Below are 63,762 nucleotides of genomic sequence, written 5' to 3'. Positions count from 1 at the left end.
CCACCCCCTACCAGCCCCCACCCCAAAAAAAAATTAAGTTTGTTTTTAAAAAATATTTTCAATTTCAATAATTATTTTCTACTCTAATAAAAATAAAAGAAATTTTTCAAAAACATTTTTCATTCATAAATCAAACACTAAAAATCTTTTTTGGAAAATATTTTCTACTCACCAACCAAACATGAGAAAATAAGTCAAAAATCAACTTGTTTTCCAAGAAAACATTTTCTAGGAAAACATTTTCCATGGAAAACATTTTCCTTCATACCAAACACACCCTAAGTCAAAAATCAACTTGTTTTCCAGGAAAACATTTTCCTTCATACCAAACACACCCTTTGTTTCATTTTTTTTTCTCATTACTAAAAGTGCTCCTTAGAGATCTAAATGTTCATATATATTTTGCTCAAATAATACAACACAACCCAGGCCTCAATGAGTAATTGAAGAAAAAAAGAAAGAACTTTTTTAACTATTTATATACTTAATTACATACACTAAACTTTTTGAGTTTCATCAAATGTTGTGGTTTGCAATAACTTTTCTCAAGTATGAAAATATATTGTAACTACATAACAAATAAGAAGAACAATTTTATTCATCAAGAATATTATTGATAGAGAAATATGAGTGTAAATTTGTTTGTTCCCTCTCTTGATTCTTCTCTTTTAAGATTTCTTCGTGATTCGAGGGTCGTTAGTGACATATTTCTCGAGCTAGTATGATTTGAACTTGATCACCATAATTCGTATGATTTGGACTTGATCATCATAATTCAACTAAGATTATATGCACATTTTTTATCTCTTTGTGAATATCCTCAACATAATATATAATACCCTTTTATAATATAAGCATAAACTAAGGGTTAGAATAGAGTAGCCTCCAAGAATTGTAATTGATTACATTTTGTAAAGTCCCAACTAGATTTGAACGCGTCTTGTAGAGTCTCACAAAATTTTAATGTCTTACACTTACATTCCCTACTATGGTGTTCATGTTTATTGATCAAGTTGACATGCATATTTGGTTGTTCTTTTATGCGATATTTGATACTTTTTTCGGATTCGACTTATTCATATTCATGTAAAAAAAACACTTCATAGGTAAAACATTCCCTACACCAAAGACAAATTCATATTTAGGGTTTAAGTCAGAAACTTTTAGACTAATTAAAATTGTATGAAACTTGAAATATGTTATTGAGTTGGGCCTATTTTTAAAACGTGCTAGTTGAGTTGGTCCATTAATTTATTGAAAAATGTTTTTGAGTTGGTCCATTAATTTATTCTCCTTTTGTACCTTATTTAATAGGAAAAATTACTGAAATACACGTCTTATATTTCTCTTATTTATAATATTCCCTTTCTATTTCTAAAAACCTCTAAAATTCTTTATTTCTCTCCTAATTCTAAATTATTTATTATGTATCCGAGCTAGTTTTTAATGTATTCGAGCTACATATTATGATTCAAGTTTATTTTATAATGTATCCGAGTTAGTTTTTAATGTATCCGAGCTACATATTATGTATCCGATTTGTTTTACTTTTTCAAGGATTAATGTAATTACAAACTAAATAGGAATAGATTATAATTTCATATTAAAACTATATGATTCCTAAAATTTATACTTTAATATACACAAATACATTATATTTATACAAAGTTATCAATATTTTAGTATAAGATATCTAAATCATGAAAACAAAATACATGGTCCTTTATGTGATAGTTCTTATGCATCGATCGTGTTATAATGTGCAAATTACTTCCATATCATTTGAGTTAAATGTGAGGATTTTTTATAAGGGTAATAAATGGAATAATTTGATCATATAGGTTGAATCCCAACAAACATTTTTAATTTATCTATTTGATGTTTTTGATTGATTAGATATGAATTTGCACATTATAAAAATCAATTCTAAAGGTGATATCCTTTTTATATTTTTTTATTCTCAAAAATTTCAAATCGAAATAATCAAGGATAAAATAGTCCTGAACCATTCCCATATAGTTTTCTCATAAAATTTCAAATTATATAAGTTTTTTTTAGACCGTAATCTAAATAGTTCATAAATAACCACTGAAATAAAAAGCTAATTATTTACTAAATAATTGTCCCGAAAATGGTCCCACAAATTTTCTAAATATCACTCTCTCTGTTCCTAATTACTTGTCCACTTTTGAGTCGGCACACCTATTAAGAAAGCAATTATTGACATTGTAAGTTTACCATTTTACCCCTATAAATTATGGAGTAGATGAATTAAAAATTTAAGATTCTCAAGAAGTTTTATCTTTTTCAAAATTAATTAATTGAAGGTATAATAGGTAAAACAAGTGTCCTTTATTAATTTGTCTGAACAAGTAAAAAAGGAAAATTAAACAAGTAATTGGGGACAAGTACTATTACATGGAGTATTTTTTTTTAAAGAATTTAGCATTAATTACCAATAGCTTTACTAATTTTAAGTTTTGTCTATAACAAAAATTAAATAGGCCACCTCAAATAGATGATGTGGCAGGATGTAATTGGTCTGATGAAGTCAGTATACCAATTGAATGAGGCTTTTATTCTACTGGTCAAAGTTAACAAACTTTAATGTTCCAAAAAAATTGCATTACATGTAACAACTTTGGAGATACTAACATCTTTGGTCCTTTAATTATTTAATTTTAATTCCTGTAATATATGACTCTATATATTTAATTTTAAATTAATTAAAATATGTGTTTCTTACTTTTGATGCAAAAAAGAAGAAGAAGAATTCACAATTGGACCTTTTATAGGGCCAATTAATTTAGTAATTTATTTTCAATCTTATGCCTGTTTTGTATATTTTTTTCTATATAAGAAAACTAAAAAATATATACTTAATGTGAAAATATCTATTTTTTCTACTCGAATTATAAGTGGTCATAAGAAGTCGATGTTATTACTTAAAAAAAGTAATAGCATATAAGTTTAACATAACACGTGAATCGTGACTAATTAAGTGAGTAATAGTTAATTCAAAGTTATAGCTTTGGAGTCAAAACATATATATAAGGAATAATTTGAGATAAATTGGATAATAAAGGTAACTCTGAGGTTATAATAGCAAATAACACAAATTTGATATACGGAGTACTTCAGTTGAAAGCAAACTGGAGCCGATCTAAATTTGCTCAATTTTAAGCCGCCTAAATCGGCCCGGTAGCTGCTTCACGATTTTACGCTACTCCGGCGACCGTGGGATTATCTCCGGCGAACTTCAGTCGACTTACAACGTCGGCGATCTGCATTCACGGTGAGTCAATTCCTTCGTTTCCGTTTATATATGATGCAGTTTTGGTAGGGCAAACAAATAGGAGTTGCCTTTCATTTCTATCTTGATGCAGTTTGCTAGGTCAAACAAATAGCTGATATTTTTTTCGTAATGTATATTACAATATCGAATATCTGTGTGAACTGATATCGAGCTGTTTTTCGTTCTTAACATGGTGTAGTAGGATTGATAAAGTTCGAAACGTAAGTAGGCGTGAATTTAGAAATTTCTGTTCAAGTTAGGACTTTAGGTTAAATTTGAATAATAGTTTTTGCCGTTGAATTGGAGGATATGTGAGCATTTTTCCATGAATCGGGATCATCATAATCAGGAGTTGTTGGAGTACTTTTTTCTTAGCTCATTCTGTGAATGGTAATAAGTGTCCATAAAGTTCGAATAGACAGTTTATTTAATTCTTTGGTAACGGTGGTGTCTGGCCAGCTTGTGGGCACCTAGGTTAATTCCATGGTGTATCTACCATCTCTTACCAACAATAAGTATCAGTTAACTTTGTCTAACCAAAGCTAAGACAGGCGAAAAGAAGTCATGTGGTGTTTTTTGTCTGTTGTGATTTGAACTTGAGACCTCATAGTTCTCAACCCAGCTCATTGACCACTTGGTCACATCCTTGGTAGCTTAGAACAAACGATTTAATGGAAGTAGATAGGGAACTTCTGCAATTTGTTATCATCTTGCTAGCTTGTTTATGATGGATCAGAATTGCACTCAGCGTAGTTCTGCTTAGCTGAATTTCTCATGATGAAAATACTTGAAGTTGAACCAATATGTACATTTTTGTAGTTAATGTTTGGTTCTGCAGTTTTGAACCACTGTGTTGTCCTTGAATTGGAGGCTGTCCTGAACTTATATTTGATGAGTTATGCTCAATGGAAACAAGCATTTCAGTAGTATATCAAGCTTAGTTCAGCTTAGCTGAACTTGTCATGATATAAGGCAGAGTTTGAGAAAGTTTGGTTCGAAGTATATAATTTTTTGAAATTATGTATTAAGGCTGGTTTGAGCCCTTTTTGGATGTATTGTACTCTAATAAGAATCATCATTTCAGGAGTGTCTCTGCTAGATTCTAAGAAAAATTCAATATGGGGGCTTCTGAAGAGAACAGCGCACTTTTTCCCATCTTTGTCTTGACTTTAATGGCTTTGCCATTAGTTCCTTACACTATAGTCAATTTATTTGGTGCTTTCAAGAAAAAGGCTGCCAAAATCAACTGCCAGTGTTCGGTCTGCGTTCGGTCCGGGAAGTATCACAAATCCATATTCAGGCGGGCAAGTTTCTGTATAACCTAGTTTCTGGGTTTTAATATTAAAGTTAAAACTCTGTAATCGGATTTATTTAATTTTACTTCTGATTTTCAGATTTCAAACTTCTCAACATACAGTAATCTGACCCTCGTACTTCTGTGGGTCGTCATGGCTGTTCTAGTTTATTACATCAAGCAGATCAGCACTGAGGTAATTGCTGTTTGTCTGGTTCTTCTTCTTAAACTTGATTGCCATATTTTTGTTCGTAATGCAAGCGTGTGGCAACCTCTTTCCAAGAACTCCTTAAATTGAAAAATGATACTATTGGTAAATAGTTGCAGAAAATGCGATAATTTTTTTCGTTTATATGTGCAAATTTATCAGAGTTTAGGTGTTCTTGTGCTTTTAATCTACCTTTGGATAACCCTTCGGGGTGGCCCAGTGGTTTGAGCTTGGGACTTCCATGTTGGAGGTCTCAAGTTCGAAACCCCTTGCCAGCAAAAGCAAGGGGTTTGCCTTCTGGGTCGAGCTCGTTGCACCGGGCTTGCCTAGTGCGGGTTACCTCTCCTATGTGGTTTGCGAGCTATTGCATAGGAGCGGGGGTTTTACCCTGTGCGCACCCAAAAGGGTAGCGGCTGCGGGTTTCCTTTGTCATCAAAAAAAAAAAATCTACCTTTGGATAGGATTCAATTTGGTTTTATTTTATAAATGATTGTTTGCATGTTCTTAAATCTAGTGCTGTCTTCAACAGTACAACACTTGTGTTCTTAAATTTCTTAGTGCTCGTCTCCGTAGGTCATATTTGTTAAGTCTTCGAATTCACACATCATAAATGTTTTACTTACACAAGCATTGAGGTATTCTTTTACTGATGTCAAATTCTCATGGTCATATATATAAAAGTTCAAGTTCCATTGGTCTTAAGAAAGCATTATTATAAACACCATCTTTATCAACCTACACACTGGCCTCTTGGATTTCCATTTCTACATAGTTTAAACATTTTATTCTGTAGGTCCAAATATTCGAGCCATTCAGTATCCTTGGACTGGAATATGGAGCTTCTGACTCTGAAATAAAGAAGGCGTATCGGAGACTTTCCATTCAGTATCATCCCGATAAAAATCCAGATCCAGGTTGAACACAGAGCTATCATGTGTTCACATCTAGGTATTACTGTGATGAGCTATATTTGCAGCCACTTGGCCATGACTATTTATCTCTTCTATTGCAGAGGCACACTCATACTTTGTTGAATTCATCTCAAAGGCTTATCAGGCTCTAACGGATCCAATATCTAGGGAAAATTTTGAAAAATATGGCCATCCCGATGGACGGCAGGTAATTCCACATCTATCATCGTCAGTGGTGGATCCAAGATCTGAAGGTCGTGGGTGCTTCACTTTTTTAAACATAAAATCATTACCATTTACTTAGTATAAGTGCAAGAACTATTTGAACGCAATCGTGAAAAAAAGAGAAAGTTATGTTTAATATTACCATCACAAAAGAATACATCAAGTCACAAATTGTACTCTATAACTTTTCGTAGTGTGAAATTAAAATGAGTAATAATAACATCGCTTACTCTGGCGAATATCTTACGCCTTACATAGTGAATTAAACAACTTTAGAAATGTATAATAGTCATTTATTATGCCGTTTGGATGAGAAAATTTGCAATTCCTTGGAGAGAGGGTGGAACATGTAGTTCAAAAAGTTAAGAGTATGTGGCTACAAACCACGGTGGTGGAATTTTTGGCACAAATTACGATTGTACTCAAAGATTTTTCCATATTTTGAAATTAAAATAAATAAGACTATTCTTGCTAATTATGAACTTCTAAGTTGCAAATATTGTTTTAGAAACTGTTCAAGTCTTAAGAAGGTATTTTGAAGTCTTTTGAATGCCGATTTTTCTCTTTCTTTGATAAGTCAGCACAAAGGAACTAGAAATCTAGAATTAGGGGAAGAAAATTGCAATAGAAAAAAGATCACTTCTGGAGAATCGATCACACGACCTGTGGTGCTTCTTCAGCACCTGGCTGCTAACCAAAGAGGCACATCCAACAGTTATTTCTGAGTGCTTACTAATTAATTATCTAGGTTTCATAGTATTTTTTATATACGTATATATATTTCATGTCGGGTTCAATGGGTGCTCGAGCACCCACAAGGCTCTATGTGGGTCCTCACGTGATCATCGTCATGTGGATGTGGGGGATAGGAGGACATGGAAATGCCACAGTGCTTTTTGTCCAAGATATGATCTTTTCATTTGGGAGGAATGTACTCATTTTTAATTAAAAAAAATTCTCTTTTTGTGTTCCCTGCAGGGGCTTCAAATGGGCATTGCCCTCCCGCAGTTCCTTCTAAACATCGATGGAGCATCTGAAGGAATACTGTTGCTTGGAATTGTTGGAGTCTGTATAATTCTGCCCTTGACAGTTTCTGTTATATACTTGTCTAGGTCGTCAAAGTATACTGGAAACTATGTCATGCACTCAACATTAGCCGCATATTACCACTTAATGAAACCTTCTTTAGCTCCAAGGTATGTGAGAGAAATAGTCTATTTTGCTTTCTACTCAGGATATACACATTTAAGTTTGTAGATTGCTTCATAAGATTGAAAATCACATTTGCTGGCTGAAATGTTGTTGAAATGTAATAGCTGCATAGCGATGTTTTGGTTTCTAGTTTATCGTCTTGAATCAAATAATTCTCTCCCCCCGTCCACTATGCGGTAGTCGTCGCTTTCTTGGATGATGTTGCCTTTATTTACTCCATTCTGTCTCTTGTAATGTTGCTTCAATGATGCAGCAAGGTCATGGATGTTTTCATTAAGGCTTCTGAATTCATGGATATTCCTGTTCGTCGGTCTGACGAAGAACCTCTGCAGAGATTGTTTGTCTTGGTTAGAAGTGAGCTAAATCTGGATCTTAAGAATATTCGGCAAGAACAGGCTAAGTTTTGGAAGCAGCATCCTGCTTTAGTAAAGGTATGAGTGGTCTCTCTTCTTTTTCCAAGGTCAAAAAGCCTCGTCAAAACTGTCCTCTTTTTTTTTATTTTTTTTTCTTTTTTTGTGAAAAAGAGAATATAGCTAGAAGTACTTTTCTGCTTGCAGACTGAATTGTTGCTTCAAACCCAATTGACACGTGAGACGGCAGCCTTGTCTCCAACTTTACAGCGTGATTTCAGACGTGTGCTTGAACTTGCACCTCGGCTTCTGGAAGAATTGATGAAGGTATCGCCATTCTTTCTGTTTGTAGTCCTATTACTACTGTTAGTGCTTGTTTTCTTTTTGATAAGGTTACTGGTAGAGCTGCTTTTCATTTACTGCTTGCATGGTATAGGTGGTAACTGACTCATTAGAAAAGGAAAATTTTCACTAACAAGGTGGGAAATATATATAGGATGACGAGCTGTTTTAGAAAAAGGGTTAAAGGGGAATACCATTACGTTATTATCTTTAAAATGGCTAAAGATCTAAATGTTCATGGTATAGCCAACTGATCTTACCCAAAGAAGAGGTTTGTGGTATTAACTAGTTAGCAAAGACACATATATATTTATATATATAATGCGTCTCTATCACAGGGAAAAGGTTTCTATTCCAGTTCGAACTAAACCCAGTGAGTTTTTTTTTTTCTTGGGGCATCTGGCATTACTTTCTTGACTTGTAGGAGCAGCAGGAACAAGTTGGTAACCAGATTGCTGTCATTTCTTCTGCGGATTGGGTTTTAATGCATTTTTGTTTCAGCTGTAGGATTGCGAAAAATGAGAAGTTAATTTGAAAACATATATAATTGTACGGAAATAACTAGAATATATCGCTATACAACATCAATGGTGTTCTATAGAAATATATTGTGAGATAGTTTAAACAGAAGAACTTGGTCTGACTAGAAAGGAAAAAACTTAAAAAGATAGCTACGAGATTGTGTACCAAGGTATTTATATTCTTAAATAAGCTTCCTATGTGTTAGAGTTAACTATATATCACATAGAAGTATATATTATTGAAGATCAAATATATGAATTAATCCAAGAGTTTTTCCCCGCATCAAATTAAGAAGTTTGTAACTAACCTTCCTCTTTATAAATCCACTGATTCAATGGTGTTATCAAAGTATCTCTATTAACAAGAGTAATGCTTAGTTTCATGTTTGATAATATATAAAATGTTATAGAAGTTTCCATAACCCCTATATATAAAATGGATCAAACTCATCTGTTTGAACCAAAATAAGACCCCATTTTTTACCCGCCTAAGTATGGGCATGTTGGATTATGACCTGTTTTTTCTCAACCAATTTTCAACTCGCTCATTTGCCACCACTAGTATAATACGAAACCCGATGCTACTTCTAATATCTAAGTCTAGTCCTGAATTAAATTGGATTTAACGTCAATCATGTGAATTAATTGACTTCTTCAGCATCACTTGTAAAAGAAATTCACTTCCTCAACATCATAATAGTGGACTTGTAGTTCGGGGATTATTGGACATATTCTTGAAGCCCTTTCAAATTTGGTAACATCTGCACTGGGTTTTAGGGTCAACTTGATTCATTTCAGTATTACTCTAGTTACTGTATGAACTATGAAGTAACCATAATAAATCAACAAATGTCTGGAGCATAATTAACTACAAATAAAATAACAGATATAGTAAGCAATAGGAGAAAGAAGACGGAGGAAGGGGAATGAGAATAATGCACTACTATGTCAAAAAAAGAAGGCACATTCTAAAATTGTGAAGATATGTCAATACATAATGTCTAGGTCATTAAGTACACGCAAGCAATGACCCTTAAATGGTTTAAACAGTGGCTTGGTGTTGGATTGTTCAGAGACTTTCAATTTATTATGTTTTTCTTTGAGCTGTGCATGGGAGAGGGGAGCGGCAATGGCGTTATATAACCTAGGGATAAGACTGTTCAGCTTTTCATTCTTCTTGTGCTCTGTTCTCTTGATCTGTATCAAGTCCATATGTCATGCTTTTTTTTTTGTTGCTTAACATAATATGAGTTGCTATGGTAATTGAGGGAGTTCGTGTTGTTGCATGCAGATGGCTATTATTCCACGTCCTCCAGTGGGGCATGGATGGCTAAGACCTGCAATAGGAGTGGTGGAACTGTCTCAGAGTATTGTTCAGGTTAGTTTTTCTAGAGAGCCAGTACTCTTCTGAAAGATTATCACTAGTTTCTACATCTATTATGTGCAACTGTGCTTATCCGTCTTATCAGCATATTTGTTATCATTTTCTTCTCTTTTTCCCTATTCCAGAAGAATGCAAGAAAAGTAACTTAATTTCGTGATAACTTGTGGGATATCATCTTGTGTACCTTAACCGTGATTTTGACTGCGATCATCCTCTTCTGGCTGTATGTTTGTATCTGCTTAAAGTATTCAATCATATTATCTGAAGACATAATTATGGATACATATTCATATGGGCATCATTGCTTATTCTTGTTTAGCGTTAAATATTGTTGAGGTTCATGCATTAAGATAATAAGATAAATTTCTTGTCAGCATTCATTTTATTTCTCAGTTGTTTCGATGAGGATTTTATGCACAAAATTTGGACTTCTAACAGCTATTAGTTTGGGAGTCGGAGGCTGTTTCCATCCCTTTTTAAAAAGTTGAGGACCTAGGAAGTCCAATGAACTACTCAAATTCATTTACTTACATTGCTGGCATTGGTTTTCTTTCCTACTCTCATTTCTAACGCACTTTACTGTTATTGATTCAGGCAGTACCTCTCAGCGCAAGGAAGGCAGCAGGTGCATCCAGTGAAGGGTATGCACCATTTTTGCAGCTGCCACACTTTAGCGAGGCTGTTGTTAAAAAGATAGCGAGAAAGGTTGCAATTATTGCTTTTCATCTCTTCCTCAAACTTTCTAATCACATCTGCCACTTGCTGAATGTTGGAATGGAGATTGTTGTTAATTATCTGTATTGGTGCTTCCAATGCGTCATCAGTCAGAAGCTTGCTTTTGTATCTCTGATTGGTTCCTTGGTGGTGTTCGGGAAGTTTTTGCCATCTTATGGTTTTGAATTTTGGTTTAATTCAATAGTTAGAGGAAGGAAATTGTCTGTAGAAATTGAACTCGAACCCCCCCCCAACCACCACCACCACACACACAGAGACTCACAAAAAAAGAATAAAGGAAATTTTCCCGTTGATGTCACCAGGGTTGTACTATCCTTGTAATCCCGGCTCAAAAAGAGGTCTTGAGTAGAGACGATTCAAAATGAGATTAAAAAAAGAATAAAACAGCAGACTTTGAGTGTTCGGGATGTTATTAACTTGATTTTCCATTACAGAGGATTGTTAGTTGTAGCTGCTTATCTGAACTTTTCTCTATACACAGTGTTCTTAAGATAGTACTTGGGTTTATCCAAATATTTTGTCTGCGATAATTTTTACACTCCAATAATATTTATCAGGAAAATTTAATTTCTACTTAATAATGGTTGAATGTTTTGATATATACACTTAGTTATACGGTGGTTACTTTCATGACTCCTCGATATCACGAAAGATGCTCTGCTTCTTTTTTGTGATCAAGTGGTGTTTCGTTAATTTTGAGTTTACGGTTACACTTTTAGCATGTTACAAATTTATTATCCTTTCAATAGTTAAAGTTTGACATGTGCTTTGAGTGTGTCAGTGGCTAGTCTATGCAATGGATGCTTTCACTGTGAAGTCTTAATGGCATCTCTAATCAGTTTCTTCTTTCTTTATTTCCTTGTGAAATGTCTGTGAAACTGGTGTGAACTTGATTCACATTTATGGAAGATGAAAATCATAATTTTATAAGGTCTTTTGGGATTACCTTGGAATATTTTCCGTTAGTGGTGTTTCTCTTGTAGTCATAAGAATATCGTGGACTGCCCTAATTAAAGAAATCAATATGTACATTGGTCATGTGGTTTTCAGGTTAATTTATCCTGGAGTGTTAATTTTTCATGTTTCTATTCATACTGGAGCAACTTCTTTCTTTACCTGTGATGTAAATGGTGTGCAGCCTGCTTTTTCCCCCCTTTCATGTGGCAGCATGCTTGTATTGATTAGAAAGTATTAACGCAGGCTTGCCAAGTGAAACCTTTTGTTTTGAATATCCCTAATACTTTCTTCTATGGACAGAAAGTTCGTACATTTCAAGACTTCCGTGACATGACACCGGATGAACGTGCTGATCTGCTGACTCAAGTTGCTGGGTTCTCCAATGGTGAATCCCACGATGTGGAGATGGTTCTTGAAATGATGCCTTCAGTGACAATTGATATCACATGTGAGACTGAAGGTGAGGAGGGAATTCAAGAAGGTGACATCGTTACCATGCATGCTTGGGTCACTCTTAACCGTGGTAGTGGCTTGATACGCGCCCTTCCACATTGTCCGTATTTTCCTTTTGACAAAGAGGAGAATTTCTGGCTGATGCTTGCGGACTCCTTTTCAAATGATGTGTGGCTCTCCCAGAAGGTTAGTTTCATGGATGAAGCTACATCGATAATTGCTGTATCGAAAACGATTCAGGAGTCAAAGGAAGGGTCTGGTGCAAGTGCGAGGGAAATAAATGTTGCCGTTAAAGAAGCAATTGAGAAAGTGAAAAATGGTTCAAGACTGGTAATGGGAAAGTTCCAAGCTCCAGCTGAAGGGAACTACAACTTGAGCTCTTTCTGCTTATGTGACTCTTGGATTGGTTGTGATGCAAAGTCGAATATAAAGTTAAAGGTTATGAAACGTAGCAGAGCTGGAACGAGAGGTGGTTTCGCAGCAGATGAGACTCCTGCCATGGAGGATGGAATTGAGGAGGACGAGGAAGAAGAAGAAGAAGATTTCGATGATTATGAAAGTGAATACAGCGAAGATGAAGAAGATACAAAGGAAACAAAGAGTAAAGGAGGTGTTGCCAACGGCTCTGCCCATAACAAGGGCAACAGTTCAGGCTCTGATGAATCTGGTTCCGAAGCCGACTAACTTCCTTTCTTGGCTAGTTGTTTGTTCTCCCAATTTCCCCGTTCACATGATGTTCCAATTCCCAGGGGAGAAGAGAAGACGAAACCAGTGAGAAAACATCCTCTCACTCCAAATGTTTGGGGAGCTGGGGTCGTGGAGAGAGGCAGGTAAGAAAAGAGTATTTAATAGTTTTTTTTTTCTTTCCTTTTACATACTTTGGACCGTCTTTCTACCGTTGATATACTTAGAACAGTTAATACTGTAATTTGACATGAATAATAGCATTGTACTCTTCATAGAGCTTAAATTAGTCCTTTTTGGTCCGACTATAGATGGTTCTTGTCGTTATGACATTCATTTTTGCCTTGTTTGTACCTCAAATTCTTTATCCCCTCCCAAAAAGAATTGTCAATTGAAGGCAATCTTCTACCTCACTTTCTGTGGTTAAAACTTCAATCCACAAATGACATCTATGGCTTCTAGTTGCAGTTCAGTTTAAATGCATCAATAGTCAATTTACAGGTTTGCGCTTACTAGTCAATCAATTCGTTTTTTTTTTTTGCTTATTATCGCATGCTTAAGCTATCTATATGTTTATATAGTATGTGTCAAGAACAAAGGCTGTCAAGGATTTACTTTGATTTGAATGTAAACTAAAATAAGTGGGTTTTTCACACACATTTTTCGTACTTTGGTCTCGTTATCTCACTAGCGATATTGCGTTGGTGTTCAATGTACTGCTTTAATAAACTGGCTGGGTATATCTGCTAAAAAAAAGAAAATATCAGAAGGTTCCTTTTATCGGCTTAAAAGTTGGTTAAATTTCCTTCTAAGTCATTTTTAGCTTTTGAGAGTGTTTGGAAATGTTAAAAATAACTTTGAAATGATTTAAAAAAAGTTAAGAAATCAAAAGTAGGATTCTCTCTACTTTTTAATTTTTTGACTTAAAAAGTCATTTAAGTTGGATTATTTATTTATTTATTTGATTTAGAAGTTATTTTTTTAAGCCAATTTAAACCGACTCTAAGAATGTTAGTATAATAGTTCAGCACACTGAAATGCAAAAATAAAATAAAAGCAACGCCAAGTCATAGTGACAACTAGGTCGTTTGGATTTCATGATAAATGGAGTTCGCTAATAATTTCTCAAAATATTCATGAGTTAATACACATCGAAAGCTTTAATATACTGAAATTCTCATTTTAGGACCCCAAAATCCAAAAAAAATAAATTATTGTCTTAAAATATCCATGAGCTAATACACATCGCAAACTCTGATATACTGGAATTCTCATTTTAGGACCCAAAATGGCGAAAAAAGTTACGCTAGTCAAAGAGAAGCCTCGGTAGTTTGTGATGGACCCTTTGAATTTAAAATAAAAAAAGGTTCAGCAACAATTCCTCAAAATATTCATCTAATACACACGCAAAAAAAAAAAACTTTTATAATTATGAATTCGTGTTTCAAAGGCGCCAAAACCCGCAAAAAAAATTAAAAGCAAATTTAATCATGGCGATATCTAGACCCTCCTAATTTGAGAAAACTCATGTGTTAATACGTATCGAAGATTTTAATAATCATGGATTCATGTTTCTAAGACCCTGGAACGTGAAAAAATAAATAAAAGATACACCAATCATGGAAAAGAATAATCACTTTTCTTTTTGACACAATCAAGCTAAAATAGAGCATACTATCTAGACTTTGCAAAAGTTAACTGAGTCTATTTTAAGGGTAGCCTGATTTACAAAACATCCCGCGTTAGCATCCCGAGGAGTATGATGTGACAACCTATCTTAATGCAAGTATTAATGGTTGCTTCTAAAACCCCCTAACTTTTAGGTCATACTAAGACAACTTTACTGTTGCTCAACGACTCCCCTTCAATTGAGTCTTAGTTTAAATTGAACTTAAAACATTACCAATTTCAAAAAAAAAAAAAAACTTCATATATTTAAGCGTAGAAATGAAGATCTTCCGTATACGTATACGAGTAGTATACCAAAAAGTAGAGAATCTACAATATAATATGATTCTCTATTGAATCTCTGACCTGCATTCAACAAAAGTCTAGCCAAATGATCATCAATTAAAGATTAAACACACACACACAGCAAATATAACTGATTATGGTGCTAGAGACTTTGGTAGCTGGTCCAAAAGTCACCTTTATTTTTGCAATTTAATTTGATTATTGGGTCAATAACATACAAAAAACATAATCTACTTCACCAAATGGTCAGTATCCCTTACAATTTCCAGTGAAGGAAGCACTATTGCAGCCACTGGCTGATCTTCAAATCCACCACCTTGATCTATTACCAGTCTGAGGCCTTCAATATGTAATTTTGCATGGTGGCCACTAACGATAATCGTTGGAGTTTTAGTCAGTTCCTATTAACAAAATAATGCAACAACAATCAAATTTAGTTGAAGAATCGGTTTAGCATGATCTTCTTAGAAAGCATAGGACATGATATAATGAATAGCGTCAAACTATGTTGCTCAGACTCTTCAAAAATGTTGTTGCACCTGTATCGGATACTTTTGGAGGATATGACATGCACCAATGGAACTTTTGAAGTGTCCATGCAACATAGACTAGTAGTCACAATGAAAATTTTGTAAATGAAGCACTAAAGAGAAGTGACCTGAGGGATTTCCCATACGTCCTTCCTTCCACTAAGGGGGGCAACTTTAGGAATCCTCGTGTCCTTTGCTTTCAAGGTTTTAATCTGCTGTTCAACAGGTTTGTTTTTCTCCAAGCCAGCATGAACAGCAATTAGTTTGCACCTTTTAATTCCTTCCTCAGTTTTTATGGTAACATCGTCCTAGAAAGCAAAAGAACGAGACAAACTTTTTAAATCTTGAATCCTGCTAGTGTTGCATGTTGGCTATGCAATGACATGATCAATATAAGAGCACTCTTGAGTTCATTTATAAAGCATAAATCAAACTTAAAGCATCTTTTCTAGATAAGCAATTCACTTAAAGTGCCCGTGGAAAAGTGAAGGAGCGGATCAAATGAAGAAAAAAGTTGAAAACGGAAGAGTGATAAAGGCAAAAGAGCATTACCTCTTCGTGGATCCAAACCAAATTGGCAAGGAATTTCTTGTGCTCATTAGGAACTGCCTTCATAAGATCTGTAAAGAGCAAAACCTTACTGTTAACAGAAAGATTATAAATTGATTATGTCATATTGCAATAGGCAGAATTAAGAATTCTCATAGTTTTTTTGGTAAAAGGTAATATAACATGGCACAACTTTAGCTTACCATTGACATGACCTTGGATAGGAGATTATGGAAGATACGGATTAGGGTATAAGGTTAGTAGGTAGTCTCACACTCTCCCTTATCCTTTCATACTAGTAGTCGTAGTATTACTCTTGTAGGTTCTTGTTCCTTTGATTTCTATGTTCCTTATTTAGTATGCTTTGTCATGCCTTGTGTAGTATTTTGTTTTGGTTTCTTCACTCCTATTATTTTCTTGAGCCGAGGGTCTATCAGAAACAACCTCGCCACCTCCCAAGGTAGGGGTAAGGTCTGCATATGCACTACCCTCACGGGAGGTCCACATGTGGGACTAAACTGGGTACATTGTTGTAATAGAACTAAAGAATGGACTATCAGCAAAAGTTCTTTGGAGGTTCACCCAACGCCATATGAAAAAAGGGACAATCATGAGCATGACAGGAAGGAACAACGCCTATATTAGATGAGCATTCCTACTCAACAAGAGCTGCATTTGACACTACACCCCTATTTTTGAATTGGAGGAAAACAAAAAATTACTACACATTTCTTTATGATATGAACAACTATAGAACACATTACAACGATAAACGAGAGAAACCAGACAAAACTTGATCAAACTAAGAAGCCTCCCGGAAAATATCAAACCTAATGTAAGCGCAATAACAACTAAGTCTTAATCTAGCTAATTGATAATGCTCCATGTATCTATTCTTAGCTAAATCCATATCAATTTATAGACATGTCTTTGAGACAACTTCCTTTATGTGATTTTAGGTCTACCTCATTCCCTCTTATCACCTTCAGTTATTATAGAATCGTACCTTACAGACTGGTTCATATGGAAATCTATGTAGAATATGGTCAAACAATCTTAGGTTATCTTTTTTCTCATTTATAATCTATTTGTGTTACTTGCACCCTTGTTAGAGGTCTTGCCCAATCTCATATCCTTCTTAACAGTTGCATTTTGCAACATCCGTTTTGTAGATATGGTGGGCTACAGAGTCCCAACATTCCATATAAAATATTGTCTTCACAAGCATTCTATAGACATTGCCTTCCACCTTGTTAGTTATCTTCTGATCACATAACACTTCCATAAACTATTCCATTTCAACCATCCAATTGTAGCTCAATGCGTTACATCTTTGTCTATCATGTCATTCTCCTGGAAGATTGAGCTTAGATTTTTGAATTGTCTTTGTTTATGCACCACAATCCTGCTAGGATAAATAGTATCACTCCGAAATCCTGCTAGGATAAATAGTATCACTCCGAAGCACTAATACAAATGATCAACTTACCATCAGCTAAAATAGTGATCCAAAATCACCTTCATTATAAACCATACTCAAAATTAGAACAAGAGTCCAAAGTTAACAATATGCTAGGAAGGAAAAAGCAGAAATGATACCTAATTTTCAAACTCTTTTTGTCCATGACAGAACTAGCAACCCATTCAACAGACAAAAACCAACAACAACAACAACAACATACCAAGTGTAATCCCACAAGTGGGGTCTGGAGAGGATAGATTGTATGCAGACCTAACCCCTACCTCGTAGAGATAGAGTGGCTATTTCTGATAGACCCTCGGCTTAGAAAGCATAGCAAAACAGTTCGAAAAAAGGAATACAGAGACAAAAGCAGTAACAACAACTAAATAATGCGAAAAGGAGAGTAGTACACAACATACAGCAGAAAGAACAATAGCGACAATCAAATGATGCGATAACCGAAGCACAAAATAGCACAGGTGATAATCGAATCAAAGGACTAGGAATTATGAGAATAGTGCTAATACTATTGGTAAGCAAGTAAGTACATGCACGACCACCAATCCTATCCCGTAAAAAAGTGAGAGAACTCTCAACTACCGACTAACCTTCTATCCTAATCAGCGCGACCACCAAACCCTCCTATCTAAGGTAATGTCCTCTGTTAGCACCAGATGCGAGAAAACGCTCAACTACCAACTAAGCTTCTATCCTAATCAGCAACCAACAAAAGATAATAATTAAGGAATCATACCAGCAGAACCATGGGGAACACCATAAGACTCAAAAGTAGGAGCAGCATCATAAATAGATCCTTTATAATCAATACCCTTTACAGCATTAAACTTAACAGTATGATTCCCAGCCCATCTCCTCCCTTGCAAATGCATATTCTCAAAGCTTTCACCTTTATACCACCCTTCTCTTTCCTCATTCATTTCATACTCTTTCCATGTCTCACAAAATTCAGACCCATCAGGTGGACTTGGAAGTACACCCAAGAATGCCCCAAATGCAAAATCATGATTCCCACAAAGAAAAACATGGGATTGTTTTGGGTATTTTGATGGCAAAGAAATGAGAAAGTCTAGAACTTTACTAGTTTCTGGACCTCTATCACAGTAATCACCCAAGAAAATGACAAGGGCAGTCTCAAAATCAGATGGGTTAATGCAAGATTCAAGATTTGACCATAGATTTTGGAGTTTTGTTATGTAGCCATGGATATCACCTATACAACAGACCACCCTGGGTTTTGTGGGGGTTGGGTTATTGTCCTCCATTGTTTTGATGTTTTTGTGTTTATAAAAATGGGTGGATGGAGATGCTTGATTAATTGTTTCACTGATTTTTTTTGGTTGAATTTGCTATATTTTACAAATTTAGAGGACTAAAATTGCTTAGGCAATACTTAAGGGACTATTGTGAACGTACAACCAAAAATTAAGTACCATTTTTGCCATTTTCTCAAAAAATATAGCATATGCTGAATGCAAATTCATCGGTGAAAAAAATTCAAATCAAATTATCCGGAGTGCCATTTGACTTAATTTTTAAATCAAAAGAGAGAATGTACACCCTACACCGTAAAATTTTTTTTGATAACAATTTATGATTATTCAGATAAAAAACACAAATACAAAATATGCGAGTCAGTCCGTATCACTAGTTGAAAGTTGAAACTGTCTCAAACAAAAGCATGTAATAACTAGATTGTTGAGAAGCATGAATGTATTAGTCTATAATTGATGATAATGCATGAAAGTTCCTAGTCAACTCAATAAGTTGGTAAAAATTGAAGGGACACTCACACCATCCACCTCCTAGTAACAAATTAATTTTTAAAAAGGGGGTTAAATTTAACAAAATGTTTTCATATTGTTACAATGTATAAAGTAAAAATAATTTGATATAACCAATACAAATAATTCAACCATAATCATGAATTCTTTCAAGTAATGCATAGGAAATGTTAGAGAAAATGGAGATGATGCAAAAACAAAAAGGCAAAGTGCATGAAGAATAATTAAATTTGGAAAGAAAAAAGAGAGAGAAAAAGAACTCTTACCATTGTCATTTACCAAAGTTGCAAACAATACAACGACGACAAATCCAGTATAATCCCACAGGTATGATCTTGGGAGACTGGAGAGTNAGAAAATGGAGATGATGCAAAAACAAACAGGCAAAGTGCATGAAGAATAATTAAATTTGGAAAGAAAAAAGAGAGAAAAAGAACTCTTACCATTGTCATTTACCAAAGTTGCAAACAATACAACAACGACAAATCCAATATAATCCCACAGGTATGATCTTGGGAGACAGGAGAGTAGTATGTAAACAAACTTTACCCCTACCTTGTGGAGGTAAAGATATTGTTTCTCATAGACCGTCGATCAAGGAAAACAGTTAAAAACAATTATAGAAAAAAGAAATTATTAAAGTTCATGACAAATATTAGGGAAAACATTAGATAGCATTCTGAAAGAAAGGAACACTAACAACAAAGTTACTAACAATATGTTCAGAAAATCCACAAGTTCACAAGAAACCATAACTTGTACACTTCTGCTTCCACAGATACATGTTTGGACTAACTTGGCATGTAATATTACATGCTCTTAAAGAACGGTTTATGCAAGCAATCACTCAGATTATCTTACTCTTGAAGTATTTCAAGCTTTCTTTTACTCGAGCAGCATCCGAATCAGCTAGCTCGTTCAACTCCTTCAGGGATTGATACTCAGCTTCCACTTTATCAAGAACACTAGACTTCTTAAAGCACCTCTTCGCCAAACTCAGTTTTTGCTCCTCGATTGCTTTGATCTTTGTCTGTGCATCCTTCATTTTTGCCACCAGCTTGCTGATTTGGATGTCAAGCGTGCCCCTGCAGTCTTTTAGGTCAGTATAGAGTTCCTGATCTTTTATGAGCGCGTCAACGAGGCGCGTTTTCTTGGCAGCCTTACTAAAATACTCCTCTTTGTCCTTCATAGCTCTACGCAACGTCAAGGAAAAGTGCGGAAGGTTCTCTTTGAGTTTCTCCAAGGCAAGCGCTCTCTCAGCTGATACATCTGGTGCTGCAGCATATATTGATAGTGCTGCACTTAATGCTAAACAGTTTTCTGGTAGAAGCATGTTTTCAGAAGGCATATTTAGTACTCTCTCGATATCACCTTTCGCTGTGGCAAGCATCTCCGCAGATGGTGTAGGCTTCTGCGTGGCGGATATCTTGTCATTAGAAGATTGATCAGCAGAAAAATCGAGAGATTGAGCTCGTTTAATTTGTCCACTAACTCGAGCAAAGAAGTCTTCAAGATTTTCAACTTTTATAGGGCAGTCGGGTGTTTCAACAGCATCAGATACCTTGCTTCTGGTATTAGCTAATGATGGGGAAACCATGCCTTCCACACCCTCCTGAAAGAAAAAGCTCTCAAAATGATGGGGTGATCAAACATAATGACACAAGTAATAAGGGATAACATACTTTGTCAAAAGTGGAGATTGGTGCATCATCAGAAGCAACCTGATTCTCTGCTCTAGTCTTGTCTTCATTAGCAGGAGTAGAAGTTGTGCCTTTTGGCAGCATTTTCATTGAGCAAGTCTTCCCATTCTGAAAAGTCAAGCAATGGTGAAGTGAAGGAATCAGGCTAATTGATCCTGTTATAATCTCAGAGGGTCGTTTGAGGGATGGGAATTTTTACCAAGCATAATGTTCTCATACATATCTTTTCACTTACCTCATGCGAGTTCATTTGTTGTACGCGCTTATCTTGCCGTGCCAAAGATTGCGACGGAATACTTTCCCCTGAAAGAAATTAAGGCATGAATAAGGAGCAATACAAGGCATCAAAATCAGAAACAGAAACCAGACGGAAAGGACAAGTATCAGAGAGAACATTGAAAGCCATCACAAAATCCAATGAAAAGGTATATGAAAGAATCAGAGAGAACATTGAAAGCTATCACTAAATCCAATGCAATGGTATATGCAATAATCACCAATGAGCCAAACTCATTTTGACAGCTCTATCTAGGGATATACCAGCAAAATAGAAATCTTATAATTTGTTCCATCAAGAAGGATATCATACCTTCATATCCCCTCTTCATATTCTGGCCCAATGTTCTTCTAGCAGATAGTAAGCACCTCAGGGAAAAACCTGCAGATTTGAACACGTAATTTGACTTCTTTAAACTATTAAAATCACTATATTCTAGGTAAAAGCAAGGAAACATATGCTGAAAGCTGTTTAACCAAGACTGAATTCAATCATCTACTCACAAATTTGAATACCTCATAATCTGTTCTCACATTAATCAATCTACTATATTGTATGCTTTCAAACAAGTTCCTTGTTATTGGTTGTTGCTCTAAACCAGTGTTTTAAAAGGCAGGGGGGTGAGGCGGGACGTTTTATACCGTACGGGGCGAGGCGTAAGCCCCGAGACACGGGGAGTAAATCCCATGGATCTACGGGGCGTAGTCTCATGTATATTCAATTTTATAGTTTTATTACTAATAAAATAAGCAAAAGTAAACCTTTCAATGATTTTACAAATAAATTTTTATAAATAACCTATAATATATAGAAACTATATTTATTTGAGATAAGTATTAATAATCAATAATGAATAAAAAAAGTATTATAATTACTATTTGAGAAATATCATTACACCAATAATAAAAAATATGATTTAAAGCAAAAAAGGTTAAAAAAATAATTAAAAATGCCTGGACCTATGTTTTTTACGCCCAAGACTTACGTTTTTATGCTCGAGGCTTACGCCTCAAATTTTAGATGGATCTACGTCTTTAATTTACGCCCAGGAGCGTTTTTGGTACGCCCCGCCCCGAGACTCGCCCCATAAACGTTTTTGAAAACACTGCTCTAAACCATTTGTATAATCCTGAAACTTAGTAGGAGATAAATGAATTCAGCCCGGTTACTTCATTTCTCTAGGAATCTCCATCCATTTAATTCTTATTAAAAGGCTACTCCACTGTCCCAAATGCATCTAGAAATGTGGACACTCAAGGTTGGAACATCATTTTCAGAAGACAAGTCAATGACTCGGAAGTACAAAAAATGGTTGATTTCTTTAGCACACTTAAGCAGTTTAGTGGGCTAGAAATAGGGGAAGATGTTTTTGGTGGTTAGGCAACAACAGAGGATTATTCAAGGTTAATACAACTTACAAAATGATTAATCAACGAATAGCTAATTGTCCATGGAAACAAATCTAAAAAACAAAAATACCACACTAATGGAGAGTACTATTAGAAGAAGAATAAAAGAGAAAAAACAACTTACCCCGATGAGTGAGTAGAAGCTTCTTTAGGGTTTACCTCACAAATAAAATTGCTTGTGAGCACTTTTTCATGGTATATATATTCAAAAGTGACGAAAATGGGCCGGGCCCAGCAAGCACGATCCGGATATAGTCATCCTCCAATGCGGGTATCCAACATCAAGTTTCTCTTCATTAAATTGTGCTAAAAAATAAATTGTACATATTTGTAATATTTTCACTTCTACATCCCAACTTGTTGAAGCTACCAAAATCTATTGATATTTTCCTAAACCGAAACCATTATTGAATGCAAGACACATATCTTGTATTACTTAATTAGGTGTAAACATCAAGTGCAGTTTTTACCTTCTTTGTAGTATGCCTAACATGCTTTTTCGTTTTTACTTTCCTTATACCAAAGCAAATACTAAAGAAAGTAACCACCTTCTTACTTATATACTTACACGTGTTCCAACGTCACATCAATAAACTTATCTTTAAGTACCACATAGAACAATGAATTATTATTTTTAAATGAGTTTTCTATCAGAGATTTATAATTTAAATGTACTATATATATGGGGCAATTTTCCAACAAATTTGACCAAAAAGATTTGTGAACAAATAAGAATCTAAGAAAAACAATTAAAGGGATACTAAATTAAATGTTGATACGCTCTTTCCTTTTATTTTTTTTTAAAACCAATAATTTGAATAGTTGTTCCTGTTAGAAAGTGGAATAATAGTATCAGGAGTAGTTATCCCGGGATAAAATACTTTTTTTGACAAAGGTAACAATTTTGTATATAAATCTTCAACACTAAGGCTAGGATCCCAAGAATTTACATCACAGAGCTATATACAAAGGAGTAGGCTCAACAATCCAAAAAAGAAAACCTATCTCTAGGTCTTGTTTCATCTTACAAGGATCTTAAGATGTCTACAGCTGCTATAGGATCATCAATATACTCCAAACAATACCAATAGCAAAAAGTGATAAAACAATTCATTTCACTTTCAAAACATCTTGAATTTCTCTCCTTCCAAATGGTCCACCATATCACTATTAGGACAATTCTCCATATGTTTTTGACTATGCCACCACTCCATCTCATTGTTCTAGCTTACTAGAGCCTGCTCTGCCCTTTCAGGCATAGTCCACCTTATGCCTCTGAAACTAGTAAACAGGTTCCATAGTTGGCTAACCACTTCACAGTGTAGATACAGATGGTTGATTGTCTCTGCCTTTTGCTCACAAAAATAGCATCTTGGACACATTGTATGACCCTCTTTATGAGGTTTTCTTGAGTTAGAGCAGCCTCTTTCACTACCATCCAAGTGAAGGCTACCACTTTGTAAGGAATTTTCACTTTCCATATAAGCTTCCTCGGTAAGAAACTGATTCGAGACCGCATTTTATTCAAATTCTTATAAGCAGAGCTAACTATGAAAAAGCCTTTGTTATGGCATTTCCATCCAGGAGTATCTTCTCCTTCCTTTGGTCCTGTATACTGATCTAAGGTGCCATAAAATTCCGCCAGTCTTTCCACCTCCCGGCCTTGCATCAGTCTTCTATATGTCAGATTTCACCCTTAAGGAGTCCATATTTTTTGCAGAGTAGACTTTTGTTGCTGATTTAGTAGAAAAATATCCGGAAAAAGTTTCTTGAGACTGCCATCTCCTATCAAATCATTTTTCCAGAACATGATCTTCCTTTCACTGTTTACATTAAAGCTTGTTCTTTCAAAGAAAATATGCCGTAAGTTTTTGATTAACCTCCACAGACTGATACCGTAAGCAAAAATTACTACTTTAGTCTACCAAAAATCTTCCTTCTCGCCCCCAAGGCCTAGCTTGAGTGGCAAAAGGTGAAGGATTTGTGGCTTAGGTCGCACGTTCAAGCCCCACACCATGCAAAGCGAAACCCGGTATTTAAGTGGAGAAGGGCAGAGGGGCAGGCCCATTATCCACCGTTAGAAGGCTGTGATTGGTCCAAAGGGCGGGTCACAGACGGATTTCTCGGTTATAATAATAAAAAAAATCTTCCTTCTCATATTTTGCTTGAATCACCCTAACCCACAGTGTCTGCTCTTCTTTAGGGAATCTCAACAGCCATTTCATAAGCAAGCTTTTGTTCTGTTTTCTCAATTTTTTTATTCCTAACCCCCCATGCTTTTTAGATAGGATTACAGTCTTCCATTCAACTAAATGAAATCTTACATACTCCTTATCTCCATTCCACAAAAAAATTGTCCTTATGGCATCAATTCATTCTTCTACTTTGGCTGGAATGGGGAAAATTGACATCAGATGAGTTGGCAAGGCATCTAAGACTAAGTTGATCAAGACTAATCTCCCCTCTCTCGAAAAATATTTTGTTTTCCATCTGGACAGTCTCTTCTCACATCTCTCCACCACTCTATTCCAAATCTCTTTGAATTTGTAAAATATTGAAATGGCATAAAGACTCCGGAGGTCCCTCAAATCCTTTTTTAACGGGTATTTTTGTATACAAACAACTTCTTAAAAATTATGCAATGCATGTTTTTTCTTAATATAACAAACCAATAAGTCAACAAGAAATAATATCAAGATATCCCAATAAAAGTAATCTCAAAAGAACTAATCCTAACATAACTTGTCTTCAGACCAAACAACCCCTTAAAGTTGTACACTGAATTTTATTTAAATACTTGTATGTTCTCGTTGAGTACCTTAAGATATGTTTTTATTAGAGATTTTTTGACATAAATTTTGTATATGTTTTTATGTGTGTTTTCACGTGCTTGTTAACCATTTAAAATATGTTATAGTTCTTGATCGAGCCTAATGTATATCATTAAAGGATGTGATATATTTTATGTGGCTAAACTTATCTATTTAATAGGCATTTGCGAACACACGTTACAAATGTGCAATATGAACATTTTATCCGTTGTTCAGGTACTCAATTAGAACAAATAATAGTTTCAGTGTCTAAACAAAATTTATTGACAAGCAAGGAGTTGTTGATGAACAACAACAAACAACCTAGTGTAATCCCATTGGTAGGGTATGAGGAGGGCTATCTTTGAGAAGGTAGAGAGGTTATTTCTGATAGTTCCTTGGCTGCACGAAAAGTGAAAGAAAAATGCAGAAGCAACAAGCAGAAACAACAAGAAGATAATAATATACCGAGGCACACGAAACAACCGGTAGTGATAGAAGTCTAAAAATAAGGAAAACATTAAGAATAATAATAATACTCTGAGAAAGGGAACGTACACCTACTAACTTTCTACCTTAATTCTAGACCTCCAGACCATCTTATCAAGGGTTAAGTCCTCGGTGAGCTGAAGACGAGATTTAATCTTCCTTTTACCGGGATTTTTAATTTATCAAATGTCAAAATAGCTTCAGAAGAATGCACTTTATTTTTAAAATTAATTAAATCAGATGACAATAGTTATTATAAACATATATAAATATACTACAAATCATTTAAAGAATCCTACTTAGGTTAGAAAAAAACATATATTTAGAAACNTAGACCTCCAGACCATCTTATCAAGGGTTAAGTCCTCAGTGAGCTGAAGACGAGATTTAATCTTCCTTTTACCGGGATTTTTAATTTATCAAATGTCAAAATAGCTTCAGAAGAATGCACTTTATTTTTAGAATTAATTAAATCAGATGACAATATAGTTATTATAAACATATATAAATATACTACAAATCATTTAAAGAATCCTGCTTAGGTTAGAAAAAAACATATATTTAGAAACCTCTTTACAGTAGTTTGTTTTAAGGTAAAAAGACCTTCCTTAATTAATTCGGATAATTTTTTCCTTGCACTAGCCAAATACAAAACCAACAACATAAATAGACCCTCGGCTCAAAAGAATTGTTCATTAATCGAACATTCCTATATAACTTATGTACAATAAATGTGCATACACATCCTCTTCGGGCTATGAGAAGTAATTTTTTTTCCCATGCCAGTGGTTCATCAATAGTGCTATTTTGAGGCATACATGATCTATCAAGCTGTGCAACCAGAAACTATAAGTAGAAGTACACTTCTGGTTTCACTTTCCATGTTTGGACTAACTTGGCTGTACTATGGTATGCCATTCAAAAGATAGAAAGTTAGTGCATAGCAAAAAATATTTACATGCTCTTACTAGCCAACAAATTTACATGAAGAGGTTTATGCAAGCGATCACTCAATGAAGGAGGCAATACAAGATATCAAAATCAGAAACAGAAACCAAACTGAGAAAAGGACAAGAATCAGAGAACATTGAAAGCTATCACAAAATCTAACCAATAAGCAAAAATCACCAACAAGCCAAACCCATTTTGACGGTTCTATACACCAGCAAAATAGAAATCTTACAAATTGTTCCATCAAGAAGGATATCATACCTTCATATTCTGGCCAAATTGCCTTTAGTATCATTGGATCTGGGAGCAGGAACTTCTTGCCTGTCAGATGAACAGAGGACATGCAATGAGATCTTCCTGAGGACATGGTTAGCAGTCTTGTCCCGAGTGTTGATATAAGTGAACCACCAGGAACCAAAGAACTCTATAGAGCTAGGATTAGTATCAAATGGAACAAATGAAAACTTCCTTTACAATTGGCAAAACCTTGATTCAGTTTCTTCGGTGTAATCTGCAGACTAGAAATCTTTTCTTCTAATTGGAAGTTTATAGGCTAATTGATGGAAGGGGACAGCCTGAGTCATACCAAACTGTTGAGCAAACGGATTTGGAGAATAATGGTCTACCCCATATTTGCACTTCAAAGATTCATCCAGAAGGATACTGTAAGAGAGGTCTCGAGCAATGAGATAACTGGCCCAAATGTCTTGTAGCTCTGGCTTATTAAGTTTTTGGAAGTTAGGATCAAGTGACTTCTTAAACCACACAGGCCCAAACTTCCTAGAAGAAAATGGGGTGAATTGGCTGGCAGTTCTAGATGAGCATTTATGAAAGAAGAGAAAGTATTCCTTGAACAATTTAGGTCTCAACACGCCTTCAGCTGGGGGGTACCCATAGGTGGGTAAATTACGTTTATCCAAAGTCGCAGGTCGGAATTCTGGAAAGTAAACTGTAGCCAGAACTGCAAGATCCAGAATGGACCTCTTTCCTGAAGAAACCTGTCCATAATGATTTCAGTGCATCCATGATATAAATTAGACAAGAGAAAGGGTGCCAAAGCAAGCTTTCAACCCGCAGCAAGAGCAAACGCCAGTTGTTTGCATTAGTTGATCATGTTTAGAGATGAGTCACAAAACAGATGCTCGCTGAGCCACGTAAACAGAAAAGATATATGTTCTTTCTCTGTCACAACCGTTTCTACCTCTACACATTGAGAAATATATGGTCGATCCAGCCATACCAAGAATGGCACTGACTTCCTTTCCATGTGGCCTACATCCTGTCAAGGCAACAATATCTAGTACTGTTGGCCCCATCATACAAAATCTGAAGTGGAATGAGTATGTGGAGATTGACCAATAGAACAAGGCAGCATACAGAAGAATTTTGTCCACGAGAACATAATTTTTTGACAACTGAATGGAATCATATATATCAGCTGATTCCCAGACTTCCTCTTTGGCCTTCTCAACCTATCAATCCATCTTTTAGTTACAGAAGGCCATGAATACCGATACTTGCCTCCAAACCAATCAGGTCGCACAGAGTGTGGAAGTAGCTTCTCTCCTTCAGCTAATGGGTAAAGAGGAAAGAGCTCCGGAGGAAATGTAGTCTTAAAACATGAACCTAATATAGTGATCCAGAAATAGGAACAAATGTTTTGTCAACAATCAGCTCTTTGTTCACCTTTTGCATTTTCTTGGTCAAATTTTTCCTTGACTGGGAAACTTCAGTACGTAAGCTTGCAACTTTATCTTTTGCCATTTCTAGTTTTCTTCCGCTGGAGAAAGTTTAAGAAGAAAAAGATTGTAAACACCTCACAGAAAAACCTGCAGACAAAAATGCATAATTTGACTTCTTTCAACTATTAGAATTGTTAGCTTCTAGGCGAAAAACAACGAAACATGGGAAACATATTGTATGCTTCCAAAGAAGTTCACTTTTGTTGTCTGTTGCTCTACAACATTTGTATAATTCTGAAATTTTGTAGCAGATAAATAAATTCAGCCCTGTTACCTCATTTCTTTAGGAATGTTCACCCATTTAGTTTTTGTTAAATGGTTATTCCACTGTCCCCAGATACATTAATGGAACAAATGAAGTCTTGTGTTGATTATCCACTAACAACAACATACCCATGGTAATCCCACAAGTGGGTCTGGGGAGGTTGAGATTTACACAGACCTTACCCTTACCTTTGTGGGGTATAGACATTGTTTCCGCTAGACCCTTGGCTCAAAATAAGTGAAATCAAAGCAAGATTGAAAGGAAAATAACGAGACTACTAGTGAAAATTGAAGAATAAGAATACTAATAACTAACTAAACTGAACCCTTACCTTTCCCACATAAAAGTATGACAACTCTCGGCTACTTACTACCCTTCTACCCGTTGTTTAAGCCTCGGGTAACAAATATCCAGTACATAGCGGTGCATAGTAACTCGGCATACTATTCACCTAATTTTGTTAATCACTAGGTCACACCCTTAGATCAAGTTCCCTCCTTCACAACAGGAAAAGGAGAAACAGCAAGAATACAACAATAAAACTTATGCATTTGGCTATCTATACTACATTAATGAGAGAACCATTGAAGTATACTAAACGGTGATACATAAATCATGCAAAGCTCAATGTGAATTTCACCAAAAAATAAATAAATAATAACATCTTGAATCAACAACGTACATTACAGGGCTGAGTTACCATTGATGAGGTAGAAGAAGCTTTTTTAGGGTTACCCCATAGCTGAAATTGCTTGTTCTTCACAACGACAGTGCTCTTTTTTGTTTTTTTTTTCACAAGAGGAGTCTAAAATATTTTTAATGGTCAAAAAACACAATCATATATATTTTTAATTAATAATTAACAACTATTTATCAAAATATGATAGTTTGTGTGTATATTGTGTTTAGGTTTCCAAGAAGATAATTACATTGGAAAAAAGATTTTTTTTTTTTTAAATAAAGAGATAATGATTAAAAAACAGTTACATCTGAATATAACAATTTTTACGAGTTTTCCACTTGAATTATATTATATTTTTGCTTTTTACTTGAACTAGCACCAATTATTTATCAAAACATATTACGAAGCTAATGAATCAATTCACATATAGACGAATTTTTATTAGAGGACATCAGTAGTAGCAGTAGTAATTTTACCCCAATTATTCATGAATTTCTATATTACGAAATTATAGAGGAATTTTACGGCAAGTTTTTGTGTTTCTATTTTTGCCTTAGTTATACATCATGTATGCATGAGATGTATTATTGTTATTTATATTTTCATGATTACGTTATCATGTATATTGGATTATTCTTTTGAAACGAAGGGAGTAAAAGAAATAAAGTGAATGAGTACAATTTTCTATTTTATTGTTGTTTGTTTTTATATACGCCTAGCAATTTTATTGATTTTGGTATTTTGTATTAATTATGCTCGTCTAACGAATGAATACACTTGATATTATATCCGTTAGTAGAAACTATAAATATTGAATTGACCTACACAAAACAATATTTACCAACTCATCATCAATGTGTATTTTGATACAAAGAAAATGATAGTTTGAATAGGTAAAAAGAATAATACATAGTTGGATATGAAACTCGTTAAAAGTTATTCCCTTTGTGCACTTTTATTTGTTATAATTAGACTTGATAACATGACTATTTTACCATACTATCCATATTTATTGATATTTAGTACTAGGTCTAAAAAATAATTCGTGAAATAAATAATTGATGATAAAAATAAATATATATATATATATATATAAAGATAATTCTTATTAGTATGTCAAATATACATCTCTTCCTGTTAAATTAAACACAGTTAATAAAGTGTGCATTTTCAATTTATTGATTATTTTGTTCTAATTTAAGCGGTACAATTAAAAAATTGAGATTCAAATTTATAAATTTTGATCGTAAATTAAAATATAAAGCCTTAATTTTTTTACATTGAAATTTATATATTCAAAAACTACAAAAACATATATTATAAAATATATTTCAGTGTCTTGTTTTGTGTGATACACTTTTCTTTTTAATTCATTTCACTTTTACTATTTTTAAAAACAATTTAACTTTAAATTTTCTTTTTATCTCTAATGAAATAATTCTCATTTCCCAGTCACACAAAAAATTAAAGAATGATTTTGGACCACAATTTTTTTTAAAAAGAAATATCATGTCAAATAAAAAAAAACTCCACCTAAAATGGAACTAAAGAAGTAACATATATTTGAAAAACATATAAAAAATTTATACCCTTTCTTTTAACAACTTTAACAATGAATGACCTAGTTTCTTTTTCTTTTAATCTGTTTCCAAAAGAATAACCTATTTCTTTTTTTGGCAATATTTTAATTTCAATTTTTCACGTGATATGTTTAAGGTCACAAATTAAAATGTATTTTGAAACATTTGACATAACTCTAATTTAGAATCACAAGATTAATTTTTTTTTTTTTCTTAAACTCTGTTTCAAATCAAACTTCACCATTTTTTTTAAATCGGATGAAGTATTAGTTTGGTGACAAATAAAATTAAAACACAGGGGGCAATGATTTGACAGTGGGTACAGGCCTCCTTTTCTCTGTATTTTATTTGAAATAAGTTAAAAGTCTTTTGATAACTTTTGAATAAATACAGTCATGCAGTGTGGAAAAACAAAGAGTTAACTATGAGGTAACTATTTTTTTTTCTTATAATAGTAATCCATTAGTTTTAGAGTTTAAATGGGTAAAAACACTCCTAAATTATTAGTTGTGTGAATTTCGTAGACAAAAGAAGTTGTTCGGGTGGTAAGCAGTAGCACTATCGATCTGTATCCTCATGGATGTGGGTTCGAGCAACTAAAGGGGTAAAAAAGGTGGACGCTTTATATAGTTCAATGGCTCTCTCATTGTAGAAAATTCCAAATGCTTTAGTGGAGTACTTTTATAGGTATATTTTTGTTATTTCTTCTTGGAAAGGAGGGAACTTGGTGTGGCCTAGGTGGTAAAAAAAAACTAGGTGCCTTAATGGGCAGAGCTACATGTATCTGTGTTGGTAGGAAGGAACTTGGTGTGGCCTAGCTGGTAAAAACAACTAGGTACCTTAATGAGCAGAGTGACATGTATCTGTCTTGGTGAGAGGGAGCATGTAGAATTATCGAGGTATGACCAAACTGACCAAAGACACCGCTTTTATCGCGGGGAAAGGACAAGGGGAGGAAAGGGAAAACTGAATGGTAAATTTAGTTCATCTTTGTTTGGTTTGAATAAACAAATAAAAAGATGGTATTCGAATATCTGCTGCTGAGTTTAAGATGCTCCAAGTGAGGTGGTGCGAGAGGTTGGATATAGTGGGTGCGAGGAGAGGTAGAGGTAGGCCGAAAAAGTATTGGGGAGAGGTTATTAGACAAGAAATGCCACGACTTCAGCTTACTGGGACATGACCTTAGATAGGAGGGTGTGAAGGTTGCAGATTATGGTAGAAGGTTAATAGGTGGTGGAGTATTCTATTGCTTCCTGAAGGGTTTATGCTTAGTGGTGTATGTCGTAGTAGTAGCTTTATTCTTGTACTGTCTAGCTTTTGCTTTCTACCACCTTCTATTTTTATGATGCTTCCGTTATTGCATTATTTTGTTGTTGTTGTTACTGTTTCAGTAGAAGTTGCTATATTTTCTACTGTCCTTTTTCCTTTTCATACTTAATCTGATTGTTGTATTCGAGTCAAGGGTCTTCCGGAAACAACCTTTCCACCTCCACGAAGTAGTGGTAAGTTTTGCGTACACTCTACCCTCCCCAAACCCGACTTGTGGGATTTCATTGGGTATGTTGTTGTTGTTTAAACCGAGAGCACTTAATAAGGAATCTTTTTGAAAAGCATGTAATGTAGCAGATTGTTTAATGTGAGAACATATATTGAGTAGATGATTGAATTCTATCTTGGTGAAACAGCTTTCAGCATATGTGTTCCTTGTTTCCTTGTTTACGCCTAGAAGCTAATAATTCTAATAGTTTAAAGAACTCAAATTACGTGTTCACGTCTGCAGGCTTTTCTCTGAGACGTTTACAATCTTTTTCTTCTTAACTTGCTCCATCTGAGAAAAGTACTAGAGATGGCAAAAGATAAAGTTGCAAGCTTAGGTACTGAAGTTTCTCAGTCAAAGGAAAAAATGGCCAAGAAAATGCAAGAGTTGAACAAAGAGCTGATTCCTGACAAGATATTTGTTCCTATTCCTGGATCATCCTCTAATTTTATATTAGGTCCATGTTTTAAGACAATGTTTCCTCCAGAGCTCTCATCTCTTTACCCCTTAGCTGTAGGAGAGAAGCTACTTCTACACTCCGTGCAACTTGATTGGTTCGGAGGTAAGTATCTGGATTCATGGCCTTCTAATAGTAGATCATGGAATGATTGGGTAGATAGAGTTGAGAAGGTCAAAGGGGAAGTTTGGAAATCAGCTGATATCTATGATGCCATTCAGTTGTCAAAAAATGATATCTCGATGGACAAAAATCTTCTGTATGCTGCTTTATGCTATTGGTCAATCTCCACAAACTCGTTCCACTTCAGATTTGGTATGATGGGGCCAACAGTACTAGATATTGTTGCTTTGACAGGACTTAGGCCACATGGGGAGGAAGTCAGTGCCATTCTTGGGATGGCTGGATCGACTTGTCATTTTCCCAAGTATGGAACAATTTATGATAATTCCTTGCGTTACAGCAAGTATCTTGATGTGTCAAAGTCAGAGACAGCTGTGACAAAGGAAGAACATTTATCTTTTCTGTTTACGTGGCTCAGTAAACATCTGTTCTGTGACTCTTCTGTAAACATGATTAAGCAATGCACAAAACTGGCATTCGCTCTTGCTGCGGGTAGAAAGCTTGCTTTGGCACCTTTTCTCTTGTCTAATTTATATCATGGATGCACTGAAATCATTATGGGCAAGTTTCTATATGGAAGAGGTCCATTCTGGATCTTGCAATTCTGGCTACAGTCTTACTTCCCAGAATTCCAACCTGCTACTTTGGATACCTGTAATATCCCCACCTATGCTAGTTTCGAGGAATACTTTCGCTTTTTTCATAAATGTGCATCTAGAACTATCAGCCAATTCACCCTGTTTTCTTCTAGGAAGTTTGGACCTGTCTGGTTTAAGAAATCACTTGATCCTGACTTCCAAAAACTTAATAAGCCAGAGCTACAAGATATTTGGGCCAGTTATCTCATTGCTCGAGACCTCCCTTACAGTATCCTTCTGGATGAATCTTTGAAGTGCAAATATGAGGTAGAACATTACTCTCCAAATCAGTTTGCCCGACAGTTTGGTATGACTCAGGCTGTCCCCTTCCACCAATCGGCCAATAAACTTCCGATTAGAAGAAAAGATTTCCAATCTGCAGATTACACTGAAGAAACTGAATCAAGGTTTTGCCAATTGAAAAGGAAGTTTTCATTTGTTCCATTCGATACTAATCCTAGCTCTACTGCGTTCTTTGATTCCTGGTGGTCCACTTACATCCATACTCGGGACAAGACTGCTGTTGATATCCTCCGAAAGATCTCACCTCATGTCATGCCCCTCTGTTCATCTGACAGACAAAAAATTGCTGATCCTCAGTACAATGGTATTAAAGGCAATTCCGAATCTGCAGGAAAAATTGGCCAGAATATGAAGAGGAAATATGAAGGTATGATAACCTTCTTGATGAAACAAATTATAAGATTTCTATTTTTCTGAACAAATGATAGAGCCGTCAAAATGCATTTGAATTATTGGTGATTGTTGCATATGTCATTACATTAGATTTTGTGATAGCTTTCAATGTTATATCTCATTCTTGTCCTTTTCTCAGTTTGATTTCTGATTCTGATTTTGGTGTCTTGTACTGCCTCCTTAATTGCTTTCAGGGGATAATATTCCATCGCAATCTTTGGCTCAGCAAGACGTGCCCATACAACAAAAGAACTTGAATGAGGCAGCTGAAAATATAGCTACAACAACATTATGCAAGGTAAAAATTCCCATCCCCAAACAAGCCTCTGGGATTATAATGAGATATATTGGCCTGATTCCTTCACTTTACTTTTCAGAAGACGAAGACTTACTCGAGGAAATTTTCACCAGGCACAACTTCTGCCATACCTTCTACATCAGCCTTCCCTACAAGTTGTACTCCTGCTAATGAAGACAGGACTGAGGCAGACATCCAAGTTTCCGCTGTTACACCAATCTCCCCTTCTGACAAAGTAAGTTCTCCTTATTACTTGTGTTGTTACGTCCGGTTAGTTGGTTACTTCATCTAATTTTGAGAGCCTTTTCTATTCAGGATGTCGAGGAAGGCACAGTTTCCCCATCCTTAGCTAATACCAGAAGCAAGACATCTGATATTAGTCAACCACCCGACTGTCCATTGAAATTTGATAATCTAGAAGACTTCTTTGCTCGAGTTAGTGGAAAAATTAAATGTGCTGAATCTCTCGGTTTTTCTGCTGATCAATCTTCTCCCATAGATAACGAGAAATCCACCACACAGAAGTCTATTCCGTCAGCAGAAATGCTTGCCACAGCTAAAGGTGATATTAAGAGATTACTACTCATACCTTCTCAAGTCATGCTTCTACCCGGAAACTGTTCAGCATTAAGCGCAGCACTATCAGTACATGCTGGAGCACCGGATTTATCAGCTGAGAGAGCGCTTGCCTTGGAGAAACTCAAAGAGAACCTTCCACACTTTTCCTTGACCTTGCATAGAGCTAAGAAGGATCAAGAGGAGTATTATAAGAAGGTTGCCCAGAGAGTGCTCCTCATCGACGAGCTCACAAAAGATCAAGAACTCTATACTAACCTCAAAGATGGAAACAACAAACTTGATAACAAAATCAGCAAGCTGGAGGCAAGCTTGAAAGCTGCAAAGACAAAAAGAGAAGCAATCAAGACGCAACAATTGAGTTTGGCCAATAAGTGTTCTGGAAAGTGTAATGCTCTTGATGAAATGGAAGCTGAGTTTCCTGTCCTGAAGGAGATGAAGGAGCTAGCTGATTGGGATATCGCTCGATTGGAAGAAAGCTTGAGAGACTTCAAGAGTAAGATAATCGAGTGATCGCTTGTCTAAACCATTCTTCATGTGAATTTTGCTGGCCAGTAAGATCATGTAAATATATTTTGCTATGTACTAACTTTCTCTCTTTTGATGGCATACCTAAGTAAAGCCAAGCTAATCCAAACATGTAAAGTGAAACCAGTAGTGTACATCTAGTTATGTTTTTTGGTGGCACAGGTTGATGGAACAATGAACATGAATTCTTCAAAATAGCACTAATTTAGATGTGATGACATGGTACAAACTACAAAATGTACATAGCTACCCCTTTGATCTCTAGTCTAAGTGTAGTTTCATTACATTTGTTTTTGTGTGAAGTATTTCTTCTACTGTCTTGGCACTGTTATCAACTACTCTATCTGGTTTCTATTACCTCCTATAAATAACTGTTCATAATAAGAGAAATTAATAAGAGATCTGGTCTGTTACAACAACTTAAATTACACTCTATCTGATTTGGCATGTTTTTTAAGAAATAAATAAAAGTTTTTGAAACTAGTGGTACTAATATTAGTGCGTAAATCAGTTGTATACAAGATAAACACCAGGAAAGAGATATTCGTTGGGCCAAGAGCACCCTCCTTGAGTTAAAGCTTTCATGCCTAGTAGACCAAAACGAGAACTTTTAATAATGGAAATATGACATTTTTTTTTTCGAGGGCTAAAAGACAAAATTGTTCACATAAATTTAGTCTGGTGGCAAGTACTCAGCTTGTCCAAATTTTGACTTTTTACTTGTTATTTTTGACAAATCAAGAAAAAATAATATTTATTTATTAATGATATCCTCAATTTATTTAGAGAGTTAATATTTTTGAAAAAAAGTAAAAACTCTTTAATGAATAAATTAATTTTGGAAGTCTATCAATTAATAGAAATAAAATAATAAACTCACTATATCAATTATTATTTTATTATTTTCTTAATAAGTGTGTTAAGTAAAAAATAGCAAATAACTAGGAATAGAGAGAGTATAAGTTAAAACAGAGGGGGCTATGATTTGACAGTGGTTACAGGTTTCTAAGAGCCTCACTTTCTCTCTATTTATAAATAAGTTAAAAATAGTCTTTTGACAACTTTCAAATACAAGTTAAACAGTCAGAAAAAAGGAAGCTCTCTCCATGTCAAGAACAAGCAATTTCAGCCATGAGGTAACTTTTTTTTTTTCTTCTAATAGTAATCCATTAGTTTTAGAGTTAAAATGGGTAAAAACACTCCTAAATTATCAGTTGTGTGAATTTCCTATGAAATTATTATGGAATGGTTATAGAATCACACTTCAACTGTCAATGGTTCACTTTTCGTATTTGAATAATGATAGATATTTTAGGTAGGAAAGGTGAACAAATGATAAAGATAGTTGAGGTGTGTTTTGATAAATATTTGGTGATAGTTTTAGGCAAGAAACTCACAGAATTGATAGTTTAATATAAAATTCAAAAAAATTGTAATACGTGCCTTTTAGTTTTATATATACTAAAAGTTTTGTATTTAAGTTGAAGTAATGTTATATTGTTTATTCAAGATGTTTTTTTTTTTTTGTGAACTTGGCATTATAACTATGGTTTTCTTGAACTTCCATGAAAATTGTATTGTTCTACAATTTGTAGTGATATATATCAATTATCACCCTTTATGGGGCAAGAGGGGTTGCTCAGGTGGTAAGCACCCTCCATCTTCATCCTCATGGTTGTGGGTTCGAGCAACTAAAGGGGCAAAAAAGTGGAAGCTCCTACGACAAAGTAAAAAAAAAGTAGGTGCCTTAATAGTCCGAGTCACATGTATCTGTGTTGGTTGGAGGGAGTGTATAGAATTATCGAGGTATGCCCCAACTGACCAAAGACACCACTTTTATCGCGGGAAAAGGAAAAGGAGGAGGGAAGGGAAGGGAAGGGAGAACTAAATGGTAGATTTAGTTCATATTTGTTTGGTTTGACAAAACAAATAAAATGATGATATCCATTTATTTGCTGCTGAGATTAAGATGTTCCAGTGAGGAGGTGTGAGAAGTTGGATATAAAGGGTGCGAGGAGAGGTAGAGGTAGGCCGAAAAAGTATTGAGGAGATGTTATTATTAGAAAGAACATGGCACAACTCCACTTTACTGAGGACAAGGTCGACCTTAGATAGGAGGGTGTGGAGGTTGCAGATTAGGGTATAGAAGGTTAATAGGTGGTGGACTGTTCTATTGCTTCCTGAAGGGTATAGGCTTAGTGGTGTCTGTCATAGTAGTAGCTTTATTATTTGTACTGTCTAGCTTTTGCTTTCTACCACCTTCTATTTTTATGAGGCTTCCGTTATTGCATTATTTTGTTGTTGTTACTGTTTCAGTAGAAGTTGCTATATTTTCTACTGTCCTTTTCCTTTTCATATTTAATCTGATTGTTGTATTCGAGTCAAGGGTCTTCCGGAAACAACCTTTCCACCTCCACGAAGTAGTGGTAAGTTTTGCGTACACTCTACCCTCCCCAGACCCGACTTGTGGGATTTCATTGGGTATGTTGTTGTTGTTTAAACCGAGAGCACTTGATAAGGAATCTTTTTGAAAAGCATGTAATGTAGCAGATTGTTTAATGTGAGAACATATATTGAGTAGATGATTGAATTCTATCTTGGTGAAACAGCTTTCAGCATGTGCCTTGTTTCCTTGTTGACGCCTAGAAGTTAATAATTCTAATAGTTTAAAGAACTCAAATTACGTGTTCACGTCTGCAGGTTTTTCTCTGAGAGGTTTACAATCTTTTTCTTCTTAACCTGCTCCATCTGAGAAAAGTACTAGAAATGGCAAAAGATAAAGTTGCAAGTTTAGGCTCTGAAGTTCTCCGGTCAAAGGAAAAATTGGCCAAGAAAATGCAAGAGTTGAACAAAGAGCTGATAGTTGACGAGACAATTGTTCCTATTCCTGGATCACCCTCTAATTTTATATTAGGTCCATGTTTTAAGACTATGCTTCCTACGGAGCTCTCATCTATTTACCCTTTGGCTGAAGGAGAGAAGCTACTTCTACATTCCGTGAAACTTGATTGGTTCAAAGGTAAGTATCAGTATTCATGGCCTTCTTATTGTAGCTTATGGATTGATTGGGTAGATAGAGTTGAGAAAGCCAAAGGGGAAGTCTGGAAATCAGCTGATATATATGATGCCATTCAGTTGTCAAAAAATGATATCCTGATGGACAAAAATCTTCTGTATGCTGCTTTATGCTATTGGTCAATCTCCACAAACTCGTTCCACTTCAGATTTGGCATGATGGGGCCAACAGTACTAGATATTGTTGCTTTGACAGGACTTAGGCCACATGGGGAGGAAGTCAGTGCCATTCTTGGGATGGCTGGATCGACTTGTCATTTTCCTCATCATGGAACAATTTATTATAATTCCTTAACTTACAACAAGTATCTTGATGTGTCAAAGTCAGAAACAGCTGTGACAAAGGAAGAACATATATCTTTTCTGTTTACGTGGCTCAGTAAACATCTGTTTTGTGTCTCTTCTGTAAACATGATTAAGCAATGCACAAAACTGGCATTCGCTCTTGCCGCGGGTAGAAAGCTTGCTTTGGCACCTTTTCTCTTGTCTAATTTATATCATGGATGCACTGAAATCATTATGAGCAAGTTTCTTTATGGAAGAGGTCCATTCTGGATCTTGCAATTCTGGCTACAGTCTTACTTTCCAGAACTCCAACCTGCTACTTTGGATACCTGTAAGTTCCCCACCTGTGCTACTTTCGAGGAATACTTCCGCTTTTTTCATAAATGTGCATCTAGAACTATCAGCCAATTCACCCCGTTTTCTTCTAGGAAGTTTGGACCTGTGTGGTTTCAGAAGTCACTTTATCCTAACTTCCAAAAACTTAATAAGCCAGAGCTACAAGATATTTGGGCCAGTTATCTCATTGCTCGAGACCTCCCTTACAGTATCCTTCTGGATGAATCTTTGAAGTGCAAATATGGGGTAGAACATTATTCTCCAAATCAGTTTGCCCGACAGTTCGGTATGACTCAGGCTGTTCCCTTCCACCAATCAGCCAATAACTTTCAATTAGAAGAAAAGATTTCCAGTCTGCAGATTACACTGAAGAAACTCAGTCAAGGTTTTGCCAAACAAAAAGGAAGTTTTCATTTGTTCCATTTGATACTAATCCTAGCTCTACTGAGTTCTTTGGTTCCTGGTGGTCCACTTATATCTATACTCGGGACAAGACTGCTATTGATGTCCTCAGGAAGATCTCACCGCATGTCATGCCCCTCTGTCCATCTGACAGGCAAAAATTTGCTGCTCCCCAGCCCAACAGTATTAAAGGCAATTCTGAATCTGCAGGAAAAATTGGCCAGAATATGAAGAGGAAATATGAAGGTATGATAACCTTCTTGATTAAACAAATTATAAGATTTCTATTTTGCTGAACAAATGATGGAGCCGTCAAAATGTGTTTGACTTGTTGGTGATTTTTGCATATACCATTGCATTAGATTTTGTGATAGCTTTCTGATTTTGATGTCTTGTATTGCCTCCTCAATTGCTTTCAGGGGATAGTATTCCATCGCAATCTTTGGCTCAGCAAGACGAGCCCATACAACAAAAGAACTTGAATGAAGCAGCTGAAAAGATAGCTACAACAACATTATGCAAGGTAAAAATTCCCACCCCCAAACAAGCCTCTGGGATTATAATGGTATGGATTGGCCTGATTCCTTCACTTTACCGTTTGTTGACTTTTCAGAAGACCAAGACTTACTCGAGGAAATTGTCACCAGGCTCAACTTCTGACATACCTTCTACATCAGCCTTCCCTACAAGTTGTACTCCTGCTAATGAAGACAGGACTAAGGCAGACATCCAAGTTTCCGCTGTTACACCAATCTCCACTTCTGACAAAGTAAGTTCTCCTCATTACTTGTGTTGTTACGTCCGGTTAGTTGGTTACTTCATCTAATTTTGAGAGATTTTTTCTTTTTAGAATGTTGAGGAATGCACAGTTTCCCCATCCTTAGATAATACCAGAAGCAAGACATCTGATATTAGTCAACCACCCGACTGTCCTTCGAAATTTGATAATCTAGAAGGCTTCTTTGCTCGAGTTAGTGGAAAAATTAAATGTGCTCAATCTCTCGGTTTTACTGCTGATCGATCTTCTCCCATAGATGACAAGAAATCCGCCACACTGAAGTCTAAATTGTCAGCAGAAATGCTTGCCACAGCTAAAGGTGATATTAAGAGATTACTACTCATACCTTCTCAAGTCATGCTTCTACCCGGAAACTGTTCAGCATTAAGCGCAGCACTATCAGTACATGCTGGAGCACCGGATTTATCAGCTGAGAGAGCGCTTGCCTTGGAGAAACTTAAAGAGAACCTTCCACACTTTTCCTTGACCTTGCGTAGAGCTAAGAAGGATCAAGAGGAGTATTATAAGAAGGTTTCCAAGCAAGTGCTCCTCATTGACGAGCTCACAAAAGATCAAGAACTCTATGCTAACCTCAAAGATGGAAACAACAAACTTGATAACAAAATCAGCAAGCTGGAGGCAAGATTGAAGGCTGCAAAGACAAAAAGAGAAGCAATCAAGAAGCAACAATGGAGTTTGGCCAATAAGTGTTCTGGAAAGTGTAATGCTCTTGATGAAATGGAAGCTGAGTTTCCTGTCCTGAAGGAGATGAAGGAGCTAGCTGATTGGGATATCGCTCGATTGGAAGAAAGCTTGAGAGACTTCAAGAGTAAGATAATCGAGTGATCGCTTGTCTAAACCATTCTTCATGTGAATTTTGCTGGCTAGTAAGATCATGTAAATATATTTTGTTATTTACTAACTTTCTCTCTTTTGATGGCATAACTAAGTATAGCCAAGCTAGTCCAAACATGTAAAGTGAAACCAGTAGTGTACTTCTAGTTATGTTATTTGGTGGCACAGGTTGATGGAACATGGATGCTTCAAAATAGCACTAATTTTGATATGATGACATGGTACAAACTACAAAATGTACATAGCTACCCCCTTTGATCTCTAGTCTAAGTGTAGTTTCATTACATTTGTTTTTGTGCTGAAATATTTCTTCTATTGTCTTGGCACTGTTATCAACTACTCTCTCTATCTGGTTTCTATTACCTCCTATAAATAACTGTTCATAATAAGAGAAATTAAGTACATGAAAAGTAAGGAATATGGCCTGTAACACCAACTTAAATTACACTGTATTTGATTGTGCATGTTCTTTTTTAAGAAATAAATAAAAACTTTTGAAACTAGTGGTATTAAAATTAGTGCGTAAATTGATTGTATATGAGATAAACACCAGAAAGGAGATATTCGTTGGGCCAAGAGTACCCCCCTCGAGTTAAAGCTTTCATGTCCTGTTGACCTAATCGAGAATTTTTTTGAAAATATGACATTCTTTTTTGGAGGGACTAAAAGAAAAAATTGTAACATAAATTAAGACAAGATTTATTCAGATATTGAAATTATATCATGTTTCGATTGAGTAACTAAAGTGTTTCTATTTATTTATATTTTCCTTGCACAAATTTTAATTATATGCATTAGATAAAATATATTCTAAATCCACCTATGCATTTTTACCCTGTCATCATGCAAATTATCTATGTTCATCAATCTATGCCACCAGAAACCATGTTTTGGGAAGTATGTCTACATTTGTTGTTTCAATTAACAAGTTTGGACCAACAAGGCTATACTTTAGGATGCCATTCAAAACAAAGATTTTACACATCACAAAAATGACATTTACATGTTCTTATACTATGGATCACTAGTCAGCAAATTCACACGAAGAGTGATTTACACACGCGATTCGATTATCTTACTCTTCAACTCTGTCAAGATTTCTTCCACTCGGGCAATGTCCGAATCGGCTACCTCCTTCATCTTAGGAGACTCAGCTTCCATTTCATCAAGTGCATTAGACTTTTCAAAACACTTCTTAGCCAAACTCAATTTTTGGTCCTGGATGGCTTTTCGTTTCGTCTTTGCATCCTTCAAGCTTGCCTTCAACTTGTGGATTTGGTTTCTGATGGAATCAGTTGTACGTTCAAGTTTGTCGCTGTAGTCTTTGAGGTTGGCGTAGTGTTCTTGACCCTTCGTGAGCTCGTCGATGAGGATCACTTTCTTGGCAGCCTTCTTGTAATAATCTTCTTTGTCCTTTTTAGCTCTATGGTACGTTGAGGAAAGGTGTGGAAGGTTCTCTTTGAGTTTCTCAAACGCGAGTGCTCTCTCAACCGATAAATCTGGTGATGCAGTGTATACTGACAGTGCTGCATTTAGCTTTGAACAGTTTTCGGGTTGAAGCAAGTCTTGAGAAGGCATGATTAGTAATCTCTCAATGTCGTCTTTCGCTGTGGCAAGCAGTTCTGCTGACGGTGTAGACTTTTGCATGGCAGATGTCTTTTCGTCTATGGGAGAAGAATGATCAACAGGAAATCCAAGAGATTGAGCTTGTTTAATTTGTCCGCTAACTCGAGCAAAGAAGTCTTCTAGATTGTCAAATTTCACAGGACAGTCGGTTGGTTCACTAACATCAGATGCCTTGCTTTCAGTCTCAGCTAACGATGGGGAAACTGTACACTTTTCGCCTTCCTGAAAACAAAAAGATCCCAAACTTAGATAGAGTAATCAAACTTAACGCCACGAGTAAGATGAGAACTTACTTTTTCAGAAGTAGAGGATAAGGCGGAGGTTGATGTATCATCAGCATCAGAAACTTGCTCGTCTGCCTTAGTCTTGTCTTCATCAGCAGAAGCATCGCTTGTAGGGAAGGCTGATGAAAAAGGTATGCTAGAAGTTGTCCTAGGTAGCGGCATTTTCATCGCGGAAGTCTTCATCTTCTGAAATGATGAAACAACAGTAAAGTGAAGGAATCAGAACAAGCTAATCCCCTTACAATCTCAGAAGCCTGTTTGGTAGTGTCTGGATGCACGATAGAAGTTACAGGTTCGGCTGAACCTAGTAGCTTTGGCTCAGATTCTCTAAACATGTTATAAAAATCTACGGATCCACCTTTGTTTGGGAGGTGCAAGGAAAATCTTACCTTGCATATTGTACTTTTTATAGATATCTTTTCAGCCACCTCATACGAGTTCCTTTGTTGTCTGGACTCGTCATCTTGCTGTACAAACGATCTTGACGGAATACTATACCCTAAAAGCATTTAAGGCATGAATAAAGGAGCAATACTAGATATCAAAATGTAGGTGGGAAAAGAAGAAACAAATAAAAGGGAAAGACAAGAAGCATAGAGAACACTGATAGCTATCCAAAAATACGCACCGGTATCGGATCCTCCAAAAAAAATGCATTACTTTTAAAGGATCCGATGCACACCTGGCGGCATTTTTGAAGGACAATATTTTTGGCCTCCTTAACCAACAGAAATAAGGTATTCTATGAGTATACCAGCCAAATAGGGATTTATAATTTGTTATATCAAGAAGGTTATCATACCTTTATATTTCCTCTTCATATTACGGACAAATTTTCCTGCAGACTGAGAATTGCCTTTAATACCGTTGGACCTATGAACAGCAACTTCTTGCTTTTCAGATGGACTGAGAGGCGTAACATACAGTGAGATCTTCCTGAGGACATCAGTAGCAGTAGTAGTTTTATCCCGATTGTTCATATAAGTTGACCACCAGAAATCGAAGAAATCGGTAGAGCTCGGATTAACATTAAATGGAACAAATGAGAACTCCCTTTTTAATTGATAAAACCGTGATTCAGTTTCTTCAATGCAATCTCGGAATTTTTCTCTTCTGATTGAATCATTTGCTGATTGGTAGAAGGGGATAGCTTGTGTCATGCCAAACTGTCGAGCAAACTGATTCGGAGAGTAATGTTCGACCCCACATTTGCATTTCGAAGATTCGTCCACACGGATGCTGTAAGGGAGGTCTCGAGCAATAAGATAACTAGCCCAAATGTCTTTTAATTCTGTTCTGTTAAGTTTTTGGAAGTAAGGATCAAGTGACCTCTTAAACCATTCAGGCCCAAATTTCCTAGACGAAAAAGGCGTGAATTGGCTGGCAGTTCGAGATGAGCATTTATTGAAGAAGAGAAAGTATTGGCTGAATGTTTTAGGTCTCAAAACACCATCAGCCAAGGCATGCCCGTAGGTGAGAGGGTTACCGTCATCCGAGGTTAAAGGCTGATGTTCTGGAAAGTAAGCCTGTAGCCAGAGTTGCAAGATCCAGAACGGACCCCGTGCATCATCAAATCCGCCCGTAACAATGTCTGTGCAGGCATGATACATATTCGACAAGACAAAAGGTGCCAAAGCAAGCTTTCTACCCTTAGAAAGAGCAAGAGCCAATTTTGTACATTGCTCAATCATGGTAATCGAAGAATTACAAAAGAGATATCTGCAGAGCCACATAACCAGAAAGGATATATGTTCTTCCTCTGTCACAGCCATTGCTCCCATTGACATGTCGAGAAACTTGCAGTAAGTCAAGCATTCTTTAATTTTTTTATACTCGGGAAGATCACGAGCTGATTTAGCCATCCCTAGAGGAACGCTAACATCCTCACCATGTGGCCTAAGTCCTGTCAAGGCAACAATATCTAGTACTGTTGGCCCCATCATACCAAACCTAAAATGAAACGAGTTTGTGGAGATTGACCAATAGCACAAGGCAGCATAAAGAAGATTTTTGTCCAGCGGGATATCATGTTTCGACAACTGAATGGCGTCATATATATCAGCTGATTTCCACACCTCCCATTTTGCCTTCTCAACTCTATCTACCCAATCAATCCACATTCCACTTACATTAGGCCATGATCTCAGAGTCTTATCTTTGAACCAATCAGGTTCCGCCGAGTGTAGAAGTAGCTTTTCTCCTTCAGCCAACGGGTAATGAGGAGACAGCTCCGTAGTGAACACATTCTTAAAACACGGGCCTAATATAATTTTATAGGGCAATCGAGGAGTACGAACAAATATCTCGTCAATGATCAACTTTCTTTTCAACTCTTGCATTTTCTCAGCCAACTTTTTCTCTGACTCGGAAACTTCAGTCCTTAAGCTTCCAACTTTATCTTCGGCCATTTCTAAGTTCTCCACTGGAGCAAGTTAGCACGGAAAAAAAAAACAACACTTACTTCAATCGTCTGTTCACATAACTTGTATACCACATTATCTGTTCTCACATTAAACAATCTGCTACTATATGCTTGTCTGAAAAAAAAATAATCAAAAAAACAGAAATTGTAACAGTTATTTCCGAAAGTAGCATTGTGACCATTTATATAATCTTCAAAATTCTGAAACTCGGCAGCAAATAAATGATTTCAACCTTGTTTACCTCATTATTTAATAATCTTCATTCATTTAGTTTTTTGTTAAATGATTAATCCTCTGTTCCTAGCTGTTAGATTGTCAGTTATTGTCGTCTTTTATGGTCGCGGACAATCCTCACCTCATTAGCGAGCTTTTAGGGTCGAGTTAAGACTAAAATTTATTTTCTTAACTTGGTATTAGAGGAGACAGAGGTCCTGGATTTCAATTCTCACCTGTCACGTGTTTGGACTCGTGAAAAAAGAATCAAACCCACATGTGAGTAGATGTGGTTTAAGCTATGTTGCTTCAACTTTCCAAAGATAATGTTGCCGCACTCGTATCAAATAATTTAAAAATGTATAACAACATTTCTGAAGAGTCTGAGCAACATATAAGTTTTAATATATAAGTAGACAAAAATGTGTTATCTCTTACCGATTAAACTTTTAGATGAGATGATTACAGAATAACAGATTTCCTCCCTCAATAACCATATAACTATATATAAAGGCTGAAAACATTACAACCTAAGCAAGAATTTTCAAGCGACAACAATAACATATTCAGTATAATCTCATAACTGGGGTCTAGAGAGGGTGGTGTGTATGCAACCTTAACCTAGCTTAAAGAGATTATTTAGATTATTTCCTATAGATCCTCGACTCAAGTAAGACATATAAAAACAAGAACAGAAAGAAAATACAGTAGCAAAGAAGTCGTGGTGAAAATAATGTTCATGCAAGATTCAATTTGAAGGGCAATATCAAGAAAACCATAAATTCAATTTGAAGTCCACCAAAAAATTTACACTTTGAATTAACATTATTTACATCAACTTAAGTACAATATACATAATGTAAAACAAAAATTGGAAATTAGAATTGGAGAGAAAAAAGAACTTACCCCAATTGATGAGTTACTAGAATTTAATAGTTGAAATTTCTAGTTCTTGAAAATTAGAGCTCTTTTTTTTTAGTGTATAATCCAAAAGTGATGAAGAAAGTTGTTGTCACAAAGTAATTAGAATTGAAGTATAAGAAGATGATTGCTGGTTTACACGTGTCCATTAAATGGGCTCAATTTTACTGCACTGAGGAACTCTTATACTATGACAAATAATAATAATTATTAAATAAATAAATATGATGTTCAAAAACGTTCGGTAAAAAATAAATCCGACTACATGCTTCACTTAGCTTTAGTAAATTGTTGTGATTACGAGTTGGATGTCTAATGTTTAATTGATAATGAAATTATTTTGTATTTGAAACATAGTGTTAAGAGTTAATTACATTATTTTTCTACTCTTTTTTAAAATTACAAAAATCCGTTAAAATTTATGAATTTTCGATATATCAGTTGGACTTTTGGATATATAACTAGACTTCCAAATACATCACTGGACATCCAGATACATAGCGAAGGGATGTATCCTAGAGGGAAGAGATATATCAGAGAGGATAGGGATGTATCCGAGATGGGATATGGATGTATCAGCGAGAGAAGAGTCTTGTATCCGAGAGGGAATAGGGATGTATTAGCGAGAGGAGAGTCTTGTATCCGAGAGGGGATAGGGATGTATCAGCGAGAGGAGAGTGATGTATCCGAAAAGAGATTTTTGAAATTCTTTTAAATGGTACGAAATTTTAGAGATTATGATAAAATAAAATGTATATTTAGGTAATTTCTCCTAGTTTTTTTATTTTTTAAGTACGCGGGAAAGAGAATTAAAACGTGCCAATTATTAATTAACTTTTGATTAATTTTGAGTTCTCCTTCTTTTTATATGACAATAGTAAAGTCATTATTTGTGAAGGGCTACGAAGCCCAACCCAACTCCAATTTCCTTGAGGTAATGAGGCCCAACCCAATTCTATTATGGATTGACCCACGTTGTATATGTACATGAAGTATTTAGTTCTTTGGGAAACTTACATAAATCCCACAAGTTTAGGAGATAATTATTTAAATATATTTTAATTTGTAAATATTACTTTTTTTTATCAGATTTTGATGCGTCCAGATGCATGTATCTCAGGATACATTGGGTCAAATTTGTTTTAGCTACATTGTATCCAAGTGGATTTGCACGTATTTAGACACATAACGAATCTCTCTTGCGTCTCTCCTATCTCGCTCGCCACTCTTCTATGTATCTGGGTTCCTAGATATATGCGAATCATATCAAATATATACAAATACATGTATATAGTGTGTATATAGTGTGATTCACATGTATATGGGATACACAATAAAATCTTGTTCGTCTCCCTCCTCATCTCGCTAGCCTCTCTTCCTATTTTAGTGTATCTTTCTCAATATATAATAGGAAACTCTTAATTACTGGTAAGATACGTAATATTTTTAAAATATAAATAATAAGTGTATTTATAATAGTGAAGTATGTCTAATTATATATTTTCTCCTAATTTTTTAACATGTTTTTTTTCTTCAAATTTTATATCTTTTTCTGGTCTAAATACTATCCAATAAATGTTAAATTCTTTTGCCTTTAGTTTCACGTTCACTAATAAAAGGGTTAAATACACAGATAGATATTTAAAATTTATCGCCATATATATATATATATATATATGTACTCCTTAATCGAAACCCTCCTTTATAAGGATCGTTGTTTTTTCTCCCTCCTTCCCCTTCTACTCCTCTATTGGATTTCCTATAGGAAATACTCCTTAAGAGGCTAAAATAAGAAAAATTTAATTTTCAGAGACTTCATTTGCTCAAATTTGAATGAAAACATGCACTTTACCATGCATGTTAGCATGACCTCTCCTTTCTTCTAAAGACGTATTCAGGATATCAGGATGATAGATGTACTATATATTATGAAAAGGTGGATTTAATCGGTTTGACATTTAAGTTTGTATCATTGAAAACAATTAAAATTTTAAAATTATAGGTCCAAAATTAAAATATTTAATTAATTAAAACGCCAAAAGTGCTACGAATAATCACTTAGAGAGATGTTACCCAATTTTAGAAAGAAAAATAATACAAGATAGATACAAAATTCAAAATTATAATATCACTGAGAAGTGCACTCAATCATTATCACATTATATGATACTTCGATTCTGAGTTTACATATCTATATTTAACAAAAACTTTTTTAAAAAATATAACACTACTATATATGATTTCAGGAGGGGAGCATGGATTCACGTGAACCCGATGACCACCTCCTGCATACGCCTCTGCTTTCTTTCCTACTATACTTCAGTCGGAGAAAAACAATTCTAGATTTGAAATATTAAAGTCTATATCTAAACTGATATAAGGCTAATCTAAAAATAAGAAGAAGAAGATTATAATAAAAGCCAATAGTGTGACACCTTAAGGAAAAAAAAACATTGAAACATTGACAAATGTGACATATCTCCAAGGAGAAAGAACTATGTAATATGGAAGATAATTTGTATAAAGAAAATCACACCCTAATTTCCTTACAAAGCTCCAACAAAGTTTGGCTACTTTGGTCATGTAGATAAGAAAGTGATCACTAAGAAAATAAGTACTTGCAAGTCATTGTCCTAACTATAATATAAAAACATCTAAAAGTAGTCTTTCTCCAATTACAAGAATATAATACAATATCATTTTGCCAAATTTAGCCTTTCTTTTTGTCCTTTGACCACATCAATCTTCTTCCTTTGCCAAAAGCACCTCCACATGTGTGAAAAGTAGATCCCACTTGCCAAAACTCCCTCCATCCCAAGTTATCTGACACTTTTCATTTTTTGAGAGTCAAACAATTTAAATTTGATCGGCAATTTGCACATAGAATCTTTAAATTTTTTGAAATAACATTTATATATTTGTAAACTACGTAAAAAGTATTTTAAGTCACAATATTTAATAATTCAAAAATATTTAAAAGATCTATGAAAAAACTTACTGTCAGAAATAAACTTGTTTGAGAGTCAAAATCCGAAAAGTATTGCGTAAAATGGAACAGAGGAAATATGATAATAAAAAGTAGGCCCCACTAGCCAAAAGCTCAAAATGTGTCCCACTTCCACCATATTGTAAAACTTTTTATATTGTATGATGATTAGGTCTCTATCTCAAAAGATGTCATCCCTTACCTCATCTTTCAATTAGTTCAATTGACCTAAAACTTGCATTTCCCAAATCTTTATATGGTCCAACCACTACTCCATCATCATCAACATAACCACTAACTCCTCTTTCTCTTTTTCTTTTTATATATCTATAATACCCTAAACCTATGACCCCACCTAATACCAATATGGCCCCACATAATAACCCTACCCTCACCCCAAACCCCAACCTCATCTTATCTTTTCCTACACCCTNTACTCCATCATCATCAACATAACCACTAACTCCTCTTTCTCTTTTTCTTTTGATATATCTATAATACCCTAAACCTATGACCCCACCTAATACCAATATGGCCCCACATAATAGCCCTACGCCCACCCCAAACCCCATCCCCATCTTATCTTTTCCTACACCCTCCCTCATTTTGAAAAACCCCATCTTGGATTCATCCCTCACCCCTACTAAACTTAGTATGGGGTAATTTAGTATGTAGCAAAATCCAGATGTGTTAGTGTACACCACACCCCAACATGTACAATTTCCTTCACATGCACTTTGACATTCTTGAAAAGAAACCATATGTTGATAGTCCATTAACTCAGTGTTAGGCAACTCAACACCATTTCTTGATAACCCCTTGTACTTCTTGTGATCAAGATCATAGGAGGCCCCGCAAAAATCGCGGGGCTCCTGAGTGTTCGGCGGGACACACCCGCCGATACTATAGTCCGTGCTGCTATCCAGGCAAGAACAACTCTTGCCTGGATGACAGAGCCCGTATGCCCCACAGGGGCTAGGCAATTCACATGTCTCCTTTATCGCTTGATAGTCCAATACCCAACTCGACCCGTCCCAAAAATACCCTTTTAAGTTACCATCCGGTTCGACCCGGACCCGACGGACACCGAATACGGGTTGTTGAAAGCTGTTAAATGATTCAACGTCAACTGGAACTGACTCATTTTGGTACATACCCAAAAAACCATTTGACTTTAACACAACATAAATATGTCCTTGATCTTCCATCACATCAGCTTTAGCTTCTAATGCCTTGTGCCTCCAATAGATCCGACCCGGATCCGAACCCGAACCCGATTCACCTTTAAAATACAACCCGAAAAAATCAAAGCCCAATCTCATGGAATAAAGCCCATTTGATGAAACTAAAGTCATGGCACTAGTGAAATTTTGATTTTCCACAAGGGTATTTGAGGGAAAATCAAAACTTTGCCATAAAACAGAAGGTGACGTCACTCCATGATCAACCTTCTGAACTTGCAAATTCGATGTATTTGAAAGCCAAACACGGTCTCCATCAGTGTGAGTTGACCAAAATACCCCTGAACGTGAATCAGACAGAACAAGGCTGCCATTGAAGTAGAGCTCAGTCGGGTAAGCCCATTTAGCTAAACGGGTCAAATTAGCAACCCATATCGACTCGAAAGATTTAACATGGATAACAGCAAGACTGAGTTGATTTTCTTCAACTCGAAGAAAACTCAGTGAATAATTTCCAGTAGAATCAGTAAGAAGAGGCTGAAAATTCGAAATTTGGGGATCTGGGTTTGCTTTAAATCCTTTGAAAAACTGATTGGGTGTCTCAGATTCAACTTCAATTTGAAAAAAATTTGAGAAAAAGATGGAAATAATGAAAAACTGAGTTAATTTCAAAGGAGTTATTGAGTTAACTAACTCCATGAAAATGAAAATTGTATGAAAAAAGAAATATGCATGAAGAATGGTTGAGTTTTTTGTTTTGCTGTAAAAAGAAATATATTTGATTGGGGATTTAAATAAGAAGCAAAAAGCTTATCGAATTGCGAATGGGTCGAAAAAGTTTAATATTATATTGTGAAAGAGGATCATGAAGATCTCGAAGAAACAAATGAATATATATTGGTTATATATAGTTTAACGAGTCGGGTGGCTGAGTAGGTGCAGCACATAATAGGAAGATCGAAATGATTTTTTCTATCAATATTTTCTTAATCAAATTCCTTGTATTGAATTTGATTAGTGTGATTTATATTTTAGGTGTGATTTACATGCAATCGAGTTTACTCAATACGAGCCAAAAACTATTAGTCTAACTCGTATACGCTATATAAACTTGATTTGCACCCTATTTGCTATTAATTTGCATGAATTTCGAGATAATTTCACATAATTTCACATTTATGCCCTATTAGTTACTAAATTTATGTAAATTTCAGTCAATTATATGTCTTCCGAGATAACTTTCATTAATATAATTACATATGTTTATCTTGTTATCTTTCAAAACCGTTCACACCTACAACTACGAGCCCATATATATAATAATTTAAAGGTTAAACCATGTAACATGACGAAGCCACAATATATAGACACACAACCTAGGAGTAGAGTTTTATTTGATAGAAAATGTTAATCTTTTTTTATAAAATAATGGACAAGTTTAAACTTTGAATTAATTGAATCAGTGAATTTTAACGCAAATAAAGAAAGAAAGAACTTTTTTAAAAAGAAATTAGAAGTAAAATAAATTAGTGATCAACACTGTCAAAGAGTAGTGTGATGAAATGATCATAATAATTGTTTAATTCAATTTTAATTTAAAAAATTAGATTCAAACTGATTAAGCTAAGCTCTTCACTATATAAGTCCAATTTAATTGAAATTTAAAGGAAAATGAATAAAGGCAATATCATGCCATAAATGTGAACATAGTTTCTTTCTTGAATTAAATTCTAACAATTTGTTCCCAAAAGTCAAATTCTTACAAAGTCAAACAATCACGTTACTATTTATTCTCTCCATTATTTATGTATCATGTCCCTCATAATTAAAATCACCTTTTCCCCCTTTTTTTTGGTAGATATATAGTTGAACATTAAATATGTATGATATAAAGATTGTAGTTTGATTTATAAGTGTGAGCTATATTATTTATTAATTAAAAATTTTATATGAACGTCATAGTTTGATTATAAGTATGAGTTTATCGAGGATATAATTCTAAATAGAAAGATCTGAAGGTTGATGATTAGTTGAACGTTGTCTAATTTTTTTAAATAAGTTTTATTACTCTCCTACTAGTTTAGAATCTTTGATATTATTGTTTATTTGGCTTCGGTGATCATATTATTTGTTTTTTTTTTCATTCTTCATATTATTTTAAGTAGGATTCGTCATTGATATTTTTTTTTACATACTTGATTTTTCATCCAGGGGTGCAACTATTTAATAGGCAAGGATCAGAATAGGTGGATCCTAGATCGAATTCATATGTTTTACTTGATTCGAGAGTATAGAAAATAATTTATTTGTTTACTTCTTAAGATAGAAATAAGACTATGTACTTACATACCACCTTCTCTAAATCTCACTTATGAAATTATACTGAATAAAATCGATCAATTTTAAATAATTTAACGATGTTTTTTGACTTTTCCCCCATTTGTATATGAGCATCACAGTGCCTTTCAATAAATTTAATTATGACTGTGTAGCAAAAAGTCAACCATGACAATTTAGTTTTCTAGCTCATTTAATTTCTACCTAAATATATATAAATTTCTTTACACATATTGTTGAGTTTGGTTACCCTGAAAAGAGAAAAAAAAAAGATTAAAAATTGGACAAAGTTCTAACCTAAACTTTTTGTGGCAATTGACTTCTTAAACAATTTTAATTTAATTAATTAGCCGTTAAACTTGAATTGGAATATTTATTTTAAAAAGTTTTTTGAGTAGATAGTTTGATTTTAACTTTTACAATATGTTTTTCTATAAGTGAGACTTTTGTGATTTATATCAGATTTGAAATGTCAAACTTATCGAGGACATGATGACCTTAGATAGAAGGATATGGACGTTGAGGATTATGGTAGAAGGTTAATAGATAATCTCGCTATCTAGTTTTCCTTATTAGAATTATTATTGTGTTCCGTCTATTTCTTCTTCTTCAATTTTATTATTATCTGTTATTTCTTGTTCAAGCTATCGTATTATTTGTTTATGCTACTAGTATTTCCTATTGTATTCTCTTTTCCTTCTTGTTTTCTTATGCTTTACTTAAGGCTAGATTACTTTTTTATTCTAAAAAAAACTAGAGAACTGCATACACACCACTCTCTCCAGATTATGCAATTTAATACATGTCCAATAATTTTTCATATTACTATATATTTTTTAGATAATAATTTTATGTTAAAATATTTTAGAATATATAAACCCTAAAGTATCTTTATAAGTTTGTGTTATTTGACTCACCTACTATTGAATAATTAATATCTCCCACCAATTGTTTTATTCATATTCAAGTTCTACTCTAGTAAATAAAGCTCAACTTGGCTATCTCATAAGTGGTTGTTGACTATTATTTTTTAATTAATGCATGTTAACAAATTATGCCAGTTGCCCAAAAGTTGTATTAATTGTTATGATATTTGAGTTGAAGTTGGTATTTAATTCTAACTTTTTAGGGTCAACATTAAATATTTTTGGATTTCCAATAAAAATGCTTAATTATGCTTATTAAAAATTCTTTATTGATTAATGGACATGTATGCTACTATAAATAAGACACAAAATTGTGTCTTCTTTTTAGCAAACTAAAAAAAAACATATAAAACGTAACACACTTTTCATTGTCTAGTTACTTGTAGGTTTGAAGTACTGTTTGTTTCTGAAAATTATAGCAATATGGAAGAGGAGCCTTTAACGTGATTGGTGAAGTTATTTTCATATGATTCGAAAATATAGTCTTTAATACAAGCTCTTTATAGTACTATCCTTTAACGGACTTAAGTTATGAAAAATAAGCCTTTAGCATAAATGTAGAGTGAAATTGTGTACTATAGACCATAATAATACTATCCTTTTTCGAACTCCTCACGTAATGACAGTATAATAAACAGTTAGTTATTGTTTGTTTGAATGTTTTTTTTTTCTGGACAGGTAAACCTTGATGATAAAAATTAAAAACAATGAGTAGAAGAAAATAAAAAAGAATTTGTTGAGAGTGAGATATGATCCAACTCCTCACGTAATGAAAGTATAATAAACAGTTAGTTATTGTCTGTTTGAATGATTTGTTTTTTTTTCTGGACAGATAAACTTTGATGTTAAAAATTAAAAACTATGAGTAGAAGAAAATATTTTTCTGGACAGGTACATTTGATGTTAAAAATTAAAAACAATGAGTAGAAGAAAATTTTAAAAAAATTGTTGAGAGTGGGATTTGATCCAACGCCCTTTCGGACCAAAATCTTATTCTAGCGCCTTAGACCAACTCGGCCATCTCAACATGTTAATTTTAAAAAACTAAACAATATATATAATTTAAACAAAATGTCATACACTCTATGGAAATACCCCCAATTTACATTTTGTTCTTATTTCAAAAGTTTTACAAATATAACCCTCGAAAGATTCCCTTTGAGTTTTGTTCATCCTTATCGATAAAACATTATACTATCGTCTAATATTTGCAATAACATACAAACTTTAGAACATGATTTAACATTTTATCATAAGATTTCAAATTTGTTCAAAAGGATCTAGACTACAAAAATTCATAAGTTGCAAGAAAAAAATAAGATCATTTACTAAATAATTATCCTAAAAATTGACTAAATCATCCATTCTCTCTGTTAGAAGTTAACAAACTATTTTGGTTTTAACAGGCTTACATAGTTATATATACAACAACAATAACATACCCAGTATAATCTCACAATTAGAGTTTGGAGAAGATAGTGTGTATACAGACCTTACCCCCTACCTTGTGAGGTAGAGGTTGTTTCCGATATACCCTCGGCTCTTAGAAAAATGAAAATAACAAGAATTTAAGTGCCTATACACTGGTACATAAAAGAGATAAAACTCAAAATTGTCCATTTCAACAAAAGCAATGGCAAATGAAGCAACACTTTATCTTCTAATCACTAAGACAGTACAAACAATTGAAAAGGAAATCAAAATTTTACCAATTGAAGAACAACACTATATTACAGATATACAAGCTTCGAGCCGCTTGCTATAGCAGCCAAAAAAGAACAACAAACAAAAACAAATAATTAGAACCCCAAACAGAACTACAATGTAACATCATGATGGTTAGTAACATCAATATACCCGTCGCCTTAATTAAGAAAGCACCAACCAGTACCCATCTTGGAGGCTGAAAGTGCTCTTCTGAAGAGGAAGAAACGTATCAGTGAATGATGTAAACTGGTATTGGAGAGAACTTGATGTAGAAAAACTCTCAAGGGAAGTCCACATTACACCTAAACCTAAACAATAACTAGCAAACTGGTAGACCTGCATTAGGGTGGCCAAGAAGCTGTCTTTCATCGTGTCATGGTAGAGATTTGACAAATGAAAACATGCTGAACACTTTCAGAAGCCAGTGAAACATCTGCGATAGATGCAGATTCCCATAGTTTTCTTCCCTATAACTGGATGCAGGTGACGAAAGAGCACTGCAAATCAGTTAAGTGTAAAATAGACACGACTCTAGAAAAGTTTCCCTCTTGTAATTGGCTGTATCTGACTATAGAACTCAGTGAAGTTGAGCCTAAACATAAGAAACTTCAAATCAATGTGCTGCTGCACGGGCAACTGAGAAATGAACCCCTCAAAGATGGTTGTATAATCCTTTCCAATCACGTCCATATCATTTCCCATATTTTTGAGGAACTCTCCAGCGCGTTGAGTTAAAGCTTTTCTGCCTTCACCAAGCCATGAACCTGGTTCTGAAGTTTTATCATTTGATTTTCCCCGTGATTTGACTTTATCACGAGAGTTAGTTGATGTTTCTGAAGTCCTGTAATTTATGAGGAGATACAAACTGTTAGAAACATTGAATACTAGAAAAAAAATCCAAATTTCATTTAGAGATGGAGAGAAAAGATTGATACCTTGATTGCAGCTCATTAATGCCTTCATATAGTCGATCTGCCAGGCTTCGGAAGCGCAATATCAGGTCAAATAAAACGAAGAGTGTCTTATTAAGCTCCTGAGAACGTTCTCCCAGCAAAGACTTCTCTAAAATTGAAAACAAATACTTTTCATGTGCTGCAAGAAGATCATCAAGGTCTTTTGATAATTCCATTTCTTTCACAAGATTAGACCATGAGACCTCCAAGACTTCAAACATGATGTAGTACTGCAAATTAGAAACAAAGTGATTCATTTCATCCCAAAGAACTTGACACTTTCTTGATGTCAAAATCAACTGCAACTTAACAGCCTGTGGCAACTTGGAGAAGAAGTGGGAAGTGATACAATTTGGTTTCATTGTCTTCCAAGTACCGGTTAGCGCGTGTTCTACCCTTCTGAGCTTCCATAAAAAATTGAAGACTCTTATATATCTAGTCATTACAGACTCTGTAAAAATTGTATTCAAAGGAACACCTGCATCATATTCCAGAGAAAAGACATCCCACCCTCTATCTCCAGTTTTATGTGGCATCATCTTAACCCTTAATCTAGCGCGTATATCGCAACCATCATACTGTGCATTAGATGATGTGATAGCACTCTCCAACAAGGTTGCCAGCTTAAATGAGCTAATAGTATTAGCCGGTTCAGATAGCTCAGGACCAACAATATCCATTAGATATTGTACGAAATCACCTTGACCAAGAAGCAAATAGCGCTTAATGGCAAGACAATGTTCCTTGAACTTGTACCTTTTGTGCATAAGTTCAAGTAAATGCTTATGGATTCTTTTTGCTGCTTCTGTAACCAAAGATTCAAGTGCATCAGTTTCGCCATACCCAAGACTTCCTCTCGTGGTTGTAGTTCCAACAGCTGTTGCTGCTTCTGTTGCAGCATCAGCCCAACCACGATCATCACAACAAACTCTGAGAAAGTTGATAGATTTACCGGTCCTTAAAATCTGTTTGGCAAGAGACTGAGAAATAAAAGCAGGAAGCATGGCAGCATGAAGTCGGTAACCTTCTCTCCAAAGGGACTCGTCTTTTACAGGTTGACTCACAATGAAAAACTCAGCAAATATATCTTCAAGTTCTCCTTCAAGCACCCATCTCCTCACCATCTCAAAAAGAGGGGAACACACCCGACGCAACAACCTTTTCATGAAATCATTAACAAGCGGATCACCATGCTGGGCATGCATGTGAATTGCACCAGCCATTGCCCCACCCTTTAAGCTTTTACAGTTATCAACTAAAACAGCCATCAATCTCATCTTCACAATTGGCTCAGCAAACCAAACTGACAGTCTTCTTAGAGACATATAACTCCCTGAACATGCACTCTCGGAACCCAACGGTATTGGATTCATTGCCTGCCCTTCGAGCACCGCTAACAATTTATAGTACTCTGAAAGCTCATCTTGCAATGCAGCACAAAACGCTTGTCCAACTGTGCCTACATGTTGAGCAGGGAACTGATTCATACTATCTGAGATGTACCCTTTGACTTTCCTAAACAACCAGCCGAGCTCACAAAGCTTCCTAACAACACTTCTCGTAGCCCTTGGAACTTTCATCCAATCAGGCAACACATAGCCATCCTCATTTTTATCATACTTTACATACTTCCCATCGATCCCTTGACAAGCATACAGCACATCCCTCACCAAAACATCCTCAGATACCTCATTTTCTTCCTTCGACAAGTTCACAAACTCCTTATACGCCATATCACGTAAGTTCTCTGGATCCTTGGAAACCATCAAAACCCCTCCACTCCATCCCTTCCCTACTTCACCTTTACCCCTCAAAACTCTCGAATTATCACCTACACAATTCAAACTCTGAAAATCATCACTCAAACTACCATCACTATAGCCCTTCTCCAATTTACCCACCAAACCCCTAGAATCCTTACTATTATCCGTGTAACCCTGCACATTATTCAAAACCTTAGAACAATCATTTCTGAGCCCGAAATTACGATTCGATTCACTTCCAACCAATTCCGGTAAACCACCCGACAATGCAGAGCTTAGAAATCCATTAGGTGCTACAGAAGTAGACTGATGTTTTTGAATTTTCCGATCTTCGGAGACAGTTTTAAGCAAATAAAGAACAGCCCATTTGTTTCTTACACTACCCTGTCCTGTTTTCAACGAGAATTTGGTATATACATCAGCAAAAGTTAAGGCATCAGACGATTTACCTTGAGTAGCTAACCGTCGCTTAATGGATTCCACCATTGCGGACTCATCCGCAGCAATTGAAGGTGTCATTCGACTGGAGAGTATGCGAATGGCGTATCTCAGAGCTTGGTGATACTGTTGATCGGAAGGTATGATAGGGTTAGGGTTTAAGGTAATGGACTGGTGGGAGTTGGCGGTGGAGGACGGCGGAGAAGTGGAAAGTAAACGGTGTACTAGCTCTTTGACTAGATCTAGTGCTCTTCGGTCGCCGTCGTCCATGGTGGATCTGCGGTGGCCGGCGGCGGAAATGGTGAAGTGAAGTGAGAGAAGTTGGTGAATATGCCTAAAGGAACTGTTTTTGTTTTTTTTTTAAAAAAATAATTTTAATTTTAATTTTGATTTTAATATGGGCGCGGAAATGAGATTTCGTTTTATATTTATTTATATTATAAATCAATTGAAATATTTGTTGGAAACTTTAAAACTTAAAAGGTTAAAAAATCATAATTATGGAAGTATGACAATTTAATGTATTATAAATTGAAATTCTTAGTTTTCCTCTTAGCAAACTTTTGAATTGTAATGCTCTATTGCTAAATTTGATATATTTGCCCTTGAATATACAAAATTCGTTAGTCTCTTTATCTTTTTGTATAATTTTGCTTTCCTTTTCTAGAGTGAATGCTTTCAGTTTCTTCTTCTTTTTTCTTAGTCTTTTTCATATTTATATAAATACTAGCTACAGTAGCCTGTGCTAGCACGGGTCCAACTATATTTTTATTTTTTATTTCAATTTATGTGACATTAATAAAATTTTAACGGTCAAACAATTTTTTTGTATGTTCTTTAAATTTTAAGTTGTTGATTATTGTGGTTAATAATACTTTATATGTAATTTTCAATATTCTCTTTGTCCGAAATTATGTGCCATTGATAGAATTTCGAAAGTCAAGCAAATTTTGTATATGTCTTTTATATTTTGAAGTTATTTAATTATTATGAGTTATAGTACATTTTACATATATGTTACTTTTTCTATCCCAAACTATGTGACATTAGTAGAATTTTGAGAGTTGATCAATTTTTTTGTATGTCCTTTAAATTTTGAAGTTGCTAATTATTGTGTGATTTGTAGTATGTTTCATGTTATTTCAAATAATATATGTTATTTCCTCTATCATAATTTATATGGCACTAATAGATTTTGAGCTTCAACCAAATTTTATAGATGTCTTTATGATATTTTAGGGTTTAATTACCTCTTTTTTATTTTTAATCCATTAATATATTTTCTTCACAATTATCAGTAGAGCTACCTTTCAGTGTTGATGGTTTAGCAACATACCCTTAAAAGAATAGAACAACGAAAGCTTTCTCTTATAGCTTATTGTGTGTATTATTAAGTAAAAAGTATTCTAATTAATTCTACTAAAAATTCACTAATTGAATGCTGAGAGAAATTAATTAATGTGAGAAAAGTATTGAAAGAAAGACTTAATCCTACTCCAGCCATCCAATAATTATTGTCTATTATACTATTTTGGAATGTCTTACAATACTTGTCCACTTTATGAAATCAATGAATAGTTTACCGCTTATCATTAATTATAGTCATTTTTCAATTATATTTTTTAATACATTATATTTATTATATTTAAAGAATGATATAGTAATATTACTCTTTTATTTATAATTTCTTAAAAAATGTATAAAGTCAATACTGGAGAAATATTATTGGAGAGAGAATAGTTGATATCAATCACTAAAGCAATACAACTAAGTAGTAATAAGTGGGACCCATGTTTTTAGAAAGTTGTGCGAATTATTTATAGTTTTAAGGGGACAAATTAGTCCAATAGATAAAAAAATTGAAATGCAGTTGCACTACTCCTTTAACTAACCAATTGAATTACATTTTTCATGTGAAATTACAAAAGTAACATCTAAGGATTTTTTTGTCAATTCCCATAAACGGGAAGCTCGTCACATTCACTCTTATTAGTAGTAGTAATATAATAATTTTCAAAGTTAAATTAGATTGTATTAATTTGATATTTTAAACAAAAAATTTAAATATGCAAAATCTATACAAAAAGTACTATAAATTGTAATTTTTTGCATATGAATATGATGAAAAAACACATTGTAAAATATTAGTTAAAATTCTTATAGTTTGACTCTAAAAAGGAAATCATAATTAAAAGTGTATAGAGAGAGTAATAAATAGGTAATTAAATTTCAAGAAATTTAAAATAAAAGGTTGAAAAAAAGAATAAGATAGACAACATATATTGAAAATTGAAAACATATAAATAATAAATGGGCCCAAATGAGGTCTAACTTTTCGGCTAATAAAGTAGTAGGTAATTAATGTTGTTAATTGTCCAATAATATAAATTTTAAAGGTACAATCATAAAAGAAGAATGTACAACACTATCTAAGCACATATCATCCAACACTTGTCATGTGCTAAGTAGTAGATATTCCCACTTATTATATATAGTAAAAAAAATATAAAAATAAATAAATATATATATATAAAATTCTTATAGTTTGACTCTAAAAAGGAAATCATAACAATTAAAAGTGTATAGAGAGAGTAATAAATAGGTAATTAAATTTCAAGAAATTTAAAATAAAAGGTTGAAAAAAAGAATTATATAGACAACATATATTGAAAATTGAAAACATATAAATAATAAATGAGCCCAAATGAGGTCTAACTTTTCGGCTAATAAAGTAGTAGGTAATTAATGGTGTTAAATTGTCCTATAATATAAATTTTAAAGGTACAACCATAAAAGAAGAATGTACAACACTATGTAAGCAAATATCATCCAACACTTGTCATGTGCTAAGTAGTAGATATTTCCATTTATTATATATAGTAATAAGGTGGATTGATACTTGATAGGTTAGTCTTAATGGGCCATAGATTTCGGATGTTATCTCCTTTGATGACATATTATTAACGTGATCATATTTTATATATTACTGAGTCATCTTTACCTTGCTATGAATAAGTTTTTTTTCTCACTCAGATGTAAAATTTAAATGTAATTTGATCTTTCCTATAAGTTGTTGCTTGTTACATCCAATATAGACTTTTTCACTTTGATCTAGCAAAATATATCATGATCTAATCAAAGATATTTTATCATAATAAGGATGGACATAATAGAAACTATCTAGAATTTAATTAAACTTGATCCATAATGATGGTAGAGTCAACACTAAATAGAACAAAGTCTTGGACTGACTAAGTTAATTCAAAAATAATTATTAGCTTTTGATTTCATATTTGAAGTTGAATAAAGTTTGGATATATTCCAACTTCAGAATCTATCTTTGAAATTAGATACTTCTTTTAATCAATGAAGATGGTAATTAAAATCACAATTACTTTTAGATTATAGTATGCACTCGAATTGAAAATCAAATTTCCTTTTAGATTACGTACAAATAATTCAGAAACACATTAAATATGAATTATACAAGTATTTGTGTGAAGTTGCAATAAAGAAGAAAAAGAAGTGAAGAAGTAGCAACAACAAATGCTTATATGAAGTTTGCCAACTTATAAATAATTATAAAAAATAAACTATATTTTAGATAATGTCTTCACAAGTGATTACTTGCTATTGTTCCTACGTTTTACTCTCATTACTCAATTGTTAATTTGAGGTTTAAAGCATATCCTCTACAATATTTGGTTAATTTAAAATGACCCCCCCCCCCCACACACACACACACACATCCCCCAAATAGATTACCTATATACACATCTTTATTTTCCATAATTTCCATCATTCCCTACCATTTCAAATATTTCCAAAATCCCTTATTTTTTTCAACTCTCAAGTCAAACGGATACATAAGTATTTCAGCCTTAACACATGATTTCCTTCCCTTTTTCACTTCTTTAATCTTTCCCTAATTTCACTCTACAATCTTCAGTTACAATTTTCATATCAATTTGATTTTCAAAAGGATTCTCTACAATCTTATCAGTTACAATTTTCATATCAATTTGATTTTCAAAAGGATTCTCTACAATCTTATTAGTTACAATTTTCATATCAATTTGAATTTTTTTTCCTGATTTTTTCTTGTTCATCTTTTTCTAATATATATGTGTTCAAATTTTTAATGTATCTAGTTGTTTTTGTTTCTTAAATTAATGTATAATGTCTTCGTTTCAACATTATGATACATTCCAATTTCATTATGTACAATGTATCGTGTTCAAATTACTAAATTATCTTACGGTTATAGTTTGGGATACATTAACAAGATTTTTAATGTATCTAGTTAATTTTGTTTCTTAAATTAATGTGTAATGCATTTGTTTCAACACTGTGATATATTACAATTTTATCATACATAGTGTATCGTGTTCAAATATTAATTTTGATACTTGATATAAAACTTCTACTAAATGTATCATGTATCTAGGTATTGCTATGTATCGGATACACAACATTCTATTCTTGCATGAACAAATACACATTTTTTTAGACATGATACATAAAGTCGAATTTACACTAATTGTATCTGATACGTAGCAACTACCAGATACATAAATAGTAATGTATTGATAAATCTATCCATCTTGGAAATAAAATTCAAAAAACA

At 34.5% G+C, this 63,762-nt stretch overlaps 6 protein-coding genes and 2 pseudogenes across 6 annotated transcripts; 3 read left to right on the top strand and 5 right to left on the bottom strand.

Moving 5' to 3' along the window:
* Nucleotides 1–3,122: 3,122 nt before the first annotated feature.
* On the top strand, nucleotides 3,123–12,879 carry LOC125870615 (dnaJ protein ERDJ2). Its single transcript, XM_049551082.1, has 11 exons — nucleotides 3,123–3,295; nucleotides 4,380–4,599; nucleotides 4,690–4,785; nucleotides 5,591–5,711; nucleotides 5,810–5,916; nucleotides 6,912–7,129; nucleotides 7,399–7,576; nucleotides 7,703–7,822; nucleotides 9,650–9,736; nucleotides 10,337–10,447; nucleotides 11,735–12,879. The coding sequence occupies exons 2-11, from the start codon at nucleotides 4,414–4,416 to the stop codon at nucleotides 12,569–12,571; spliced, it is 2,061 nt and encodes a 686-aa protein (XP_049407039.1). The 5' UTR covers nucleotides 3,123–3,295; nucleotides 4,380–4,413; the 3' UTR covers nucleotides 12,572–12,879.
* A 1,777-nt stretch (nucleotides 12,880–14,656) lies between these two features.
* On the bottom strand, nucleotides 14,657–18,395 carry LOC125871491 (tyrosine-protein phosphatase RLPH2-like). Its single transcript, XM_049552094.1, has 4 exons — nucleotides 17,841–18,395; nucleotides 15,628–15,695; nucleotides 15,204–15,383; nucleotides 14,657–14,946 (listed from the first exon to the last, which is right to left on the bottom strand). The coding sequence occupies exons 1-4, from the start codon at nucleotides 18,367–18,369 to the stop codon at nucleotides 14,776–14,778; spliced, it is 948 nt and encodes a 315-aa protein (XP_049408051.1). The 5' UTR covers nucleotides 18,370–18,395; the 3' UTR covers nucleotides 14,657–14,775.
* Nucleotides 18,396–19,538: 1,143 nt separating this feature from the next.
* On the bottom strand, nucleotides 19,539–29,328 carry LOC125870046 (uncharacterized; annotated as a pseudogene).
* A 3,013-nt stretch (nucleotides 29,329–32,341) lies between these two features.
* LOC125871507 (uncharacterized) lies at nucleotides 32,342–35,861 on the top strand. Its single transcript, XM_049552112.1, has 4 exons — nucleotides 32,342–34,218; nucleotides 34,439–34,542; nucleotides 34,622–34,777; nucleotides 34,858–35,861. Exons 1-4 carry the CDS (start codon nucleotides 32,640–32,642, stop codon nucleotides 35,629–35,631), a joined length of 2,613 nt encoding a protein of 870 aa, XP_049408069.1. The 5' UTR covers nucleotides 32,342–32,639; the 3' UTR covers nucleotides 35,632–35,861.
* Nucleotides 35,862–36,713: 852 nt separating this feature from the next.
* On the top strand, nucleotides 36,714–41,626 carry LOC125871508 (uncharacterized; annotated as a pseudogene).
* A 660-nt stretch (nucleotides 41,627–42,286) lies between these two features.
* Nucleotides 42,287–45,695, bottom strand: LOC125871313 (uncharacterized). The gene is made up of 4 exons (XM_049551904.1): nucleotides 44,090–45,695; nucleotides 43,677–43,786; nucleotides 43,297–43,473; nucleotides 42,287–43,225 (listed from the first exon to the last, which is right to left on the bottom strand). The coding sequence occupies exons 1-4, from the start codon at nucleotides 45,693–45,695 to the stop codon at nucleotides 42,431–42,433; spliced, it is 2,688 nt and encodes an 895-aa protein (XP_049407861.1). The 3' UTR covers nucleotides 42,287–42,430.
* A 3,733-nt stretch (nucleotides 45,696–49,428) lies between these two features.
* LOC125870496 (PAN domain-containing protein At5g03700) lies at nucleotides 49,429–51,751 on the bottom strand. The gene is made up of 2 exons (XM_049550937.1): nucleotides 50,351–51,751; nucleotides 49,429–50,185 (listed from the first exon to the last, which is right to left on the bottom strand). Exons 1-2 carry the CDS (start codon nucleotides 51,708–51,710, stop codon nucleotides 50,034–50,036), a joined length of 1,512 nt encoding a protein of 503 aa, XP_049406894.1. The 5' UTR covers nucleotides 51,711–51,751; the 3' UTR covers nucleotides 49,429–50,033.
* A 4,107-nt stretch (nucleotides 51,752–55,858) lies between these two features.
* On the bottom strand, nucleotides 55,859–59,491 carry LOC125870495 (gamma-tubulin complex component 3). Its single transcript, XM_049550936.1, has 2 exons — nucleotides 56,917–59,491; nucleotides 55,859–56,822 (listed from the first exon to the last, which is right to left on the bottom strand). The coding sequence occupies exons 1-2, from the start codon at nucleotides 59,403–59,405 to the stop codon at nucleotides 56,513–56,515; spliced, it is 2,799 nt and encodes a 932-aa protein (XP_049406893.1). The 5' UTR covers nucleotides 59,406–59,491; the 3' UTR covers nucleotides 55,859–56,512.
* Nucleotides 59,492–63,762: the final 4,271 nt, after the last annotated feature.

The sequence above is a fragment of the Solanum stenotomum genome, chromosome 7, assembly GCF_019186545.1.
Source record: "Solanum stenotomum isolate F172 chromosome 7, ASM1918654v1, whole genome shotgun sequence".
NCBI classification, from domain to species: Eukaryota; Viridiplantae; Streptophyta; class Magnoliopsida; order Solanales; family Solanaceae; genus Solanum; species Solanum stenotomum.
The sequence above is the reverse complement of the archived record's forward strand: the minus strand, read 5'-3'. Positions and strand labels throughout refer to the sequence as shown.

Excerpts from the sequence above, each read along its gene's own strand:
- LOC125870496 (XM_049550937.1), bottom strand. The coding sequence starts at position 51,710 with ATGGAGTTAGTTAACTCAATAACTCCTTTGAAATTAACTCAGTTTTTC. Across the intron at positions 50,186-50,350 it reads TGGGGCCATATTGGTATTAG|GTGGGGTCATAGGTTTAGGG; the intron begins GTGGGGTCATAG and ends TATTGGTATTAG.
- LOC125870495 (XM_049550936.1), bottom strand. The coding sequence starts at position 59,405 with ATGGACGACGGCGACCGAAGAGCACTAGATCTAGTCAAAGAGCTAGTA. Across the intron at positions 56,823-56,916 it reads ATTAATGAGCTGCAATCAAG|GACTTCAGAAACATCAACTA; the intron begins GTATCAATCTTT and ends CATAAATTACAG.
- LOC125871491 (XM_049552094.1), bottom strand. The coding sequence starts at position 18,369 with ATGGAGGACAATAACCCAACCCCCACAAAACCCAGGGTGGTCTGTTGT. Across the intron at positions 15,696-17,840 it reads TGTTCCCCATGGTTCTGCTG|ATCTTATGAAGGCAGTTCCT; the intron begins GTATGATTCCTT and ends TGCTCTTTACAG. Across the intron at positions 14,947-15,203 it reads ACGTATGGGAAATCCCTCAG|GAACTGACTAAAACTCCAAC; the intron begins GTCACTTCTCTT and ends TTTTGTTAATAG.
- LOC125870615 (XM_049551082.1), top strand. The coding sequence starts at position 4,414 with ATGGGGGCTTCTGAAGAGAACAGCGCACTTTTTCCCATCTTTGTCTTG. Across the intron at positions 5,917-6,911 it reads GCCATCCCGATGGACGGCAG|GGGCTTCAAATGGGCATTGC; the intron begins GTAATTCCACAT and ends TGTTCCCTGCAG. Across the intron at positions 9,737-10,336 it reads TGTCTCAGAGTATTGTTCAG|GCAGTACCTCTCAGCGCAAG; the intron begins GTTAGTTTTTCT and ends TTATTGATTCAG.
- LOC125871507 (XM_049552112.1), top strand. The coding sequence starts at position 32,640 with ATGGCAAAAGATAAAGTTGCAAGCTTAGGTACTGAAGTTTCTCAGTCA. Across the intron at positions 34,219-34,438 it reads TATGAAGAGGAAATATGAAG|GGGATAATATTCCATCGCAA; the intron begins GTATGATAACCT and ends AATTGCTTTCAG. Across the intron at positions 34,543-34,621 it reads CTACAACAACATTATGCAAG|AAGACGAAGACTTACTCGAG; the intron begins GTAAAAATTCCC and ends TTTACTTTTCAG.
- LOC125871313 (XM_049551904.1), bottom strand. The coding sequence starts at position 45,695 with ATGGCCGAAGATAAAGTTGGAAGCTTAAGGACTGAAGTTTCCGAGTCA. Across the intron at positions 43,474-43,676 it reads TAAAAAGTACAATATGCAAG|AAGATGAAGACTTCCGCGAT; the intron begins GTAAGATTTTCC and ends TCATCATTTCAG. Across the intron at positions 43,226-43,296 it reads TATCCTCTACTTCTGAAAAA|GAAGGCGAAAAGTGTACAGT; the intron begins GTAAGTTCTCAT and ends TTTTGTTTTCAG.